General features: G+C 33.1%; 7 protein-coding genes, 1 non-coding gene and 1 pseudogene across 9 annotated transcripts; 3 read left to right on the top strand and 6 right to left on the bottom strand.

The window, feature by feature from the left end:
• Positions 1 to 5,829: 5,829 nt before the first annotated feature.
• On the top strand, positions 5,830 to 5,902 carry TRNAF-GAA (transfer RNA phenylalanine (anticodon GAA)). The gene has a single exon. It is a non-coding gene; the product is annotated as a tRNA-Phe (tRNA).
• A 2,142-nt stretch (positions 5,903 to 8,044) lies between these two features.
• Positions 8,045 to 9,336, top strand: LOC101248780 (protein yippee-like At4g27745). Its single transcript, XM_004240028.5, has 2 exons — positions 8,045 to 8,263; positions 8,921 to 9,336. The coding sequence occupies exons 1-2, from the start codon at positions 8,168 to 8,170 to the stop codon at positions 9,167 to 9,169; spliced, it is 345 nt and encodes a 114-aa protein (XP_004240076.1). The 5' UTR covers positions 8,045 to 8,167; the 3' UTR covers positions 9,170 to 9,336.
• A 1,290-nt stretch (positions 9,337 to 10,626) lies between these two features.
• On the bottom strand, positions 10,627 to 14,818 carry LOC101249084 (ATP synthase delta chain, chloroplastic). Of its 2 annotated transcripts, none has more exons than XM_019213814.3 (2): positions 13,747 to 14,818; positions 10,627 to 11,086 (listed from the first exon to the last, which is right to left on the bottom strand). In XM_019213814.3, exons 1-2 carry the CDS (start codon positions 14,448 to 14,450, stop codon positions 10,882 to 10,884), a joined length of 909 nt encoding a protein of 302 aa, XP_019069359.2. In that variant the 5' UTR covers positions 14,451 to 14,818; the 3' UTR covers positions 10,627 to 10,881. The 2 variants fall into 2 exon arrangements, with proteins under 2 accessions (XP_019069359.2, XP_010321512.2); XM_010323210.4 differs by having other exon boundaries at positions 10,627 to 11,065.
• A 2,596-nt stretch (positions 14,819 to 17,414) lies between these two features.
• On the bottom strand, positions 17,415 to 20,992 carry LOC101249366 (ATPase GET3A-like). Its single transcript, XM_004240030.5, has 7 exons — positions 20,593 to 20,992; positions 19,850 to 19,971; positions 19,118 to 19,268; positions 18,779 to 18,889; positions 18,132 to 18,270; positions 17,886 to 18,001; positions 17,415 to 17,728 (listed from the first exon to the last, which is right to left on the bottom strand). Exons 1-7 carry the CDS (start codon positions 20,878 to 20,880, stop codon positions 17,552 to 17,554), a joined length of 1,104 nt encoding a protein of 367 aa, XP_004240078.1. The 5' UTR covers positions 20,881 to 20,992; the 3' UTR covers positions 17,415 to 17,551.
• Positions 20,993 to 21,554: 562 nt separating this feature from the next.
• On the bottom strand, positions 21,555 to 23,011 carry LOC109120339 (serine/threonine-protein kinase BLUS1-like). Its single transcript, XM_019214008.3, has 2 exons — positions 22,256 to 23,011; positions 21,555 to 22,165 (listed from the first exon to the last, which is right to left on the bottom strand). The coding sequence occupies exons 1-2, from the start codon at positions 22,913 to 22,915 to the stop codon at positions 21,614 to 21,616; spliced, it is 1,212 nt and encodes a 403-aa protein (XP_019069553.1). The 5' UTR covers positions 22,916 to 23,011; the 3' UTR covers positions 21,555 to 21,613.
• Positions 23,012 to 24,318: 1,307 nt separating this feature from the next.
• LOC112941512 (serine/threonine-protein kinase BLUS1-like) lies at positions 24,319 to 25,779 on the bottom strand. The gene is made up of 2 exons (XM_026030993.2): positions 25,042 to 25,779; positions 24,319 to 24,950 (listed from the first exon to the last, which is right to left on the bottom strand). Exons 1-2 carry the CDS (start codon positions 25,705 to 25,707, stop codon positions 24,402 to 24,404), a joined length of 1,215 nt encoding a protein of 404 aa, XP_025886778.2. The 5' UTR covers positions 25,708 to 25,779; the 3' UTR covers positions 24,319 to 24,401.
• Positions 25,780 to 26,613: 834 nt separating this feature from the next.
• Positions 26,614 to 28,210, bottom strand: LOC109120306 (serine/threonine-protein kinase BLUS1-like). Its single transcript, XM_019213969.3, has 2 exons — positions 27,376 to 28,210; positions 26,614 to 27,285 (listed from the first exon to the last, which is right to left on the bottom strand). The coding sequence occupies exons 1-2, from the start codon at positions 28,114 to 28,116 to the stop codon at positions 26,746 to 26,748; spliced, it is 1,281 nt and encodes a 426-aa protein (XP_019069514.2). The 5' UTR covers positions 28,117 to 28,210; the 3' UTR covers positions 26,614 to 26,745.
• Positions 28,211 to 47,188: 18,978 nt separating this feature from the next.
• On the top strand, positions 47,189 to 48,225 carry LOC104647593 (zinc finger CCCH domain-containing protein 53-like). Its single transcript, XM_026030960.2, has 4 exons — positions 47,189 to 47,452; positions 47,549 to 47,728; positions 47,821 to 48,006; positions 48,096 to 48,225. Exons 1-4 carry the CDS (start codon positions 47,358 to 47,360, stop codon positions 48,223 to 48,225), a joined length of 591 nt encoding a protein of 196 aa, XP_025886745.2. The 5' UTR covers positions 47,189 to 47,357.
• Positions 48,226 to 57,731: 9,506 nt separating this feature from the next.
• Positions 57,732 to 62,344, bottom strand: LOC101267895 (putative late blight resistance protein homolog R1A-3; annotated as a pseudogene).
• Between the last annotated feature and the right edge of the window lie 3,065 nt (positions 62,345 to 65,409).

The following is a 65,409-nucleotide window of genomic DNA, read 5'->3' as shown; positions in this document are numbered from 1 at the left end:
CCACCTCAATATCCTAAGAAATATAAAATCAAGACACTTTATTTATCACACACACTAACAATATCACTTACTTCAGACACTAACAACATCCACATGCATTGGCAGTAACTGAGACAAATAAACAAAAACAATAGTTAAGTTCACTTGCTTCACACACTAACGACAGACAGTGACGATAACTAACAGCGAAAACTTACAGTAACACAAAGCAGTAAGTTAAAAAAAAGTAGAATAAATACCTTTTGCATGTCAGACATGATTGTTATGCCACTTCCATCACCAAGTTGTAAGTCTTCAATGAGATAGCTTAAGAACCAACTTCAAGAGTGTTTAGTTTCTTGATCAACCACTGCCCAAGCTATTGGATACATTTGATTGTTTCATTTTTTCCAACATCCACTAATAATTCTTCTCTACAAGCACCCTTCAAAAAGCATCCATCCAATCCTATAATCTTCTTACAGCCTCCTAGCCTTCCATTTTTCAATGCAGCAAAACAGACATAAAAATATTTGAAAAAGCGTAAGCCAGGGACTATTTCATTATCAGTTCTAACCCAACAAGAACTCCCAGGATTTGTACTAATAATCATATCATCATAGTCTAACAACCTTGAAAACTCAAGTTTCCAATCACCCAAGAACTTGGCAATAACAGTCATTTTTGCCCTGTAACATATTGATCTTCCCACTTTTAATCCCCATTCTTTTCTTAGTGTCTCTTGAATCTAGTTCTCTTTTTTTTTCTTTGCAGTTTCATTCTTTTTGTCACCCTAAGTTTTTCTCTAAAAGCTCTTAGTTCTTCATCAATTTCACTATCATCTTGATCTTGAACATCATCGAAGTCATCCTCTTCAAAGTCAAGAGAATCACCATTTTCTTCTTCTAATGGTTTTTCAACTTCACCTACCCCGTGTGAAACCCTAGAGCAATTTTCCAATTCTTGATTATTTTTTTCAATAGAAAATGGTTCTAAAGTAGTGGAGCCCCCTTATTTATCAGCCACATGCTTCAAAAACAACTTAATAGATGACCCACTCCATAAATCTTTAACAAAGTTATATAGTTGGTTGTCACTTTCTAACTTAACAAAATTATAGATTATAGGGTCTTCAGTAAAAAAAGCATCAACTTCATCATACCCAATATCTTTTGCATACGATTTTAGTTCGGTCAAAGAGAAGTGGTCCTTATGTGCTGAAAATGATGTTTTCCAATTTCGACACGTATTGACCATTATAAAAGCGACCGCCATGGTGAAAAATAGCTATAATATGACCCATATGCATAAACCTATAAGAAAATAATAATTTTACACTAATGGTGACAAAAAGACTCTACTTTGTAATCAAAGATAAACGTTCAAAATAGCAAAATCAAGGCATACCTGAACTAAATCGAGGAAGATGAACAGATTAACATCAACTTCAGTAGCAATCTTGAATGATTTTCGCCTTTGATTTCAAGATTTTGATTCCCCTGATAACCTTGGGTTTTCACCTTTGAGCTGAGTGACTTTGATGAACAAACGGGTGAAATGTGAAATGGGTGGAAATGTTACCCTCTATATTAATTAAAATTAATTTTAATTTTTTTAGTTCTTAAATGACGTGTAAAATATTTAATTAGTTGGCAGACATTGAGTGTCTCACTAATACACGTGGGCACAATTGCATTTCACGCTCTTTGGGTCCAAAAATCGTGTGTGTATTTATAAAAAGAATAGGATAGTTAAAGTGCCTATTTGTGCACTGTGAAAGTTTGAGGTCATACTTAAACTTTGAAGCCAAGTTTAAGGGCAAATATATGTATTATGCCAAATGAGAAAGTGTGGAAGGATTTCTTACCTTTTTTTTTATTTATTTTAGTGTTGCTTTCTACATATCTTTTAATGTATCTAGTTGATTTTGATTCTTAAATTAATGTATATTCTTTCGTTTCACCTTTTTACGATACATTATAATTTTATCATATACAAAATATATCGTTTTCAAATATTAGTTTTGATACATAATTCTAATTTATTGAAACACAAATTAATATGTATTATGTTCATAATTCTGTATTATAAGATACACAACTATATAATACAAAATTCGTTATCTTTTACTATCATATACATATCCAACCTTGTTCAACTAGAAGATTATGTATATGTAAGACATTATCAAATATTGCTATTGATACATAAACAAATGTTTTATAACAAAATCAGCATGTATCATATTCATAGTTATGTACATGACACATAACATTGTTATGTATCATATTTTTTTTAAATATAATACATAACTGTATAAAACTGTCGACTTTCTTTTTTAATCTGTTACAATTTCGAAGAAATTCGAGAGAAGAAAATTTAAAATTTGAATTGTTTGGATGTGTTATTCGATTGACATCAATTTGATTTGCGTGATTTGAGAAACTGACATTTAATTTTCTTTTTAATCTCAAATGACTAGTTTACATGTTTCAAATGTAATGTATCCAGAAGAATGAAATGTACCCGGATGACATTACTTTTAGGAGATTTTTGAAAATTGAAAAAAAGTAGAGATAAAATGTAATTTGCTCCTTACAATATGGGATTCCTAAATATTTTACTTTATTGTATGTCCCCTTTTCTAATTCAGCGGCAAATTACTTGCGTGAACTTTGCCTCCTTTCCCAAAACTACAAACTTCTTCCCCAAGCTAGCTTTAATGCAAATTGCTACAAGCAATATAAAATGTGCACTTCCACATGAACTTTCACCACTGAAAATTACGAATAACGTGGGGGTGAAAATCTTTTTGCATTGAAGAAACGCAATCCTGTAAAAGAAAATAATCAAGAGCAACATTCATTGTAAGAAAATTTTCAATATCAGACTAAAAAATCTCGTAAAAAAAGAGGTATGTATAGGATATACATCAAAGTATGTGTGTATATATACTCTGATGGTATCAAAGAGAGAAAAATAGTGCTCCGGTGAAGAACATTACTCTACTATTCTTTGATACTATTAGAGCGTGTGTGTATATATACTACGATAACTTTAGTGAAAAAGACTGCTAAAAAATTGCTTAATACCATCAGATTTATTATACTATAATAGTGTCAAGGAGTAAGAGGCAGAAATCTAGTGAAAACTAGCTAAATCGATGATTGATACCATAAAAGTATATATATACTTTCTTGGTAACAGAAAGACACAATGCTTCAGTGAAAACACTACTTGATTACTCCTTGATACGTGCGCACACACACTATATGATGTCATCAAGAAGGGACATGCAATGCTTCAATGAAAAAAATTGATCAATTACTGTTTGATACCATCAGAGCTTTATATATACTCTGATGGTATCAAACAGTAAGAGACAGAGATTTAGTGAAAACTAGCTAAATTAATGTTTTGATAACAACAACGTGTGTGTATTATCTGATGGTATCAAACACGAAGAAGTAGTGTTTCACTGAAAATACTGATAGTGTCATAAAGGATTAATTCAAAATAATGATGTTGATGATATTATGCGCGAAATAAAAAAAGAAAAAAATGAAATAAGCAGGTAAATAGTATGGATCATGATTCTGTTAAATGTAAATAGTTTTACAATTTGGTCCATTTTGTGTAGTTTCCCCTTTTTAATTTGGGCAACAACCCTTAAGATAACTACACATTCCTGGAAAGTAAAAAGTATCTTTACCAAAATTTACTTTTAAATATAAATAGCTTGAAAAAATATATAGTGCTTTAATAATTTCTTATTTAGGTAAAACTCATTTTTATTAAATGATGGTAAAATTGAAAGAACACCATTAATATCTTTTTAATTATGCAAAACACCATTTATTCGGAATAAATCTTGAAAAAGTATAAACAGAGGCGGACCCACACTATGAAGAGAGGGTGCACGTATATCTGGTAACTTAAAAAAATTTATATGTATATCTATTTTGGAAATTGATAGAATTTACAATATACTTAACAATGCAACTACGATAAGCATAAAAGTGCCCTTCTGCTACTAGTACAAGCTAGAAATACCATCCCTTAGATCAGTGTTCGAATCCAACCAAAGACCTTTTTTTATTGTTTTTATTTTAAGTTTAGCTTAAAACTCATATTTGAGCTTTGTTTATATTGGTATACCCAAAGTTTTCAAATCTTGAATTATGACTTATTTAGAAATAATGGAAATATTATCGTTGTACACCTTCGAGATATACGGTAGTTTTTTGTATTGTATATCGTTCAATTATACAAAACATAAATGGTATATTTTGTAGGTATACAAATTATACTTGCTATATTTTTTCTCTAAATAAATTTCGAATTAATATTTTTCAAAGTAGATATTTGACATAATCTATTTTGTCCGCTTGAGCATAATGTGTGCAAATATCTCAAACTTACTGAGGATGGATGTTGTTCTAAGTTTAGAACTTAATTATGACTCGTTATTATTATTCAGACGATAAAAACTTTTTTTAGAGGATCTAAGTCACGATTTATTTAACGAGATGGAGTTGCTATAATGGTAAACACCTCTCACTTCAATCGAAAATTGTGAATTTGAGTCACCAAGAACACAAAAGGGGTGGGAACTCCTATGAAGGCTAAAAAAAAAGTCACGATTCATTTATTGATTTTACATGTTTTTAACCGGTCAAAATTTGATCCAATACCATTCTCTCTCTCTCTATATATATATATATATATATTATATTATATTATTTTTTAAATTTTTTATTTATTATTATTATCCATTTATTGATTTTATCTATTTTAACTTGTCAAAGATTGCCCTTTATTATTTGCCACCTCAATATTGTTATGGTGCAAGTCAACCAAAGTAGTTTATATTATATGAGATAGAAAAACTAATTTTATTAAATTTTCTAATGGGAATTAGATATATAGTGAAGTTATTCATGACCTCAGGAAAATGAAAGCAGGTAGCTTCTGGCCTTTGACAAATTCAATGTATATTATAACATTTGCATTGAATTGAAAATGAGAGTTGTTTGAAGCGATATTGCCATACTATTATCGTCTTAAAGTCGGTCTTTAGATGTATTAATTAAATGAATGTATTAAAAAAAGATAAAGATGAATTGAAAATCATAAGGTATAAAATTATCTCGAAATATTGATAATTTCTTTGAAATTCATAGGGACTAATTAACAAAAGATATGATAAATGGAAGAAAAATTAGTGGTACAATTAGTAGTTGAAAATATGTACTTTTTACTCATGTCATGTTAATGTATTTACCTTGGGACACTACCATTTCTAGGAGTCTTTTAGTCTTATTAGGATTTTGGTAATGCAAGTGATAAATATATATATATATATAAAAAATTAGTACTTCATTTTCATTTTGTTTTGTATAACTTCTACTTGATATGAATTTAAGTATATAATAAACATGCATGGTAAATGAGAGTTTATGTAGTCACATTCAACTTATTTGGAATTGAGTTATGGTAATTGCAACTAATTTCTTTCTTTTCTAATGGTGCTGCAATAATCAAGTTCATATATTCTATTTTTAAATTCATGTAATTTTTATTTTATCCATGATCTAATATATGTAGCAATATAATTTATTTTAAATTTTTTTATCATTACCTCTCGTGAGAAAAAGATTCTATAGAAAAAAATATACAATACAAATATAACATAAAAACTTCTTCTTCTTTTTCAAGTAATCCAAATTATATTACGGTAATGATTATTTAATTTCATATTGAGAGACAATATTCATAATCATTATTCAAATATAGATATCTCACTAAAATGTACAAGTATTATTATTTTAGTGCCAATTATTTTCAATTGCGGGGATAGCTCAGTTGGGAGAGCGTCAGACTGAAGATCTGAAGGTCACGTGTTCGATCCACGTTCACCGCATTTGTTTTTTTTTTTTTGGGGTTCAAATTATTTTCTTCTTAATTTAACAAAGTTTTATGTGATCATACGAGGAGATTGAAAATAAAATTTGTCAAATTATTTTCTTCTTAATTTAACAAAGTTTTATGTGATCATACGAGGAGATTGAAAATAAAATTTGTTATGACAAGAAATTTATATAAATATAACTTTTAATGATTTAAACACAAGGATATTGTCTTACTTTCATTTTATGCAATTATCAAATTTATTATTTATTAGCGTGGTTCAAAAATAAAGAATAAACATATAAAATAGCAAGACAAATAAAAATCCATAGTCTATGTAAAAAAACAATATTGATATTTTATCTATAATGTAATTTTTATTTGAATTAAGAGAAATTTCATGGATAGCATTATTACACCGGTGCTGTAATGACTTGTAGCAAATGTGGCACACAAGGACACAATAAAAGAGGATGTCCTACAAGAAACCAAGCTGATTCAAGTCAATCAACTGAACCAGTTTCTCAGGCAAGAAGTACTGGTCCAAGTCAGTCATCTGAACCATCTTCTCATACACAGGTACTTTTATTTGTTACTTTCAAATGTATGTTATATGCAGATGTATATATATTGATATATTAATATACATAGACGATGGAATGGGTAAAAATGGCCAATTTACAACGATATATAGTTGTTTAGTGGTGTGATAGGACACTTCAAAAGTTTAAGTGTCTTTATGCAAATATGAGACAACTTTGATGGTGTCTTTATATCTTTTCTCTTTAATTATAACACAAAGTATCTTAGTTTCACAATGTAATGGAATGCAATATATTTATGTCCATTATAATAATGAAACATATTGTATTTACTGCATAAGAATAGTGAAATACACATTATATTTGTGCACATAATAAATATATTAAAGCGTATTTTATGTCTCTACAGCAGAATACATACATTCGTGTACATAATAAGTGTATCCGAGCATATTTAATATTTCTACGCACATATATAATAAGTGTATATGCACGTATATAATATTTCTGTATTTAATAATGGTTATATTGTATTTAAACATATAATAATGGTGAAATACATTGTATTTCATACTTAATAAGTGTATGTGCACGTATATAATATTTCTGTCAAATTGTGTTTACGCTGATAATACGTATATTTGTATTTTAAAAGAAAACCTCTCTATCATTTAAGGTAAAGATGATGTTTACATATATTTTATTTTTTCAAATCTTACTTTACGATATTATACTAAATATATAATTGTGATTGAATACGTATATCAACACATATATGCTACAAAATTCCAAACGTATTATTGGATGGTACATACTTCTTGTAGTGGATTGAATTGAATTTGCAGGTAGGTTTTCACGGGTAAAAAATATTGCAGAAATAGTGTGATTTTGTACGTCGCTTTTCCAGGTTTTATTTTTTTTTAAAAAAATCCAGAGAAGCAATGGTGTGATTTTATCTGCCGCTTTTTTAAATTTTCCAAAAAAATAAATTTCCAGAAAAGTAGCAGACCATGTTGCCTTTTGAAAATTAAAATTAAAATAGAGCGACGGAGTCCGTCGCTTTTGCTAAAAAAAATATAGTCAAAAAGCCACGCTGTCCTCGGTTTTTGAAAAGCATTAAGCTAAAAACCGATAAAAGTAATTGCATCGCTTTTTCATCAATTTTGATCAAAAAAATTACATAATTCATCGCTTTTGATCGTCGTTTTTTAACTTTTAGCAGTGATATCTATTGACATAATGTAAATATTAAATAAAAATAAGTATTATCCATTTTGACCATAACATAAGGGTGTGGGAGGTGGTTATTATTACTTCACAAGTAATAATAATAATAATAATAATAATAATAATAATAATAATAATAATAATAATAATAATAATAATAAGATTATCCGTTAAACAAGGGGGACAATTAAATAGTGAATCCCATCCTTATCAACACCTAATTATTTTATCTAAAAAAGTTGGTTGATTGCACTTGCAATCTACTACCACTTGTTAATTTATAAATTAATCTTTAATCAAACATTTCATTTTCTTATTAATTCCTTTCACTTTCATCTTATTTTCAGTCTAATCATTGATGTTAGCCAACTTGAACAAAACTTTTGCTTCAAGCAAGCAAGAAATTAATCTTTCTACATACTAATTGATCATTAAATACTAATCAAGCTTTAATTACTCATTGATCCTCTTGTTTTGAGATAATATTTCATATTTTTTTTCCAACATATATGGAAGAAGGATTAGTAGGTCCAAGGATATATAGTTGTTGTAAATGCAGAAATCACATTGCTCTTCATGATGATATTGTCTCCAAATATTTTCAGGTTATGATTTTTTCCTTTCATTTTTATCTCATTTTTTTTAATTTCTTTCTTTTCCAGGAGAACTTTAAATAATAAAAAGAAGAAGGGCACACATTTTTTTTAATGTGATGAAATTAATCTTTAAGATTTTTATAAGTTTGTATTTAAAAAAGATATTCAATATGAATAAATGATTTATTCAGACTCAATAAATTCAAAATTTTGGCTTCGCTTCTATTTCGTGGCGACACCATATATATATATATATATATATATATATTCGAGGGGTATCAATAGATCCTTTCACTAGAAAATTATATTATGTATATTTAAAACAACTTTTTTATGTATATATATTATGTGTTGAATTCTCTTGATTTATTCGCATGTGTACTTTTTTCTAATTTTGATACATCTTAGTAAAATTCTGGTTATGCTACTGATCAGGTTTTTACAACCAGTTGTAGATTTGAAATTATGAGTTTCAGATAGTTCATCATGATTTGAACTTTATGACTTTAATTTCAGAGTTCTACCACAATTCACGATCATTATATCTTTTACTTATTGAGTAATTTGTAATCACATCTATTAAGTTTTACGTAAAAGAATATTGTAATTCAGTTAAACATGTTATATTTGCTTTTGTTTATAACAAAATATGTTGTGAAAAGGCAGGCAAGAACAGGGAGGGCTTATTTGTTTACACATGCCATGAATGTAGATTTAGGGGAAAATGAGGAGAGACAACTAATGAGTGGTTTGCATATTGTGGCTGATGTTAAATGCTCTGATTGTGGGGAAGTTTTGGGATGGAAATATGAAAAAGCATATAATGAAACTCAAAAGTACAAAGAAGGAAAATTTGTTCTTGAAAACTTTAAGATTGTCAAGGAGGGGTTTTATGAACATGTCTCAAGTGGATGACTCAGTCAACGATAACATATTTAATGTAATTTTATAAAATAAAATGTTGAAAAGAATAAAGTGTATATAAATCTTTTTTATTGGATGAACACAATATTAACTATGTATTTTGATGTAATATTATTTATTTATTCAATTCAATAAAGTGTTACATTGAATAGATCAAATTGTCATATATGCATATTCAACGTATATAGTAGTTAATTTAGTGTATATATTCCATCTCATATACAGAAGATTAAATAATTATCCGTTCTAACGAGTTGAAAATTATAGTTTATAACTACAGATGGAATTTTGAACAAACCATCCGAATGATTGTAGCACGAGATAAAATGTTATTTATCTTAATTGTTACAACTTATAACAATAATACATAGTTTTAAGTCTTTGTGCTAGTTATTTTGTATGAATTGAACATGATCGTGTATACATAGATAGATTGTCTAACAAAAATATATTTTCTAAATTGCTAAATGTACTTATATTTTAAATATTTATATAATTATCACGAGTTGTATATATTAATTCTTGTTTTGATTTATTAAAGGTGAGATATTGAGATTAATCAATATGCATGGAAGATCGGATGACATATATATATACACACACACACACAACAAAAACAACTTTTAGAGGTAATAAATATTGACATTAAGAAAAATTGCTAAAATCTTTATCGGCGTTAGTTAAGTGCCATTAGAACCAATATCGCTAAACACTTTAGTGAATATACAAAAAGTGTTGATTACCGCTAATGATCATTTTTGATATGGTGTATACATACATATTGGTGAAATAATCACTTCTCAATATAGAGATTGATGAATACCCTTTTTATGAGAAATTTACAAGTATTCATGTTTAAACTTGATGAACGGATTTATGAATTCAATGTATGACATAAGTTAAACATTACTCTAAAGAAAATTAATTATAGAGCTAAATTCGTCAAAAATTAATTTATTGATCAATATTTATAGTCTTAACCAGTGAAGGATCCAGGATTTAAAGGTTGTGGGTGCTCACTTCCTTTAACATAAACTTGTTAGCAATCACAAACGGTAAATGTATACTAACTCAAAATCTTTAATAAAAAAAGCAAATGTATACTAACACAAACTCTTTAATAAAATAAGGGAAAATGCACAAGTACCCCCTCAACCTATGCCCGAAATTTCAGAGACACACTTATACTATACTAAGGTCCTATTACCCCCTGAACTTATTTTATAAGTAATTTTCTACTCCTTTTAGGCCTACGTGGCACTAGTTTGAAAGAAAAAGTCAACCAATGTTGGGCCCACAAGATAGTGCCACGTAAGGTGAAAAGGGGTAGAATATTATTAATAAAATAAGTTCAGGGGGGTAATAGGACCTTTGTATAGTATAAGTGTGTCTCTGAGATTTTGGGCATAGATTGAGGGGGTACTTGTGCATTATCCCATAAAATAAAATAAAAAAAACAAAGATCAATATTATCATTATAAAAAAATAACCTCTACTTACAAGTCACAATGACCTACTACTAATTGGTCAAGTCATAATTGTGCTCGACGACTTTTCATATGTTGAAAACGATAAATAATTGCATCATTACTTACATTTGCAAATATCTTACACTCTACATAGCAAACTAAACAACTATTCAAAAATTCATCACCAATACTATTACGGAGTTCATTTTTAATGTACTTCATGGATGAGAAAGCTCATTCCACAGAAGCAGTAGCAACGGGAAGAATGAGAGTCAACCTGCTAAGCAAATAAACAAGTGGCCAAGTTTGATGTAGATCTGACTTGATCAATACTTTAGCAAGATCACTAATTCCCTTCAAGTTGAAGAACCTCTCGTCAGAACCACGAGCATAAACTATAAAGCTATCAAGCTGAAAACTGAGATCCCGAAGCTTGTTACTGTCAAACTCATTCATATAATATTCAGCCAACCTCATTAAAATCTATAATTTTCTATCAATAACCCAAACAACAATCAACAATTAATATATCTATTTGATTTTTCAACACCACAAGCAATAATTAGCAATATATGAGTTAATGAGCACCAAATACGTATGCATTCTAAAATTTAATTTTTGAATCAAGTAATTGGTAAGAAAAATATTTATTTCAAAAAGTATTCAAAAAATATATTCTTAATCTAAAGTCTAAACCAATTTATCAAGTAACAAAAATATTATGTGGAATCTATTTTAAGAATTAAACTTAAGAGTACCATCCATAAGCAATGTAAATCTTAAAACGTAATTTCTCAAACTCTTTTTTTTCATTAACTAACTTTAATCAATCATCAAATTTTATTACCTTACTTTTGTATTCTGATTTTGAAAAGAAAATAGGTTGAAGTTTGTTGTTAGGCAGTTACGCTGACGGTTTTCTCTTTGAAACAAGAAGAAGAAGAAGAATGAATGACTTCGTAGTTTGCTAAGAGAAATAATGCCATAAGCAGTGCAAAAGGTTTTAAAGCATAGGAAAAATTAAAAATAAAAAAGAAAGAAAAATTATGCTACCTAAACTAATTAAGAATAAGAAAAGTCAAAACAAGTAAGAATAGGAAAAGTCAAAACAAGTACAAAATTGGGAGTTAAATAAGCCCATAATTAGAAAAAGAAAAAATAAAAATAAAAAAAAAGTCGTAAAATTCGTTGGAATTAATTTTTTTTTTAAAAAGAAGAGTTAAATAAGCCCTTAATTAGAAAAAGGATTTTTTTTAAAAAAAACAGGTGTAAAATTCGCTTGAAATTTTTTTTTAGAAAAAATGCTGCTGGCGGGATTCGACCGCGAAGCCACTTCGACCCCTCGCCAGTGGCTTCGCGCGCGTCTTATTGCAAAGGATTAAACCAGCTCATCCACAACTGCTTTTGTTCTATAGGTGCTCATTTAAATTATAATAACATATGTATCATATTTTCTATATATAGATACAAAAAATTTCGGAAATCAATGGGTTCTCGAGCACCCGCGTCTGGCTTACTGAATCTGCCCCTGGTCTTAACATGAGGAATTACATATATGATTAATAGGAAATTTTAAAATATAAATAAAGAAGTGCAATTACAAATCTCTTTTAATAAAACTAATTTAAGTTATTTTTTCGAATTATATCATAAGAGATTGGTCTCTAATTTGTTCAAACAACTCACAATTCTATTTGAAAAGGAAGAAGGGCATGTTCTTTTTCTTCCAAATTTTGGATTGAGAAAAAACTTCATCATAAATAGGATTCTTCTATAACTTTCTATAGAATATTTGCAAAATTTTAATACTGGTATCGAATTTACTTTAAGATATTTACTTAGTGTTTAAAATACTGACTTTTCAAAATATTGATTTTTTCCAATTTGATTAGCAAAGTGAATTCAACTTTTTTTTTAAAGTGAATTTTGAGTGACCTATTCCACCGAATGAGGCCTTTCTTTTTTAATGAGTTCTTGATAAATTTTATTCTATGAAATTTATTTAATATACAATTTGTACAAAAATAATATATGATTATTTGGTGATAAGGTCTTCTCCCGATTATATAATGAGGTTTGAATTTTAATTATACAATGTTTATAGAAATGTTTGATTAGATTGTTATGTTTTGCAATATCAAATTCAACAGTTAATGCAATGTCAAGCTTACTCCTTTGCTCAAAATAATTATTACTCTCAAATTTGTTTTGATTTGATTCAAAATAGTGCTAAATATTAGGATCGAAAATAAGCAGGTGTAAATGCGGAAGCTAGCAATGCAAACCTCAAATGATCACGAGTAAGAAGACAACGAGAAATATACCAAAAGACACAAAGATTTAACGTGGTTCGATCAATCGACCTACGTCCACAAAGGAGATGAACAATCCACTATAAATATGAGAGTACAAACTACATATGGAAACAACCTCAACCAAATTCACTCAAAATACATGGGAGGTTCACCAAGTGATAACGTATCAAATTTGTGACCCACAATTTCTCTCCCTAACCAAAAACTCTCAAAGCTGTTAAAGACTATATTGTGAATGCTGATTAAGTTAGAAGGAACATTCCTCTAATTATAGAGTCCTAAACCTTTTCCTACAAGAAAAAGATTAGTCAATCCAAAACATTTTCTAAAAGGAAAACCTATTTATGGTAAGAAATTTAGGACAAATAAAACTCAAAACTAAAGAAGATAAAATGATTGAAAAATATTATAATAGATCAACAAAACAATCATAAAAACATTAAATAATGAAATTCAAACTCATCACATACATATATATTCATACATCCCAAATAAGCAATTGATTGAATTGGAGAATTACTCATACAATATATGAGAAACTTATTATGCCTTTTTATAGAACTGATAACTCTATTAGAAAAGTAGAATCAATCACTAATAATAACGTTATAAAATCAATCATGCATTCGAGAATCACAATATACCACATTTAATCAAAGTCAATAGTAGATCAAGATTAGGCACAAACAAATCCATCACGCACACATATTAAATAAAATGTGACTCTAAATTTTGAATTCGTATCGAATCAAAAATTAAAAGTCAAAGAGCAAAGGAATGTGACCTTTTCTTATCACTAACCAAATTCTTCACCTTGACCTTCACTCTTTCAGCCCCACTAAGTTGTTGCACCTTCTTAGCGATCCCAAAAGCTTCATCTTTCTCCATTTTCACCTCTGATGAAACCAAAACAACTTGTGTCCCGCAAAGCTGATCATAAATCCTCTCAAATTCCATCAAAACTTCACCCACAATCCCCAATTTGTTCTTCTCCACCAAAAGCTTCACCACGCCCACCAAGTGTTTGTTGAAATTCCCCTTAGACAAAATCTCCTTAACAACATACCCTTTTTCTTGATTTCCCACAAAAGGGTCTGTCATAAGAACACGCACCTGATCATGTCTTAACCATCTTGATAACTTCCTCACGTCTTTATCGAGTTTTTCAAGTGAGTTGTTGCAGTTACCTATGTCTATGAGTGCTGCAGCATACCCACTTGAAGCTCTTGTATGTGCTGTTTGATGCTTGGAAAAGGGTTGTTTGGGAGGTGGGGTTTTGGATAGAAATGGGAAATTTGTTGTCTTTTTATGTGTGAAAGAGTTGGTTTTGCTTGAGATTGAAGTTGTTTTTGGGAAATTGAAGTGGGGTGAGGAAGAAGAAGATGATGTTGTTGTCGTATAGGGATTCTTGAAATGGTGGAAATCAGCAGAGTATCTGCGTATGTTTGGAAGTTTAAGGGAAGAAACAGAGGTAGAAAGGGTATCCATTGATTGGGTAAAGGAGTTAAACTTTTGAGAAGAAAAGGGAATGAAGGAAGATGAAGAAATTGTGGTGGGGAATATAGGTGACAAAGAACAAAACAAAGAGAGTTTTTTCAGCCACCAGTTGAACCAAATGATAGAGCTAGCTTATCTTGGTCCGGGAAATATATACTAGTTAATTAGTTATTATGATCATAATTTTAATTAATTAATATTCGTGATTAATATTTATTTTAATAATCAAATGGGATCAGATTTTGAGTTTGTGTAATTCACTTATTTGTATCGTTCGAAATTTGTACAATATAATTTATATAACTATTGTATAATATAATTTGTAAAACTATTTAAAGTTCAGATATTTGTGTTAGTATAAAATTATATTTTAAATTTCTATAAAAATAGCTCAATTATACGAATATACACACAAATTATACAAATAAGACAACTTAAATTATAGTTATAGCCCTTAAAAATGCAAATTATAGTTATGAAATATAATTAATTTTATTATAGTTAGTTATTTGCAAAAATTCTCCCGAGTACAAGTAGGGTCTTGAACATTTGACCCGCTCCATGAGCAAATTTTTCAAAGTTCACCAAGTTTTGACTTTGACGTCGACCTCGACCTCAACCTTCAAGGTTTTCCATATAGCAAACGGTAGATCAAAAGTTCAAGATTATCAATTTTCAAGGTTTATTGAGTGTAGTTGTTAGTTCAGGCATGGATATATTGTGCAATGCTAAGTTTTGACTTTGACTTTGAAGGTTTGTCCATATAGCAAACGGGGATCAAAAGTTCAAGATTATCAATTTTCAAGGTTTATTGAGTGTAGTTTGTAGTTCCAAGTATCAAGGCGTGGATATATTGTGCAATGCTAAGTTTTGACTTTGACTTTGACCTTGAAGGTTTGTCCATATAGCAAACGGGGATCAAAAGTTGAAGATTTTCAATTTTCAAGGTTATAGAGAGTAATTTTTAGTGTTAAATATCAGGTGTGGAGATATTGTAGAGTGCTGTGTTTTGTCTTAGACTTGAACCTTGAAGGTTTGTCCATATAGCATATATGATCAAAAGCTCAAGATTATCATTTTTTAAGGTTATCGAGGGTAATTTTAGTGGCAAATATTAGGCGTGAGATACTATAGAGCATTAAGTTTTGACTTTGACTTTGTCCTTGACCTTGACGGTTTGTCCATGTAGCATACGGGGGATCAAAAGTTCAAGATTATCCAAGGCTATTGAGTGTAATTTTTAGTGTCAAATATCAGGTGTGGAGATATTGTAGAGTGCTAAGTTTTGACTTTGACTTTGACTTTAAAGGTTTGTCCATATAGCATACGACGAATCAAAAATCTAAGATTATCTGTCTTCAGGTTATGGAGTTCAATTTCTAGTGTCAAATATCAAGTGAGGAGATAATGTAGAGTGCTAAATTTTGACTTTGACCTTGAAGGTTTGTCCATATAGCAAACGAGGGTCAAAAGTTGAAGATTTTCAATTTTCAAGGTTATAGAGTGTAATTTTTAGTGTTAAATATCAGGTGTGGAGATATTGTAGAGTGCTGTGTTTTGTCTTAGACTTGAACCTTGAAGGTTTGTCCATATAGCATATATTATCAAAAGCTCAAGATTATCATTTTTTAAGGTTATCGAGGGTAATTTTAGTGGCAAATATTAGGCGTGAGATACTATAGAGCATTAAGTTTTGACTTTGACTTTGTCCTTGACCTTGACGGTTTGTCCATGTAGCATACGGGGGATCAAAAGTTCAAGATTATCCAAGGCTATTGAGTGTAATTTTTAGTGTCAAATATCAGGTGTGGAGATATTGTAGAGTGCTAAGTTTTGACTTTGACTTTGACTTTAAAGGTTTGTCCATATAGCATACGACGAATCAAAAATCTAAGATTATCTGTCTTCAGGTTATGGAGTTCAATTTCTAGTGTCAAATATCAAGTGAGGAGATAATGTAGAGTGCTAAATTTTGACTTTGACCTTGAAGGTTTGTCCATATAGCAAACGAGGGTCAAAAGTTGAAGATTTTCAATTTTCAAGGTTATAGAGTGTAATTTTTAGTGTTAAATATCAGGTGTGGAGATATTGTAGAGTGCTGTGTTTTGTCTTAGACTTGAACCTTGAAGGTTTGTCCATATAGCATATATGATCAAAAGCTCAAGATTATCATTTTTTAAGGTTATCGAGGGTAATTTTAGTGGCAAATATTAGGCGTGAGATACTATAGAGCATTAAGTTTTGACTTTGACTTTGTCCTTGACCTTGACGGTTTGTCCATGTAGCATACGGGGGATCAAAAGTTCAAGATTATCCAAGGCTATTGAGTGTAATTTTTAGTGTCAAATATCAGGTGTGGAGATATTGTAGAGTGCTAAGTTTTGACTTTGACTTTGACTTTAAAGGTTTGTCCATATAGCATACGACGAATCAAAAATCTAAGATTATCTGTCTTCAGGTTATGGAGTTCAATTTCTAGTGTCAAATATCAAGTGAGGAGATAATGTAGAGTGCTAAATTTTGATTTTGACCTAGAATGTTTGTCCATATAGCATGAGGATCAAAAGTTCAAGATTATCAATTTTCAAGGTTATTATTGAGTGTAATTTCCAATGCCAAATATCAGGCCGCCTAGAGATATTGTAGAGTGCTAAATTTTAACTTTGACTTTGACGTAGAAGGTTTGTCCATATAGCATATGGTGGATCAAAAGTTCAAGATTATCAATTTCCAGGCTACCAAGTGTATTTGGCTTGCTCGGCACTGATTGGGCGACCTTGCTCGTATTGGTGTTGTGTCGAGCTGACAACTAGTGTAAAATTAACAAATTCATGATGGAAACAGATTGTATTTATATAGCCAATCCCGACTTATTTGAAACAAAAACTTAGTTGTAGCATTATGCCATAAGTAAGAAGCCTATCTAGAGATTTGATGAAAAAGGTAACGAATATGTTAGGAAAGATAAATCCTTCTCACTTGGTGGTAAGGAAAATCAATGAATAAAACAATTATACATTATGATCCTCTCAAAGAACACAATAATTTGTTCAATGACACTATCTCCCTAACATTTGAAAAGTCTTTCTAGATTAAACCTGACCTTTTCCTTTCCTAATTTTTTCGTAGTCTGCTTCAGCATCTTTCAACTGTTCTTTCAGTTTGGTTATTCCACTCTCCATCTCTTCCGCTGAACATCGCGCACGAGAAGGTCGATATGGTGTTAGAAAACGATACTTGAATTCTTTCAGAGCTTCAACACCACAAACCTATCCAAAAAAAAAAAAAGTTAGTAATATGAGTTGTCATTGGTTGGCAAGATTTTATGGCCAGTATACTCTTTGAATGCACCAAAAGGTAAACGGAAATATATATATATATATATACGTGTCTGTGGGTGTTCATGAGAGGAAGGTATCTTCATACCTCTTGTGGTAGCAAAGGCAGCTTAGTAATATTGAAGTCGTCATATAGCGTGTAGAACTGATCCAAGTATTTTTGTTGCATCCGCATTCTAGCCTTCAGCAACTGGGATTCAACAACTGAAAATAGTCACAAGTCAAATAGTTATGAATTCTCTTGCATTGGAACAGGTTATCATAAACAAAATGAGGTTAAGTGAGACTACGGAAATAGATTAAAAGGGAAAAACAATCGACGAAGTTTGTGTACCTTCTACATCATAGAGCACTTGGTTAATTATAATGTTGTGTGTATCGATCTCAAACCTAGTGAGTTCCTGAACAAGTCTTTCAGTCTCATATAGAGAGAGGAATTCCGGAATGCAAACACAAACAAACGTCGTCATGTCCTATAAGAAATGTGGTGTTTATTCATATACAGAACTCAGAACAAGTAAAACTGAGAACATAAAGAAGGTCACTGTTCAGCTACTAGTACGAATCACTCAAAGAACATTCTGGAAAAAAAAAAACACAAGTGTAGATAACACATATTGCACTTCATCTTAGTAGATTTTCTCCACAATCTAAATAGAAGGATCACCAGAATATGTATTGTGATTATTTAAGCTTTCATCCATATAAATAGTCTCTTTCTAATTCAAAACATAAGTAACTGTTGTCAGCAATCAAGTTCAGACATTAAATTAACTGAATAAATATTCAACTGGATTGAAAAACTATTTTCTACTGAAACTACCAACGCCTCAAATAGTGCATGAGCATTCCTACAAGCTATAGAAAATGCATGACTCTACAAACTCTGGACTAAATTGTCCCTATGTCTCCACCTAGAATTAATGAATACAAAACAAGTTCTTCAGAAAAGTAAATGAGCATTATTAGGAGAACTCTTACGGGATCCTTAAATTGTCTGTTCACTTGTTCAATAATATCTCTCATGGCTTCCAGCTTGCCTAGAATTGCATCCTCTCCAAATTCATCATCAACACCAAACACACGAGTCATCTGCGATTGACAAATACTTTGTATTAATAATAGATATACACAAACACATAATCCACTTCCTACAATCTGGCTTGAATTTTCAGGCTTGCAGATGAAACTAGCAATAATTTTGCACACATTTCTCGTAACCCCCTTATAATCTTGAGCTTTTGATCCTCATATGCTATATGGAATATCGTAGAGTGCTAAGTTCTCTCCTGTTTTTTTTCGGAGGGAAGGGGATGTTACCTGACTTAGAACACCACCAAATTTGCTCTTCAAACTCATTATTTTTGCAAGCCCCTTCTCTAATGTTGATGGGAACTGTAACAACCGGAGAGTATGTCCCGTTGGCGCTGTATCAAACACTATCACAGAGTAATCCATCGTTCTCACCAATCTAAAAAGAAACAAATCAAGTGTGTACTGAAGTCCACGTGATAAAGAAAACACCAGAATGTACATAACCAGAAAACACAAGAGTTCATATTTGCTTCTAGATCTCAACAAATACTAGCATATAAGGACTATCAATGTACCATAACAGGATGAAAATTACCAGTGAAAACTGTTACTAGATGATCAGCTATATATGGTTCAGATGTCCAGGAAAAGGAAAAGCAAGATTCAATTGGAATTAACGTAAACCCCACTATCCTGTTTCATTTATAATTAGCACACATGTATTCCGAAGTTGAACAGCCTGGCTCTAAACTTCTAATCTTAGTTTGCCTGATAAGCATGTGACAGCCAGCTTGATCTTTACAGTTTCCAGCATAAATCCCAAACAGTTAATTGCAGTGATCCTCTTCAAGTTGCTTAATATACTTGTATCATAATATCACCAGAATAAAGCCAAAAATCATCCGAATTGCAGTTACTACATCCAATATATATACTTGAAAACTTTTTTTTAACTTCATTTTTGGGGAAGAGAATCCATAAACCCAAATTTATGTGTCATGAAAAAATGTGACTTACTTTAGCATCTCAGCAAAACTCATAGCTTCATCAATTCCTGGAACTGCATTCGCCAAATCTGAGAAAAAACCGTCCACTCCTTCTGAACCACCTTCTTCATTCTCTATAGATGGATCAACTTCCTATAGAACAGAACTTCAATTATAAAATCATTACCCCGTAACAGCATATCAGAACAAAATTGACCATAAACTGAAAAAACTAGATAATTTGATAAAGTTAAGCGTAAAATTCTCTTTAAAATCACTGAAATACATAATTCAACACACATTACAGTCGACAACGAGTATTACTCAAAATTTAAAAGGATGAAGCTTCAACTCCCCACCTGAGCGAAAAGAAGTTACGTAATAGGGAAAAATCGTCCCCCTATAATGAAATTTTTGTCATTTTTCATAATTTCTCAAGACTTGCAGCAATTAAACAATAACATCAAGGTTGCATTTCGTTTGAAGGAATGTTTCACATGGATAACATTCTCTCTAGAAAATGATCAACCTTCCTATCCATTTTTTTAGTGTTCGGTTGGCTACAAAATCCAGGTAACAAATGGTTCATGGTACAAGATGAACAATAACTTGAGATAGTAACCTTAATCAATGGAACTAGTTACACAAAAATTAAAGCAATTAACATGTTAAATTACAGGAATATTGTAAATAATCAGTGTATATACGTCAAATACTAAGATTGATTGAATCAGGAAAAAAAAATGAATATGGAAAGCGGGTAGGTTAGGGTACCATGGCGTACAAATTGGTGAATCCATTAACAACGGTAGGAGTTTTGGCGAACCGCTGTTGAAATGCATCGCTTAGATTGTGAGCTGGATCAGTGGATATGATTAGAACAGAAGATCGGACCTGAGAAAGAAGGATCCCTAAAACAGAACTGCACGTCGTTTTTCCAACACCGCCTTTACCGCCAACAAATACCCATTTCAGTGTATCTTGTTCCATTAGGTTACGCACTGTACCTTCTGGTAAATCTGGATTATTCCAAGCCATCAATACTTTTCCACCATTAATCATCCTTCATCTTTTTCGACACTCCATATTTCAACATTTATCTTTTTCTTTTTCTTATATCCCTTTAATATAAATAATTTTAAAACTTTAATAAATTACAATCATAATTTTACTAAATATAAATGTTATAGATGGTAGGATCACTTTAGTCTTTGATAAAGGTACAAATTGTTGGTTGCTAAGGTTTATAATTGTTGTGACTGATCTTAAAGTTTAAACACTCAAAAATCAAAACTAATATTATAAATATTTAAGTTATATTTTCTTTAACATAAAAAGTAAATATTCAAATCAAAATTCTCATATCCAAACACAGATGTCTAGCAGATTAAAAGTCATAATTAGATAGTATCTTACTTCTGACTTTTGATCTTATTTTAATTTATTTATTTTGGTCTAAAATAAGTACTTAAAAACACTTTATAACCTTACAAACACCTCAAATAAAAAACTACTTAAAAATCAAAAAATTCTAAATATACCGTTTTAGTGAGTAAACATTTCCAATTTTCACTAAATTTATGACTTGCTTTGCATTTTTTAAAAATAGAGAGTTCTGTTTATCTAAGCATTTGATGTTCAAAATTAAAGTCACATGTAATTGCTTGGGTTATATAGTTCTCTTTTATGTTCAAAATTTCATATAACTAACTAGTTTTAGCCACAGAGAAATCAGACACAGAAAACAGAATCTATCAGCATTGTGAATTTGTTCTAGCTAGCAATACCAGTACTATTATGAGTAATAAGGCATTGGATCCTTAGCATACAACACGCGGCGTTGAAACCATTGCAAGTTCTTAGCATTCCGAAAAAATGGCCTCTGCAGTAGATCTACAACTGATGGCCTCTTCGATTCTTTGGTAGAAAGACAATCCAACACCAACTCCTCAAACTCTTTCGAAAACTTGTTCATTCTATTACATTTCACTAACTGCATCTTGTCCTTCAAATATCCCATTACTTTCTTTGTTTTCCCTTTCTTTTCTTCTTCATGATACTCCTCAAGCACATCTTCCAACTTATCTGGCAAACTTCTCGACCTCTCTATCTTCCTAATCAAACCCTCCAGTTCTTCGCGATGACTTATTCTTAAATTTCCATACGCTAATTCCAGTGCTGTTATACCAACTAACCAGATATCAGATTTAACACTGTAGTTCTCATCATTATGATCTCGAGATAATGAAACAACTGGATTTCTAATCTCATTATCAGAATCATAAAAGTATAAATGGAATATCTCCGGTGCAGCAGCCCAATCTGCCAAAAATGATAGATCTAGAATCTGTTTAGGAAAATTCACAAACACAAGTAAAATTATTGACTAATAACACAGTTTCAACAACTTAATTTAACTAACAAATTGAAACCTTACCGGAGGTCCACCACGTTTTCTTCCTTTTAGGCCAAGGTATGGTTGATTGCCTGTTTCTGGTCGGCGTTTCAGAACGATAGGCATTTCCAGATCCGATTCGTAAATCGTTGTTGCATATCCCAATTTGATTTCGACATTCAAAACAGATCCCGGTTTGAAATTAACGTAGATACTCCCAGCACTGAAACGCTTATGAACTCGACCGGAAAAATGAAGACCAAATAAACCTAGAAGCGCTTGTTTAAGAGCAATAGCAATACAGTCCTCTGGTAATCCGTTCTGAAATCGAGTTGACAGAATGTAACGGAGCGATCCTTCTGACATATAAGGAAATGCAACACAGTATCCATATCTGTATTTTTGAATACACCATCTCTCGACGTGAATCATGTTCGAATTCCGCACCGATTGTTGCGCCAGCTTGCTTTTATAGACATCACATCCTGGTTCGATGAACTTAACGGTGGCGTATCCTGTAGGAAGGAGACGGCCTTCGATGATGGATTCGGCGGTGTAGTAACTAGCTTTGTAGATGAAATGGGAATCGCAAATTCCGATTACTTTTTCGAGGATGTACTTTGTGCCGGTCAATGTATCAATGTAGATAGTTCCGGGCATAGGACGGTAGGCTAATTTGCCGCCCCTGCCGCCTGTAGCCATTTTTTCCAGTGAGTTATTTTTTTATTGATGGGAAAATTATGAAGAAGAGGGAAGTTTACAGAGTATTTATATGATGAACAGAGTAAAAGAAATTGGAGCCAATAAGCAGTTAGAAATGGCGCGCATAACCTATTTCAGTTATCTGTTTTTTTTTTGTTTTTTTAGTAATTCAACTTTATATTAATTACTAAAGTGTAGAATATCTACGAAGATGAAGTCCAGTTAACTCGATTGGCCTTCCGTGATTAAACAGACGCATAAAACATCAAAGCTATAACGAAATTATCCAACTATATCTGTACAATGAGTTTAAAATAAGTAGCTTTGAATTATAAGGTTCTAATTCGAAGGGTTGTTCTCGTGTTGCATATGTAGACCACTTCCATTGCTATGTCTTCTTGATATCTAGTTTTCTTCTCGAATATCTTTTTGTTTCTTTTTAATCTTACATCCTTACTATCACCATTAATGATCCTTCATCTTTTTGGACATGTTATTAAATCTCCATTAACAAAACTCGTTAATTTAATTAACTAATTTCTTTTGTTTTTGTGTCACGTGTTTTAAGTGAAATTTTTTATATGCCCTTTATTATTAATATAAATAAATCAATTTCTTTTAAAGGTTTAATGAATTAGAATTATGATCATATCATATTTTACTAATCTACATAAAAATATAAATGTTGCACGTAGGATGACTTTAGTCTTTGATAATTATCAAAAAGGTACAAATTGTTCATAATTTTTGTGACTTGTCTTAAAGTTTAAAGACAAAAAAATCAAAACTAATATTAAAAAGTTTAATTTGGACTTATTTAAGTTGTATTTTCTTTAATGTAAAATGTAAATATTCAAATCAAAATTCTCATATCCAAACACAGATGCCTAACAGAGGGGTGTCAACTTCTTTTCCTTCCTAATAACAATCAACTAATCGGTACTTAAAAGACATAATTAGATGGTATCTTACTTCTGAGTTTTAATCTTATTTTAATTTTTTTTTGGTCTAAAAAGGATACTTAAAAACACTTTTATAACCTTCCAAACACCTCAAACAAAAAACTACTTAAAAATCAAAAGCATATAAAAATAAGTTGATTCAAATAGACATTAAATTGATAACGTGCCTTAGCTTTAACCTCACACAAATTTAAATATACCGTTTTAGTAAGTGAACAATTGCATGGTGACTTGCAATTTTTACTAAATTTATGACTTGCCTTGCATTTTTAAAAAATAAGAGATTTGATACTAACATTCTTCTAATCTAAGCATTTGATGTTCAAAATTAAGTCACATATAATTGCTTGGATTATAAAGTTTTCTTTTATGTTCAAAATTCATATGATCATTTGAAAAAAAGAAAACTAGCTCCCTTGTTCAAATAAACTAATCAATTCCTTCACTCAAAAATTATCATCACATATAATCCCAACAACTAACTAGTTTTAGCCACAGAGAAATCAGACAAACAAAACAGAGTATCAGTAATAAGGCATTGGATCCTTAGCATACAACACGCGACGTTGAAACCATTGCAAGTTCTTAGCATTCCGAAAAAATGGTCTATGCAGTAGACCACCAACTGATGGCCTCTTTGATTCTTTGGTAGAAAGACAATCCAACACCAACTCCTCAAACTCTTTCGAAAACTTGTTCATTCTATTATATTTCACTAACTTCATCTTGTCCTTCAAATATCCCATTACTTTCTTCGTTTTCCCTTTCTTTTCTTCTTCGTGATACTCCTCAAGCACATCTTCCAACTTATTTGGCAATCTTCTCGACCTCTCTATCTTCCTAATCAAACCCTCCAGTTCTTCACGATGACTTATTCTTAAATTTCCATATGCTAATTCCAATGCTGCTATACCAACTAACCAGATATCCGATTTAACACTGTAATTCTCATCAATTTCAGATCGAGATGATGATCCAGCTGGATTTCTATTCTCATTATCAGAATCATAAAAGTTTAAATGGAATATCTCCGGTGCAGCAGCCCAATCTGGCAAAAACGATAGATCTAGAATCTGTTTTCGCAAAATTGATAAACACAAATAAAATTATTGACTAATAACACAATTTCAACAACTTGATTTAACTGAAAAATTGAAACCTTACCGGCGGTCCACCAAGATTTTTTCCTTTTAGGCCAAGGTATGGTTGATTGCCTGTTTCGGGTCCGCGTTTAAGAACAGTTGGAGTTTCCAGAGCCGATTCGTAAATCGTTGTTGCATATCCCAATTTGATTTCGACATTCAAAACAGATCTCGGTTTGAAACTAACGTAGATACTCCCAGCACTGAAACGCTTATGGACTCGACCGGAAAAATGGAGATCAAATAAACCTAGAAGCGCTTCTTTAAGAGCAATAGCAATACAGTCCTCTGGTAATCCGTTCTGAAATCGAGTTGACAGAATGTAACGGAGCGATCCTTCTGACATATAAGGAAATGCAACACAGTATCCATGTCTGAATTTTTGAATACGCCATCTCTCGACGTGAATCATGTTCGAATTCCGCACCAATTGTTCCGCCGCCTTGCTTTTATAGAAATCATATCCTGGTTCGATGAACTTTACGGTGGCGTATCCTGTAGGAAGGAGACGGCCTTCGATGGTGGATTCGGCTGTGTAGTAACTAGCTTTATAGATGAAATGGAAATCGCAAGTTCCGATTACTTTTTCGAGGATGTACTTTGTGCCGGTCAATTTATCGATGAATATATTTCCGGGCCTAGGACGGTAGGCTAATTTGCCGCCGCCGCTGCTGCCGCCTGTAGCCATTTTTTCCAGTGAGTTTTTTTTTTCTTGATGGGAGAATTTATGAAGAAGAGGGAAGTTTACAGAGTATTTATATGATGAACAGAGTAAAAGAAATTGGAGCCAATAAGCAGTTAGAAATGGCGCGCATAACCAATTTCATTTTTTTTTTATGAGTAATTCTACTTTGTATTAATTATTAAGGTGTAGAATATCTAGGAAGGTGAAGTCCAATTAACACGATTGGCCTTGCGCGATTAAACAAACGCATTAAACATCAAAGCTATAACAAAACTATCCAACTATATCCGTATGATGAGTTTAGAATAAGTAGCTTTGAACTATAAGGTTCTAATTCGAAGGGTTGTTCTTGCATTGCATATGTAGACCACTTCCATTGCAGTGAGTGAACTCTTCTAGAAGCGATTTAAAAATATGAGCAGGTTGCGATCTCCCTTTTGAGTCGTTGCTAATAGTATAGTTCCTCCTTGTGTAACCATTGAGGATTCGTAACAAGATGATTCTAGAAAAAGATCATTCCTAGAAGATATGGTTTTGGGCTCATTTGTCTGTTGGTCAAGGATACATTTAACATTCATGGTGAGTCCCCATTTGAATAATCTATCTACCGCGAGTAATTTTCCCTGCAGCATCAATTGTAATATGAATTTGCGTTATATATAACTCCATTTCTAAATTTTGTTCATTTCCATGGCACTCTAGGATAGTCAACAAGCAGTTTATAGTAAATAGTCCTAATGGTGTACTTCTGTTAGGGGTCTTTGGCGTTTTCTTTTTCTTTACTTTTTACTCGTCACTTTTAACATATCAAGAATAATTAATATTTCTCTCCATAATTTACCTTTAATAGTAATTATCTGTTCTCTAAGATCTAAACTTAAAACATTAACAAAATCCTAGAAGATGAAGAAGCTAGAAATGTAATTCCCCTTTTGAGCAATGAAGTGTTTAAAAACATGAACTACTACAGTATGACATTTCTATGTAACAATATGCTCTTTTTCTGATCTTTATCTTCCACGAATCGTTCATCATCCGATATCAGCAATAAGCCATTGGATTTTTTGCATACAACACGCGGCGTTGAAACCATTGCAAGTTCTTAGCATTCCGGAAAAATGGTCTCTGCAATAGATCTCCAACTGATGGCCTCTTTGATTCTTTGTTAGAAAGACAATCCAACACCAACTCCTCAAACTCTTTCGAAAACTTTCTTTTACCTTTCACATACTTCAGTTTGTCGTTAAAATACACCACAGCTTTCTTCATTTTCCCTTTCCCTTTCCCTTTCCCTTCTTCTACGTTTATCTCCTCAAGCACATCTTCCAACTTATCCGGCAATCTCCTCGACCTCTTTATCTTCTTGATCATTGCCTCAAAATCTTCGCGATCGCTTATCCTTAAATTTCCATATGCTAATTCCAATGCTGCTACACCGACTAACCAGATATCGGAATGAACAGTGTGGGCATTATCATCTTGATATAGAGGTGATGGAACTTGACTTAGTTCCTCCTCATATTTCGAATAGAACACCTCCGGTGCAGCAGCCCATTTGTACAACTCGCCTAGTTCTAGATTCTGTTGAAAATTCATAAACACAAGTAAAATTATCGACTAATAACACAATTGATTTCAACACCTTAATTTAACTAACAAATTGTTTATTACCGGGATTCCACCAGGATTTTTCGGTAGAATGGCAACAGTTGAGTCAAGGCCAAGTTCTGTTGCGTGACTAACAAAAAGAGGAGATTCCAACTCTGAATCGTAAATTGTTGCTGCAAATCCCAATTTGATTTCTACATTCGATTTGAAATTAACATAGATATTCCCAGCACTGAAACGCTTATGAACCAGACCCGAAAAATGAAGATCAAACAAACCTAGAAGCGCTTGTTTAAGAGCAATAGCAATACAATCCTCTGGTAATCCGTTGTGAAATCGAGTTGACAGAATGTAACGGAGCGATCCTTCTGACATATACGGCAATGCAACACAAAATCCTTGCCTGAATCTCTGAATAAGCCATTTATCGAAGTTAATAATATTCGAATTACGGATTGATTGTCCAGCCAGCTTGCTCTGACGAATTTCTTGTCCAGGTCGGATGAACTTGACAGTGGCATAACCGGAAGGAAGGAAACTGTCGTGTTCGATCCAATCGGGTGTGTAGTAACAAGCTTTGTAGATCACATCCAAAAGATTGTAGTTGTGTGTAGGCCGCAGTTGGACGCATTTTCCGATTATTTCTAGGAGAACGTACCTAGTGCCGATGTTTTGATCGATGAAGACCTTTCCGAGTCCTGGATCGTAGGTGAATTCGGGTATGGACTTTTTCCGGGGGGCATAATGGCGGCGGTATTCAGCCAAATATTCCAGGCTCGCTGCTATTTTTTGTTGAAGATCCATAATGATTCAGGAAGAACAAGAAGAGGAGGGAAGTTTACAGAGTATTTATATGATGAAAAGGCCGTTACAAATGGCGCGCATAACTATTTTCCACCTTTTTTCTTTCCTTTTCATCGGAAACTAAGTGTAAAATTATCATAAGGTAGATAAGTATTGTTGAACATTTCATAATAGTATATAGTAGACGACTATTGTTAGACAGAGAGAGTACTGAATATGATGAAGAAATTACTAATATTGAGGTTAGTTATGCTTGAATTAATTTTTTTTTAATCAACATTTAAAATATTAATAATATCAAAGTTAATATGTATTATTTTATTCAATACGTTCTACCAAATGTCTGATAAGTATGATGAGGGTTGTTCAATTGTTTCATAAGGTGATTTTCCTAGCTAATCCAAATAATTTTCCCTTAACTGAGATCTTTTTTTATTTTTTAAAAATATTTTATTTACTTTATTATTATTATTAGGGAAAAGGGTCTGATTTACCCCTAAACTTTGTCATTTAGAGCTGATATACCCCTTGTTATGAAAGTGCCTCATATATACTCATACTTGTAAACAAATGGCTCACATATACCCTTTTTTCTCTAACGAAAATGAAAAAAATAATAATTTTATGCTAAATTTTTATTATTTTTTTCTAAAAAATATAATCCTATATGAGTAAATTTAATCCTCGTCAAAGATATTTTTTGTGACTTTTTTTTGTTTCAATGACTAATTTATAATTATTATTTTGAATCAAATTTATTTATGTTTCACTAATATTCTTGTAAAACTTATTGTAGATGACCAAATTTTTTCTTCGAATACGAAATTAAATGACAATACACAAAAAAATAGTTTAATTTTTTTCTATAAACTAAGGAATGTAAGAAAAAAACAAAATAAGAATAAGAAACTCAAATAATTATAATAAAAGAAGTCAAAAAATAATTTATGTATGAAAAAATTAAAATATACCTTGAACTTTGATAGAAGAATCATATATACTCCTAAATAGTTTTTTTTAAAAAAATTAGAACTAATAAATATAAATTTAAAAAACTAATTTTTTAACTTCCGTTAAATGAAGAGTATATGTGAGCCATTTTGTAACGGCAGGGGTATATGTGAGCCGTTTGTACAACGGTAAGGGCATATATGAGCCACTTTTATAACGAGGGGTATATCAGCTCCAAATGACAAAGTTGAGGGGTATATCAGACCCTTTTCCCTTATGATTATTGTATATTTTACGTAATTTTTAAATATATAAATTTTATTTTTAAAAAATTTAAAGATTATCTATCTGGATTCATGGGTAAAAATTTAAAATTTAACTCTCAAAATTCAAATGATGTCATATAAATTGGGACAATGAAAATTGTACATTAAGTAGTAATATTAATTCTTCCCAAATAGCTAAGAGGGAGTGTTGAAAATTTTGCTTTTGAATTCACAAGTTGTAATATGAATTAATTTGTGATTTGTTATACCCACATCCAAACAATTAAACATAAATTTGTAGTTATGGTAGATAGTTAGTATAAACTAGTGGGAGAAACACTAATCGTACAGAGGATATTCAATATTTGTATTGGAGTTCGATTTTAACTATTTCAAATTCGTATTGTGTAGGGTCCTGTTCAAGTGGTTAGTTAGTTAGATTAGCTAACACTTGGATTCTATATAAACAGATCAATGTGCAGTCACTAGTCCAGATAACAGCAAAATGGACACCGTCTCTTTGATGTTACTGTGCATATTCTGTTAGATGAAACGTGGAGAACTACGATGAAAAATGCTAGCGCATACACTCGGTTACTACGATTCAACTACAAAAAACAGATTAGATTTGAGAAAACAATCATTCATACATTCATATTTCAATTATTGAATAATTTACATAATTCGAACATAAAACTTGAATTTCTACATATATTCCTACAATGTCAAGGGGTACTCGGATAAAATATTATGGCAGGGCCTGTCTCTATTAGCTCTAGAGTCATTAATTTGAACATAAACTTTGAAATAATAGGATTCCAACATAGCCAAATTTCATCACCAACACCCAATACGCGATCATTGATCAATGTCATGCACGATAGACAGTATTCATCACTACGCAGCTTCCTAAAAGTAAAACTTACATCTTCGTATTTCTTCTCTGTTACATCCCACAAGCCAACATGCTCCACATTCCCGTTCATTAATGTGCATATTCTGTTAGGTGAACTACAATGACTAATGCTAGAGCATACACTTGGTTACTAAAATTCAACTACAAAGAAAATTCAGATAAGTAGAATCGAGGTTTCAAGAACGATACAAAAGAACTTTTGGAGATCCAACAGCTCGAGTTATCACAAGACATTCAAGATTGTGTAACCATACATTTACAGAATTTCAACATAAAACTTGGAAAAACAAGTAGATCATCGTAGCCAGATTTTCGTACTCTATTTTACAAAGCTATGATCCTATTTCTTGAATCGTTTACAGAATTTGAACATAATATCCCAATTTCTACAAATGAATCAGCCACTTTTTTTTATTATTAAGTAATTTGAACATAAAATTTGAACATCTAGGATCCCAAAACAGCCCAATTTCATCACCGACCCCCAATTTGTTATTGTTGAACAATTCAATGCACGAAAGAGCATAGTCATCGTTGCACAGCTTCCATAAGTAAACATGCTCACCTTCATACTTGTTAGGAGCATTATCCTCCGTTACATCCCACACTTGAACATACACCCCGCACCCGTTCACCAGAATTTTTGCCATGTCCAGTGTCCAGTATCGAATAATGTACTCAAACGTCTCGATATATGGAATCAAGAGGGCTCCTGCCTTAATCTCATAACTGGTGATCTTTATCTTGATCTGCCATGGGTTTTCCAGATCGATTTTGGGGGGAGGATATATATCCCTAATCTCAATTAGCTCTTGAGTCACTACGTATGGAGTGTTGTTACGTTTGCAAGCTTCTTTTGATGGAAAAAAGTTGTAAAAAAAGGTCTTCTTAAGGCTACGCAAAGGTTTTACAAGAGCATATACTTCCTTTTCACTCATTTTGTTGACGATCAACAATTTTAGTCGGAAATTGAAGAAGAAGAGGGAAATTTATAGGATAAACAGAGGCCGTTACAAATGGCGGGGCATAACCACTTTTCAGTTTTCAGTTTTTTTCTTTTTTTCTTTTTTCGCTTATACTTTTTCTAAATTATTTTTTATGCTGGAACTAAATTATTTTTTTAATCATCAACAATGTTATGGTTTGTATTAGATAAATAAGAATAATATTCAATATCATGAATTGGTAATGTTGAAACTACATAGAGATTAATTATGATTGAATTAACTTTTTTTTTTTTTATCAATAACTGTACTGTTTGTGTTAAATGAATAAAAATAGTATTGAATACGATATATTAGAATTGAATTAGTAAATCTAGTTCTACTAACCTACAAGGTTGATTTCGGTCAAATATGTGTTGAATTTAGAATATAAGACATATTATGTTCATCTCAATTTAGGTACTAATATTTTTAAAACAGAAAAATATCATATTTGTTTTTATATTCTCAGAAAAGCGTTATATTTGTCATATTTTTTTTATATATATTTGATTATGTCATCCAACTCAAGACACATATTTTTCATTGGACTATTACATTTTACGTTAACCTTTTTATCATCTGATATTTTAATCTTGAATATCTAAAATTAACTTTTCCGTCGTTTCATAAAATCTAATGGTTGTATTATTTTTTCTTTCTTATTTTAAAAATGTCATTTTCTTTTGAGTCGAAACTCCTAGCTTTTTTAGTAAATTTCTTTGATTTTATACATTTTATAAACAAAAAATTTCACTAGAGATACAATTTCGAACATGGTTGAGGTTGGATAAAATTGTTGAACTCAGAGTTTAATAAATTTTGGATTCTAAAATCCTGCAAACTAGAAACATCTAACTTAAGTACAAGTCTTGGGTTTTATCGTCACTTATTTCATGTTTAATTTGACGTATAAATTATTTTTAAAATACATATTTGTTTCAATTTATTTATCCTGCAACCAAAAAATAAAATAAAATAACAATAAGCTCTTTTAATTCTGCGGCAAATTATTGTCATAAAAGTATATAGTGACAATTGAAGGTATGAAATGTTAGATATACCCCTTAAATATCATCGCTTTTCATGCCAAAACAAATCCTCCTCCTATAATAATACAAAGGAATCACACAGACTAAATTAAAAATCATAATTAATATTCCAATTTCATAATCAAATTTTCGAAAATAATACTAACAAAAAAAAAGACTATGGTATGTTGTTTTTGGTCCTAAATTCTACGAGAAAGTAATTTGAACATAAAATTTGAACATCTCGGATCCCAAAACAGCCCAATTTCATCACCGACCCTCAATCTGTTATTGTTGAACAATTCAATGCACGAAAGAGCATAGTCATCGTTGCACAGCTTCCATAAGTAAACACGCTCACCTTCATACTTGTTAGGAGCATTATCCTCCGTTACATCCCACACTTGAACATACACCCGCACCCGTTCACCAAAATTTTGGCGAGGTCCAATGTCCAGTACTGAATAATGTACTCAAACGTCTCGATATATGGAATCAAGAGGGCTCCTGCCTCAACCTCATAACTGGTAATCTTTATCTTGATCTGCCATGGGTTTTGTAGATCGATTTTGGGAGGAGGGTACATATCCCTAATCTCAATTAGTTCTCGAGTCACTACATATGGAGTGTTGTTACGTTTGCAAGCTTCTTCTTCTTCTTTTGATGGAAAAAAATTGTAAAAGAAGGTCTTCTTAAGGCTAAGGAATATCTTTTGATCAGACATTGAAGAAACAATACAATTCGCCAAATGAATATTACGCACAGAGAGATAGACAGAGGCAGGAAATTAAGCTTGAATTTATAAGAGTAAACTCTAGGTTTTAAATTATTTTCCTAAAACAGAAAAAAATAATCCTTATTTTTGGTGGGAAATTTTTAAAATTATTCTATTTATTCCAATTTGTTTGTATTTTGACTTAGTATGGAATTTAAGAAGATATAGAAAAAATTTCAATCTCGCAGTCTTAATTGGTATTTGACCAAAAATCCTGAATTAGATTTCAAAACAATTGTGTTCAACTTTTATTTTACCATAAATTAGATTGTCTTTAAAAAAAAACCCTTATCTACACTGTTTCTCGAGTTGCTAATCATGGTGTGTGTTAGATTTAAGACCATGGTTCTCGGGGGATCCCGTTTCTCAATCGGCAAAGCTGCTTCTTCATTGTAAAAAAAGGTCGACATTGAAGAATCCAAAAAATATTACGCAGGTGAGCTTCAATTTATAAGAGTAACTCTTAAAAAATTAGGTTTTGAATTATTATTTCCCCACTTTGAGAAAAAAATATTATTATTATTATTATTATTTTTGGTATGAAGTTTTTAAAAATATTTGTATTTTGACTTACTATGAAATTTAAAAAAAAAACAAAAGGTCTTGATTGGTATTTTGACAACAAATGAGTTAATAACTTTGACGTTCACTCAACTATCAATTGTTTTTATAGAAATTCACTTCACTTTCATTTTCAACTCAAAAATTACTTAACTATAACTTCTTTGCACAGAAAGTCACTCAACTTTCATTTTCAACTCAAAAGTCACTCAACTATGACTTATTTACACAGAAAGTCACTCAACCTATTTAATTATTTTTTCATTAAAATTTAGTGGCATGAAATTTTAATTATTAACCAAAATTTTAAAAATCAAGTTTTCTTGATTTTTTCTTTAAAAATCAAGTGACGACTCTAACAAAGTTGAAAAACTTATAAAAATATTTTTCTTTCTGAAAACGTACAAAACATATATAAATTTCTAATACTTATAACTTTAAATTCATTAAAATTTTAGTTTATATAAATCCCTATCTTACACTTTTCACTCCTCATTATTTTCCTTGATTGGAAACATACAAAATAGTCTTTAATATATTTCATTAATTTTCTACACTTTATAAACAAGTATTTTCTGAATTGTAGAACGTTTGACCTGAGAAAGTAATTTGAACATAAAATTTAAAGATCTCAGATTGAAAAACAGCCCAATTTCATCACCGACACCCAATTTGTTATTGTTGAACAATTCAATGCACGAAAGAGCATAGTCATCGTTGCACAACTTCCATAAGTAAACACGCTCACCTTCATACTTATTAGGAGCATTATCCGTTGTTACATTCCATACTTGAACACACACCGCACCCATTCACCAAAATTTTAGCGAGGTCCAATGTCCAGTATCGAAGAATATACTTGTTGTGCGAAATTTGAGATAATACGAGAAAATATATAAACGCGAAAAACAAGACAACAGATTTACGTGGTTCACCAATAAATTGGCTACGTCCACGGGAAGAGAGGGAGCAGTTTTATTATGGAGAGGCAAAAACGGAATTACAAAATAGGGTTTGCCATAGCGTCTATATATATATAGTGCTAAGCTACGCCCTAACAGGCTTGGGCCCAACATACAGAATTGACAGAAAATTAAGGGCCCAATACAACAACAGCGAGACCCCCGTCCTTTCTGTTTGTAACGGGTCCGATTCAAGGCATTCAACAAATCTCCACCTTGACTTGAATTCTCCGAACAGATTCTTCAGACGCACTATGATAGTGCCAAGCCTCCCCCTCTTCCTCAGAGTTGCCCCGCAGGGCAATTAACAGCTTCTAATGTTGAGCAGGTCCAAACAGTGTTGAAACTTGCTCTGTGGAACCGGCTTTGTGAACATATCAGCAGGATTATCAGCAGTTCCTACTTTCTTCACCTTGATTCTCTTCTCACTTCTTAGAAAATGATACCTTACGTCAATATGCTTGGTTCTCTCATGATGGACTTGATCCTTGGCTAGACAAATTGTGCTCAAACTGTCACAATACACCGTAGCCTGATCATGATGTAGACCAAGATCACTAACCAGCCCTTTCAACCAAATCCCTTCTTTTGCAGCCTCTGTCAAGGCCATGTACTCCGCTTCCGTAGTAGACAAAGTCACTGTAGGTTGCAAAGTTGCCTTCCAACTGACGACAGATCCTCCAAGGGTAAACACATAGCCAATCATCGATCTTCTTGTGTCAACATCTCCAGCATAGTCAGAATCAGAATAGCCAGTAACCAAGCACTGAGTATCACCTCCATAAATGAGACCAACGTCAGATGTACCTCTAAGGTACCGAAAAATTCTCTTCACAGCCTGCCAATGTTCTTTCCCTAGTTGTCCCATGAATCTGCTCACTACACTGACTGCATGTGCTAAATCTGGCCTTGTACAGACCATAGCATACATCAAACTTCCTACGGCACTGGCATAAGGGACTCGTGACATATACTCCTTCTCTTCTTCTGACTGTGGAGCGAACATGGCAGTGAGATGGATATTGGCAGCACTGGGGGTATCAATAGGCTTAGATGAAGACATGCCAAACCTCGCCAAGACCTTTTGAATGTAGCTTCTCTGTGACAAGAAAAGTTTCCTTCTCTCTCTGTCTCTAATGATCTCCATCCCTAGAATCTTCCGAGCGGCTCCCAGATCCTTCATCTCAAACTCAGCACTAAGTAAACCCTTCAGCTTCTGAATGTCATACTTCTTCTTTGCAACTATCAGCATATCATCTACGTAAAGCACCAGATAGATGAATGAATCATCCTTGAGCCTATTGTAGTAGACACAACAATCATATGAGCTCCGAGTATAGCCCAACTTCACCATATAGCTGTCAAACCTTTTGTACCACTGCCTTGGAGACTGCTTAAGTCCATATAAGGACTTCTTCAACTTGCAGACGTGATTTTCCTTCCCTGGAACTTGGAAACCATCCGGCTGAGTCATGTATATCTCTTCCTCCAACTCTCCATGTAGAAACGTTGTCTTCACATCAAGTTGTTCAAGCTCCAGATTCTGATGTGTAACTATCGCTAGTAACACTCGGATGGAAGTATGTCTGACCACTGGTGAGAAGATCTCATTGTAGTCCACTCCCTCTCTTTGGTTGAAACCTCTGGCAACAACCCTGGCTTTATACTTGACTCCTTCTGCTGGTGATATCCCTTCCTTCTTCTTGAAAACCCATTTGCAAGTAATAATCTTTCTCCCCGAAGGCTGTATGACTAAATCCCATGTCTGATTCTTTTGTAGGGACTCCATCTCATCTCCCATAGCAGCAAACCATTTTTCAGAATCAGGACTTAAAATGGCTTCTTTGTAAGTAGACGGCTCAGATGTATCTACCTCTTCAGCAACCTGCAGTGCATAACCCACCATGTCCTCAAAACCATACCTCGTAGGTGGCCGAACTCTAACCCTCCTTGGCCGATCTTGAGCTATACTCTGATGGATATCTGATGGCATAGATTCTGAAATATCAGTTTCTGTCTGTGGCTTTTGATCCTCCTCTTCAAGTTCTTTCAAATCACTCTCGTTCTGAATGACTTGAAACTCCACCTGTTTATCAAGACTCCCAGTTTCTGACGTAGTTGTAGGCTTCACAATGGTTCTAAGCAGAGAACTTTCATCAAAGACAACGTTCTTGCTCATAATAACCCTCTTTTCTGCTGGAGACCAGATTCTGAAACCTTTCACTCCATCTCCGTAGCCCACAAATACTTCCTTTTTAGCTCTTGGTTCTAACTTACCTTCACTGACGTGATAGTAAGCCGTACAACCAAAAGCTTTTAGATTTGAATAATCAGCAGTTTTTCCTGACCACATCTCCATAGGTGTCTTGCACTGTATGCCTGTATGTGGTCCGCGGTTAACCAAGTAGCAAGCTGTACTAACCGCTTCTGCCCAGAATCTTCTATCTAGCCCAGCATTAGAGAGCATGCACCTTGCTCTCTCCAGAAGTGTTTGATTCATCCGCTCAGCTACACCGTTTTGCTGTGGTGTATTTTTGACTGTACGATGTCGAGCAATCCCTTCATCCTTACAGAATTGATCAAATTCAGACCAGCAGAATTCCAGCCCATTATCAGTTCGCAATCTCTTGATCTTCTTCCCTGTTTGATTTTCCTTCAAAATTTTCCACTCCTTGAACTTCTGGAAAGCTTCACTTTTATGCTTTATCATGTACACCCAAGTCATCCTTGAGTAGTCATCAATAATGGACACAAAAAATCTGCAGCCTCCCAAAGACTCAACACGGCATGGACCCCAGCAATCAGAATAGATATAATCAAGTGTGCCTTTTGTTCTGTGAATGGCCTTTGGAAACTTGTTGCGATGTAGTTTTCCAAAGACACAATGTTCACAAAACTCTAGGCTCTTAACCTTATGACCAGCAAGAAGATCCTCCTTTGACAGAATTTGCATCCCTCTTTCACCCATATGACCAAGTCTCATGTGCCATAACTTAGTCATATCCTCCTGGTGAACTTCTGACGATGTAACATGGGCTGAACCTGTAACCGTGGAACCTTGTAGAAAATACAAAGTACCACGCATGACACCTTTCAGAATCAGACTTGAACCCTTCCAGACCCGTAAGACTCCATCTTTTCCCGACCAGCTGAATCCCTTGCTGTCCAAAAGACTGAGAGATATCAGATTTTTCGTCATCAATGGAACGTGCCTGACCTCGTTCAATGTGCAGAAGCTACCGTCATGTGTCCTTATCTTGATCGAGCCTGTCCCAACCACCTTGCAGACAGAACTGTTGGCCATCGAGATGCTGCCTCCGTCTACCTGCTCATAAGTCGTGAACCACTCTCTCCTAGGACAGATGTGATAGGATGCCCCAGAATCGAGAACCCACACATCTGAATAATGAGTGTGCTCATCCGCAACTAGGGCAATGTCTTCTTCAGAATTGGTGTATTCTTCAGCAACAGTAGCAGAAACTGATTGTTTTTCCGATTGCTTCTTCTTCTTCGGACAATCAAATTTCCAATGTCCCTTCTCCTTGCAGTAATTACAAACATCATCCGGCTTTGCACCCTTCGACATCGGCTTATTTTTCTTTCCGCTGTTTTTCCTTCCCTTTCCGCTACTGGTGAACAGCCCGGAAGGCTGTATGTCCGTATTTGTGCCGTTAGCCTTATGCCGTAATTCCCTGCTATGAAGGGCTGATCTGACTTCTTCCAGCGACACAGTATCTTTCCCAACAATGAACGATTGAACAAAATTCTCAAATGACATTGGGAGAGATACTAACAGAATCAGGGCAGCATCTTCATCCTCGATCTTCACATCGATATTACGCAATTCTAATAACAAAGTATTTAATTGCTCTAAATGTTCCCTGAGTTGTGTACCTTCAGCCATTCGTAAACCGAATAGACGTTGTTTCAGAAGCAGCTTGTTGGTTAGAGATTTTGTCATGTACAAACTCTCCAGCTTCAACCACAGACCAGCAGCAGTCTCTTCATCTGAGACCTCCGTGATGACGTCATCCGCGAGACACAGCATGATCGTCGAGTGCGCCTTTTCCTCCAGAATCGCCATCTCAGGAGTAACGACGGCGTTCTTGTCTTTCGACAACGGCGCCCAGAAGCCTTGCTGTTTCAACAAAGCCCGCATCTTGATCTGCCATAAACTGAAACTGTTCCTCCCTGTGAATTTATCGATTTTCACGTTCAAAGCAGACATCTCGAATTCTCCAAGAACACCGATTAACCGAGAGGCTCTGATACCAATTTGTTGTGCGAAATTTGAGATAATACGAGAAAATATATAAATGCGAAAAACAAGACAACAGATTTACGTGGTTCACCAATAAATTGGCTACGTCCACGGGAAGAGAGGGAGCAGTTTTATTATGGAGAGGCAAAAACGGAATTACAAAATAGGGTTTGCCATAGCGTCTATATATATATAGTGCTAAGCTACGCCCTAACAGGCTTGGGCCCAACATACAGAATTGACAGAAAATTAAGGGCCCAATACAACAACAGCGAGACCCCCGTCCTTTCTGTTTGTAATGGGTCCGATTCAAGGCATTCAACAATACTCAAATGTCTCGATATATGGAATCAAGAGGGCTCCTGCCTCAACCTCATAACTGGTAATCCTTATCTTCATCTGCCATGGGTTTTCCGAATTGACTTTTGGGGGAGCATATATGTCCCCTATCTCAATTAGCTCTCGAGTCCTAGCTACTTATCTGGCAATCTTCTCGATCTCAAAATCTTTGCGATTGCTTATTCTTAACTGAGAGTTCCCCTCGAGAATGTGTTGGCTGAACTAGCATGAATGGCTCAAGAAGAGCATTCCATGGTAATGTCATATATCGTGCAAATAAGAATTTCGACTGCCAGGAGAAGAGTTTTTACTTACATCAGTCATTTACGCCAAATGCAGGTATATATATACTTGCACGGCACAACAGTTCCCTTTTGTTTGCAGTTAATTAGTTGATATTAATCAAGTGGTTAGCTAGTTGTGTCTGTTATGAGCTAAACAGATTAGTGCACTCACCGTCTCTTTGATGTTACTGTGCATATTCTGTTAGATGAAGTACAATGAATAATGCTAGCGCATACACTTGCAAGTAAAAGAAAAAACAGAAGAGGTGAATGTTTATGTGATTGAACAATTCCACAATCGTTAGAGAATAGACATTATTAGGAAGCTTCCTAAGACTAATAGTTTCACCTTCATACTTCTTACGGTAATTCGTCCCCATTATATTCAACACACAAACATGCTCCACCATACCCGTTCACCAAACTTTTGGCCTTGTTCAATTTCCAAACGTCTCAAAAGATGAAATCTCCAGTTGACCTTGAACAATATTTTGAGCGGTGATGTGCCTTAAACTCGAATCAAATATCATGACACGGCCCGTCTCTATTAGTCAGTACCTCAAATGTCTTCTTCTTACAAACCTTTGAAATTAATTTGAATATGAACTTCGAAATAATAGGATTCCAACATAGCCAAATTTCATCACCAGCACCCATTCCGCGATCATTGATCAATGTCATGCATGAAAGAGAGTAGTCATCACTATACAACTTCCTAAAAGTAAAACTTCCATCTTCATACCTATTAGGCCATTCGTTCTCTTCCATGACATCCCACAAGCCAACACACACCGTGCTCCCGTTCACCAAACTTTTTGCCAGCGCCAACTTCCAGTATGGAAGAATGTAATCAAACGTCTTGGAAAATGAAATCTGCAGCTCTCCAAAAGTGAGATCTTGGCTGGTAATCTTTTTAGTCATGTGCCTTATATTATTCGAACAATATGTACAGGCAGGGCCTGACTCTAATAGCTCTCGAGTCACTACCGGTACTGGTGTCGTGTTGTTAACTTGGTAATTGAATATCTTCTCCCAAGAAACCTTACAAAGTACTTTGAACATAAACGATTGAAATCTTGGATCCCAGTAGAGCCCAATTTCATCACCAAATCCCAAATCGTAAACATCGAACAACCCCAGGATCCATAGAGAATAGTCATTATGATTAGGCAGGTTCCAAAAAATAAAACCTGCATTTTCCTTCGTTAGATCCCACATACCATAACCCGTATACACAGCCCCGTTCACTAGTCATTTGGCATTGTGCATGTTCCAGTATGGAAGAATGTAGTCGAACGTCTCCAAATGTGAAATCACCAGATGTCCTTGATGGAGAACTTCAGGGGTAATGCTTTTCGTGATCTTCCATGGGTTTTTCTGATCGAAATTGATGGGAGAGCCTATCTCTACTATCTCTACTACTTTCGAATTCGATGTCATGGGATTTAAAAAGATTTTCTTCTTCCTCCAAATGGGATGATCCATTTGGTGATCAAGAAATTGAAAATTTGGGAGACAATTTTAGCGGGAAATCATATATCTATCTTTTTCTTCTGGAAACTCATTTCTCAACTTAAGCCTATTTATAGACCAAAATGGCAAGCAACAAAGTATATACTATTCACTTTGGTGCACAATTAATTTATGGGAAAACCTCAAATATGTCACTAAACTTTCAGAAAAAACTCATTTATGCAAAAAAAAAACTCATTCATGTCATTATTTTTTAACTATGATTTTGCAAAACCATTTTTGACACGTGGTCAATTATAATTCGGCCACGTCATCAATTTTTTTAATCTAAAAAAAAATCAATTTTTATTCAGAATTTTGATTTTTTTTACTGAAAAAATTGATGACGTGACCAATTATAATTCGACCACGTCATCAATTTATTTAATAAAAAAATTGATTCAATTTTTTTTTCAGAATTATGATTTTTTAATCATAATTCGAAACTGTGATCACATTTTCACAAGACATTCGAAACTGTGATCAAACAGCTCAAGGATCCTGTATATTTGACAGGCTTTTTTTTTTTTTTTTATCATAATAGAGATGATGTGTTGGATCACTGACGAGGGAGGTATTCATCAACTTTATGATTAAGGAACTGGCCGGTAATCTTCCACCAGTGACTAATCTTCAGTTACAGAAGAACATGTTGTAAGACCTTTTCAAGAACGATTATACAACATGTTTTACAGCAAGACATTCAATTCTTAGCTATTCAGGCACTAACTGTATAACCATACATTGAAGCACTAACATCTCATCGAATAACAGAAATGTCAGCCAATCTTTTCTTGCAAATACAAGTACACATTAACAAAGATAATTCTTGAATCATTTACAGAATTTTAACATAAAACTTGGAAAAACAAGTAGATCATCGTAGCCAGATATTCGTACTCTATTTTACAAAGCTATGATCCTATTTCTTGAATCGTTTACAGAATTTGAACATAATATCCCAATTTCTACAAATGAATCAGCCGCATTTTTTTTATTATAAAGTAATTTGAACATAAAATTTGAACATCTCGGATCCCAAAACAACCCAATTTCATCACCGACCCCCAATCTGTTATTGTTGAAAAATTCAATGCACGAAAGAGCATAGTCATCGTTGCACAGCTTCCATAAGTAAACATGCTCACCTTCATACTTGTTAGGAGCATTATCCTCCGTTACATCCCACACTTGTACATACACACCGCACCCGTTCACCAGAACTTTTGCCATGTCCAGTGTCCAATATCGAATAATGTACTCAAATGTCTCGATATATGGAATCAAGAGGGCTCCTGCCTCAACCTCATAACTGGTGATCTTTATCTTGATCTGCCTCAACACATTTTGGACACCCTTAAACAAAGTCTCCTATCCTAGCGGTTTCTTGGGCCCATGCATTGCAAAATGCGCACACGCGCACCTATTAGAATAATTTCAAATTAGAGACCTACAACTTTAAAATATAATCAAAAACAAGTAAATAGTAAATTTTAATCATTTTTTCAATAAAATTTAAAAGTAATTATTTAATTTAAATTTAATAAGAAAATTCTATTTTTTTTCCTATACCGCTATTAAAAGTGAAAAAGACTCTATATAGAATATACAAGTGATTTCATCATAAACTGAATTTTCTCATTCTCTTTTTTCTTTTTCGTTCACTTTCTATTAAATAAACTTGAAAATTCAAGCTAAATCTTACGTGATATAATTTTTAAAAATTTAGTATATTTTTTCATTAAATACATTTAATTGTTAATGTTACATAGTTCGATTTTAAAATTTTAGTGCACCCATTTGTGACTACGGCACTGATCATTCATCATATTTTTTTGATATATTTGATCATGTCATCCAACTTAAAACTATATTTCTCAGTGGACTATTACATTTCACGTTACCTCTTTTATTATCTGATTTATTTTTTTTTATCTTGAACACCTTAAATTAGCTTTTTCAACGTATCATAAAATCTCATAAGAGTGAAAAGCTAATGGTTATTATTTTTTTCTTTCTGTTTTAAAAAATTGACATTTTCTTTTGAGTCGAAACTCCTAGCTTTTTTACAATTTGCACTCCCTCATTATTTTTCCTTGATTGGATTCATACAAAATAGTTTTTAATAAATTTCGTTGATTTTCTACATTTTATAAACAAGAAATTTCTTTAGAGATACAATTTCAAACATGGTAGAGGCTGGATAAAATTGTTGAACTCAGAGTTTAATTTTGGAATTCTAAAATCCTGCAGACTAGAAACATCTAACTTAAGTACACGTCTTGGCTTTTATCGTCACTCATCTCATGTTTAATTTGAAGTATAAATTATTTTTGAAATTATTTTTAAAATACATATTCATTTCAATTTATTTAGCCTGCAACAAAAAATATATTTAATAACAACTCTTAATTCCGCGGCAAATTATTGTCATAAAAATATTAAGTGATAATTAAGTTAATGTCATTGTATCCAGAATCACTACAACCTTAAGAGACATTAATAAAGAGTGTTGGTTATAAAACTTAAATTTGTTATTGCCGCTAAATATAATATATCAACAATTATATTATCGTCGCTAAATCCTTTATTTGTTATCTGTCATCTTTCCTACAAATGTCAGCTAAGACACTTGAAGCAAAAGGTGTGAAATGTTAGATACCCCTGTTTTGAATTTCGACTTCTTGATCATCGAGCGTTTAAAACCTAGGATCCCAATTTCATTGGCAACACCCAATCCGCGATCATTATGCAGCTTCCTAAGGCTAGCACTTGCATGAGTTGGACTTTCATACTTCTTAGGGTCATTCTCCTGCGTTACATACATCCCAAACACTGTCACAGACTCGTTCACCAAACCTTTGTCCATGTACAACTTTGAGTATGGAAGAATGTACTCAAAAGTCTTGTGTTATAGTTTGGTGCATGTGAGGGGGAGACCGAATGGATAATTAGGAAGCTCACCAATGGACCTGCTGAGGTTGATGTCATTTCCATAGTTGGCATGCCAAAGGCTTGCAAAAACTACTTTGCCTTACAGAGTATTTAATAGTAAGTAAGTTGTTCATCATTTCGGCATTCAGTACCAAAATTACTTTGGCCGGTTGACATACGACTTTATATGTCTGTTTCAATTTCTTTCTTTCTTTTTTGTTGGCAAGTAGAGCATACACACACTTGGTTACTAAAATTCAAGTACAACGAAAATGATCAGATCAGCCGAATCAAGACGATGATATCAGCAGAACTATTCTCACAACCCTGCACCTATTTCTGTATTGTTCGACAACCAGCTACAATGAAAGAATTTTGGTAATATGAAATAATTATAGTAACAGTAATCATGTCACTCCTCGACTCTTGAAAAAATGTCAAAAGTTGGGAAAAAATTGTTCATTCTTTTGGCACGTGTTTAGAGGTATCCATTTCCTGTTTGTAACTTAAGGAGAAATCAACCAAACTTTGAAACTCTACACTTTCTGAATAAATGTGTACACAGAGTTAGAGATATTGAGACAGTATATGGAAGACGCAGAGGAATCTTTGCTCATACTTGAGGAATTATTAATGTTATGGAAATCCCAAACAGTTTTCTGGGATATTCATTCATTTAAATTAATACATCAAAATAAGGTGAAAGTATGATAGATTTTCATGTCTAAACAATTTGATGCTCACGGAACTACATCGTTCGCACTATAGTAATATAAGTACAGGAAGGGGATCACACAGACTAAATTAAGAATCATAATTAATATTCCAATTTCATAATCAAATCTTCAACTAATGAAAGAGTAATACTAACATAAAAGACTATGGTATGTTGTTTTTGGTCCTAAATTCTACGAGAAAGTAATTTGAACATAAAATTTGAACATCTCGGGTCCCAAAACAGCCCAATTTCATCACCGACCCCCAATCTGTTATTGTTGAACAATTCAATGCACGAAAGAGCACAGTCATCGTTGCACAGCTTCCATAAGTAAACACGTTCACCTTCATACTTGTTAGGAGCATTATCCTCCGTTACATCCCACACTTGAACATACACCCCGCACCCGTTCACCAAAATTTTGGCGAGGTCCAATGTCCAGTACCGAATAATGTACTCAAACGTCTCGATATATGGAATCAAGAGGGCTCCTGCCTCAACCTCATAACTGGTAATCTTTATCTTGATCTGCCATGGGTTTTGTAGATCGATTTTGGGAGGAGGGTACATATCCCTAATCTCAATTAGTTCTCGAGTCACTACATATGGAGTGTTGTTACGTTTGCAAGCTTCTTCTTCTTCTTTTGATGGAAAAAAATTGTAAAAGAAGGTCTTCTTAAGGCTAAGGAATATCTTTTGATCAGACATTGAAGAAACAATACAATTCACCAAAAAAGTATTACGCACAGAGAGATAGAGAGAGGCAGGAAATTAAGCTTGAATTTATAAGAGTAAACTCTAGGTTTTAAATTATTTTCCTACTTTGAGAGGGAAACAGAAAAAATAATTTTAAATTATTTTCCTACTTTGAGAGGGAAATAGAAAAAAATAATATTATTTTTGGTGTGAAAATTTTCAAATTATTTTTATTTTGACGAATTTAAGAAGATAAAAGGTGTTAATTGGCATTTAACTAAAACTTGTGAATCAGATTTGGAAAAATTTTGTTCGACTTTTATTTAACCATAAATTAGATTGTCCATTCACCGTTTTTTGTCCAGTAAAGAAAATCCTTATATGTTAAACACCTAGTTCTGGATTTTGTTGGAATTCAAAAATCACAAGTAAAATTATCGACTTAAACAGACTTTCAACACCGTAAATTAACTAACAAATTGTTTATTACCAAAAGTCCACCAGGATTTCTTCTTTTACGTGACTAACATAGAGAGGAGATTCCAACTCTGAATCGTAAATCGTTGCTGCAAATCCCAATCTGATTTCGACATTCGAACTTGGTGTCTGTTTGAAATTAACAGAGATATTCCCAGCACTGGAACACTTATGAACCAGACCCGAATTATGAAGATCAAACAAACCTAAAAGACCTTGTTTAAGAGCAATAGCAATACAATCCTCCGGTAATCCGTTGTGAAATCAAGATGACAGAATGTAACAGAGCGATCCTTCTGACATACAAGGCAATGTAACAAGGAATCCTTCTTTGAATTTCTGAATGCACAGATATCGATGTTAATATGGTCGAATTTGGGATATATTTTCCTGCCACAGTGGTCCAAACGATATCTGGTCCAGGTCAGATGAACTTGACAGGGGTGACCGGAAGGAAGGAGACTGCCGTTATGCGTGGAGACATATAATATAGACTTCTTAGGATCAAAACAAAGGTAAGCACTTTGATTTTGTGAGCATCCAAGAGACAAACATGTGCTGGAGAGAGGGTTGCAATTTGTTTTGGTTATAAGGCCTTAACCATGGGTAACACAAACAACCAAAGACCCGAAGCTCATATAGCTAGTCCAAAATAGGGAGACTGATTCTCTAAATTCTGGTCGGTAAAGAGATTAATCAAGTAGGATGCGGTAGCAAAGGCATAGGACCAAAATTTAAGAAGGAGATTTGCATTGTGTAATAGGGTGATCGATACTTGTCTCAACAATATGGCGATAACGACGTTCAACGTTTGCATTATCACTACTAAAAAAAAGGCCAAAAAGAGACCTAGAAATGGAGACCTCAAAAATAGGTCAATATTAAGAGACCTCATGAGGTCGCTATTTAAATTAATATCTTTTATTTATTTTTTTAATGTAGGAGAGACCTCGTGAGGTCAATTTAATGATTTTTTTTTACCTCACTTATTTAAAAATTTTAAATTTTTAATCTAATTCTCATAAAATTAGAGACCTCATGAGGTTTCTAATTTTTTAAATATTCAATTAAATTAAATTATTATTTTTAATTTAACAAGTAGAGACCTCATGAGGTCTATACTTGTTAAATTAAAAATAATAATTTAATTTAATTGAATATTTAAAAACATAGAGACCTCATAAGGTCTCTTAAACAAAACAAAAAACCTAGCCAAAATTAAAATAGCTCTCTTTCTTTCCTCTCTCTTAATTTGTCGTCGACCGCCTCTCTCTCTTTCTCACTGACCTCGTCGACCCTCTCTCTGTATCGTCTCTCTTTCTCGTCGACCCTCTCTCGCTGTATCGTCTCTCTCTCTCTCATCGCTCATCGCCAGCTCTCCGCCGCCAGCAGTCGTGCTTCAGCAGGTGGAGGTCACGCTGCAAGAACGGAAGTAGTTGTAGGTTCCTTCATGGTGCTGGGCCTGGTGAAGGTGAAGTTGGGTCACCAAACAAGTTTGAGATGATGGAACATTGACAAGAACTTCTCAGATCTAAGTCTGCTCACCAGCAAAGACTAGCCACAGCTTCTCAGCTCATGGCTTCTTCTAACTTTCCTCTCTCTCCCATGACTGCTAACAAATGCATGAACTTTCTTCAGCAGCAACAGTTGCAGTCTGCTGAAAGCCGAAGGTTTGAACGCCACCCCCCTCTTTTCTTCTTACTGTTTTTATGGTATTAAATTTTTTTTGGAACTTTGGACTAATTCTTGATGTGAAATTTCTACAGGGCAGCTGCTGCATTGATGATGGGTGATGACATGCACAAATTGAGCAGAAGTCGTTTTGAAAGAGGGGATTTTGGACTGAATGGTGGAGTTGGAATAACAAATCCACGTTCAAGGCAAATTTACTTGACATTTCCAGCTGATAGTACTTTCAAAGAAGAGGATGTTTCCAATTATTTCAGGTATTATTGGTTTGAAAAAAACAATGTATTAAAGTTGTTCCCCTCATTTTGAAGTTTTGGTTTCTTTAATCTTGTTATTCTTGATTTTCTAGCACTTATGGGCCTGTTCAAGATGTGAGGATTCCATATCCGCAAAAGAGGATGTTTGGTTTTGTTACATTTGTTTATCCGGAGACTGTGAAGACCATTCTTGCCAAAGGAAATCCTAATTTTGTATGTGATGCTAGGGTGCTTGTCAAGCCTTACAAAGAGAAGGGCAAAGTCCCAGAGAAGTTTAGGTATTAATCCTTTTTATCACAACTACTTACTTATTGTGAATTTTATATTCTTTAAATTGATTAATTTGATGTTGGGATTGAAATTGCAGGAAGCAACACCAACAGCAACAGCAGGAAGCAACACCAACAGCAGGAAGCAACACCAACAGCATATTGATATTTGGTGTTTGTTTTGTTACAGATAATGGTTTTGCACTCAATTATGGATCTTTTTGTTAACTTTATAATTTTGTGATGGGAATTATTTGTTTTGTGAATACATGATAACGTTGGAATGTATTATATAACTTATGGATATCATGGTTTTTGTTTAATATATAATTATGTTGAAGTGAGTTGCAATTGATTTGATTTGGGTACTGAATTAAAATGATAGGTGATGAGAAGCCGCAGAAATAATAATTTTCTGTCAGTTTTTTTCCAGAAAAAGAGACCTCATGAGGTCTCTTTTTTGCATTAATTATCCAGATATTTCATAATAGAGACCTCATGAGGTCTCTTTTTTGCATTAATTTTTCCAGATATTTCATTATAGAACCTCATGAGGTCTCTATTTTCCATTTTCTATTTTATAAATGCAGAAAAGAGACCTCATGAGGTCTCCCTTTTGTATTAATTTTTTCAGCTATTTCATAATAGAGACTTCATCATGTCTCTAATTAACATTTTACATTTTATAAATGCATAAAAGAGATCTCATGAGGTCTTTTTTCTGCATTATATTTTCCGTAAATTTCATTATGGAGACCTCACGAGGTCTCAAAAAATAAATGCAGAAAAGAGACCTTATGAGGTCTCTCCTTTAAAATAATATAAATTAAATTAAATAATATCTTAGCGACCTAATGAGGTCTCTTTATTAAAATATAAAATTAAATAATATAATAAATTTGTGACCTCATGAGGTCTCTATATAAAAAATATAAAATTAAATTAAATAATACAATAGTGACCTCATGAGGTCTCTTTTTTGTAAAAAATCAGATAATTTGTTGGTGACCTCGTGAGGTCTCCGTTTGGCGACCTCATGAGGTGTCTGTAAAAAAGTGACCTGCATTTTACTGACCTAGCGTTGAGGTCTCTTTTTCGGTCTCTTTTTCCCGAAAAGAGACCTCGTGAGGTCTCTTTTCTTGGTCTCTTTTTGGCCTTTTTATAGTAGTGTATGTTCAGGAGTATGTGGAGGAGTTAGGAGGTGAGATATTCCATTGTCTTCAAAGAAGGACCTGAGATGGATGAACTCACTACCATTGTCAGAATAAAAGGAGATGATGGGCTTTTGGAAGAGCTTTTCTAAAACTTTCTTAAATTTGGGAAACATAAAGGATACATCAGGTTTTCGTTTTATGGGAAAGAACCGGTGTATTTTGTATAATGACCAACAAATATTAAATAAAATTGAAAATCATCTACTGAAATTTCCGGTGAAGGACCTCAAACATCTGAATAAATGTATTCCAAAGGAGCATTGCTCTTTATTGTAGAGTTATAGAAAGGAAACTTATGCATTTCACTGCATTTACAGGAACTACAAAAGAAGGAGTTTTCTAAAGAGGATGAAATAGCTAAAAGCTTGAAAACTTGACGAAGAGTGGGAGAGGATGAATGACCGAGACATCAATACCAATTAGAAGCACTTTAGCCTCTGCTGGGGTTCAAATCTCAATGGATGAGCTCTTCCTTCATGCTCGTTATGGACTTTCAGCCGATCATAACACTATCACTGCAACTCTACGTGCCAGAGAAACTCCAGTGAAATTTTAAGAGCTTCATAAGAAGCTCCTTCATTTTGAACAGAATCTCATTCGTTCATCTTCCTTTACCACAGTTCCAATTACAACAAATTTTGCTGCCAAACAATCATATGACTATTAGCTTCCTTCTTGTAATAAGTCAAAGCTTTGACTTTGTTTGCTACCAGTTCATCTGACAGGGGATTGGAATTTGCTTAAAGTAACCGTCTTTATGATAATACGTATGTTAAATTTGACAAGATTCAAAAATGAATTCATGAGAAGATATAATAGTTAGGAGGATAATTTTTCATTGGTTAAAAAAAGTCAAGATAACACCTTTTGTGAACCATAAAATGGTTTCACAAGGTAGATCTTGACATTTTGACATATTCTGATGTGATGGATGACATCAATAGGAAGAATTCACTCCTATAAATAGGTAGCTTCCAATTTATTTGTAACACACCTCTCACTTGCCTTCTCATCTCGTAAGGCATTTGTTCTTCTTTCTCTCTTGTACTATTTCACTTGTACTCTTTTTGAGTGAAATAAATATTGGTTGGTTGTGTCCGAGGAGTAGGCAAAAGAAAACAAAAGTTTGCCGACCTCATTAGTTCCTGGTGTTCTTTTTATTGTTGTCTCATTTACTATTTATTAGCTACCTTAAATATGACAGTTGTGATTCCATCACTCTCTCTATATTTGTCTTCCGCAACAATTGGTATCAGAGCCAAGGTATTATCTGAGAATACTCTATGGTTGCAGCATAGTCTGAACTTCCACATCAGAAAATTTTTTACTTTGGTCACTGCATTGTTAGCGAGTAAATAGTATTTGTAGTAAAATGGGAGACAAGAAAAATGATGAGTCCACATCGAGTGTCAATAATACGTCATGATTGTCATCTTCACTTATGATAAGAATGGTGTGAAGTGTGAAATTTGCAGTTGAAATTTTTGATGAGTCAGGACATTTCGGAATGTGGCAAGGCGAGGTCCTTGATGTTATTTTTCAACAAGGGCTATATATTGTAATAGAAGAAAAGAAACCAGACGGTGTAGGAGAAGAAGATTGGAAGATTATCAATCGTGTTGCTTGCGGTACCATCCAATTTTACCTTACAAGAGAACAAACGTATCCACACACGAAGAAAACATCTGCAAATAAATTATGGAATTCATTGGAGGAGAAATTCTTGAAGAAAAGCAATCAAAATAAACTTTACATGAAAACAAGACTGTTACGCTTCACTTATATTCCTGGTAGCACAATGAATGATCATATCACCAACTTTAATAAGTTGGTGACAAATTTGCTGAATATGGACGTGACTTTTACGGATGGAATTGTTAAGTTCACTTCCCCATGAGTTTGAGAATCTTTAAACGACTCTACTGCATGGGAATGATGAAGTATCTCTCAAAGAAGTTTGTTCTGCCTTATATTGTTATTAACAAAGAAAGAGAGAAAAACAAAAAGGTGGAGAAGCAGAAGCACTGATTCCGAGAGGTCGTTCTCAAAATCATATGAGAATAAAGAAAGAGAGATCCAAATCAAGATCAAGACTCAGCAAAGAAGAATGTACCTTTTGCCGAGAAAAAAAACACTAGAAGAAAGACTGCCCAAAGTTGAATAGCAAAGTCAAATCAAATAATGGGAAGGCTGTCATGGATTCAAATGTGGATGATTGTAATGACTCCGATTACTCACTAGTTATAACATATCCATACAAATCATTTGATGTATGGTTGATGGACTCAACTTTTAGCTATCATATATGTCCCAATCGGGACTGGTTTGTTGATTTACAAGAAGGAAAATGTAGAGTTATTCACACCGCAAACAATAATCCTCTAACCGCAATGGTGTTGGTTTAACCCGATTAAGGAACAATGATGGATTAAGTAGAATATTAATAGATGTTCGATATGTACCATATTTGAAAAAAAATCTCATTTCTATAAGAGCCCTAGAGTCAAAAGGGTTCAAAGTCATTACAAATAATGGCGTGATTAGAATATGCTCTAGTGCACTGGTGGTAATGAAGACAATTCAAAGAAATAATAACATGTACTACTATCAATGTAGTACAATTATTGGGACAACGACAACAACATCCAATGACGACAAGGAGGCAGAAATGACCAAGCTGTGACATATGCGCTTGGGACATGCTGGGGGAAAATCCTCAAAAACTTCATCAGATCAAGGATTGCTAAAATGAGTAAAAACTTGCAAGTTGGAGTTTTGCGAGCATTGTCAAGGGAGAACAAACAAGAGTTAAATTTGGAACATCTATCCATAATACTAAAGGTATTTTGGATTATGCTCATTCAAATGTTTGGGGTGATTCCAAAACACCTTCATTAGGTGGGAAACACTATTTTGTAACCTTTGTTGATGACTTCTATAGAAGATTGTGGGTGTATACGATGAAAATAAAAGATGAAATATTGGGAATTTTTCTCAAATGGAAGGCGATGATAGAAACTCACTCAAAGTGGCAGAAAGATCAAGTGTCTTCGCATAGACAATGGTGGAGGATACAAAAATGATCTTTTTAAGAAAATTTGTGAGGAAAATGACATCGTTAGACATTTCACCGTCAGAAATACACCATAACAGAATGGAGTGGCAGAACGCATGAACCGAACTTTGCTGGAGAAGGTTCAGTGTATGTTGTCCAATGCTGGCTTGGGCAAAGAATTTTGGGCTGAGGCAATATCATATGCAGGCTACCTCATTAATCGTCTACCATATGATGCTATTGGTGGGAAGACTCCATTTGAAAAATGGTATGGAAAACCTACTAAAAATATGGTTCTGTATATCTAGTTGGTTCAATTGCATATTATCATGTAAGAGAGTCAAAATTGGACCCAAGAGCAAAGAAAACTTTATTTATGGTAATTACTTTTGGAGTCAAATGATACTATGCATGGTGTCCAAAGACAAGAAAATTATTTTCAGCATGGATGTTAGCTTTGATGAATCTGCCTTGACAAATAAGGTAACAGTTGAAGAAGTCAAACAAATTGAATAATTGATGGTGCTTCAAAGCAGGTGGAGTTTGAGGGAAAGATAATTTTTCCAACACGGGGATCAAACAAGGAAACAACAAAAGATTTTCCTCTTGAAGGAGAGACAGTCAAAGAGGAGGTTCCCTCTCAAGAACCTCAACCACAACTTGAATCAATAGCAACCAGCAAGCCAAAAGGACTAAAAGAAAACCTGCTTGACTCACAGATATGGTGGTGTGTGCTAACTCAATTGCAACCGATGACATTCCTACCACTTATAAAGACGCAATCCAAAGTTCACAAGAAAATAAGTGGAGGATTTCCATGGAGGAAGAAATGCAGTCCCTTCGATTATCAGAATCATACATGGAGATTGGCCAATCTCCCGGAGGGCAAGAAAGCATATGGGGGCAAATGGGTATTTGCAAAGAAAGAAGGATTTCCTAACCAAGAAGATGTTCGCTACAAAGCAAGATTGGTGGCCAAATGATATGCTCAAAAGGAGGGAATTGATTATAATGAGGTACTTTAATTTCTCCATTTGTGAAACACTCCTCCATTATAGTTTTGTTGGCTTTGGTAGCACAGTTGAATTTGGAACTAGTTCAGTTGGATGTAAAAACTGCATTTTTACGTGGAGACTTGGAAAGGAAATGTACATGACTCAGCCAGAAGGATTTAAAGTTGATGGAAAAGAAAATATGGTGTACAAACTAGAAAAATCGTTGTATGGATTGAAACAATCTTCTAGACAACGGTACAAATGAGTTGACAAGTTTATGTTGCAGCAAAGGTACATAAGAAGCAAATACGAATATTGTGTGTATTTGTTCAAGCTTGAAGATAATTCCTTTACATATCTTCTCCATATGTTGATGATATGTTGATAGCTTCTAAAGGTCAAGAGGAAATTGAGAAGGTAAAGATTCAACTAAGAAAGGAGTTTGAGATGAAGGATTTCGGTGAGGCAAAGAAGATTCTTGGCATGGAGTAAAAAGAGATAGACATATTTCGCAAGTTAAACATGGCATAACATAGGGGACAAATGGGAATCTGTGGCTCAATGTTCGATGTCTTAGTTTATGTCGAATTTTTTTTTTTTAAAAGAGAGAGAATATTTCGTCCATAAGCCCCGTTGTATACGGTTTGTCCGTAATTCTTTTGATACTATCTTTATAAATAATGTTCGAAGGATGTAGATTTTAAAATATTCATGTAGTTGTGGGAGAAAGGTGTTGGGATCATCATGTGCTTATTGTACATAAAGTTACCTGCCAACTTAAACAACCTAAAAATAATTATACAATTGTGTATTTGTCATTACTAGCATTATTTCTAAGACGGTTATTTGTTTGGGATGTTGTTGCTATCTTTTATATACGTTTCTTTCAGATACAGTTAACAACGTTTTTGCCATCTTTTATCCGACTTATTTGTTTATTTATTTTCGTTTAAGGTGTTAAATTTATAATTCACTTAAATGCGTTCCTTATTTTGGAATCATTTAATCGTCTTTAAGATTTGATTTACAAATATTATTTTCAAGTACTAATTTTTCATTTTGTTCTTCGTTGCATGTGAAATTCGCTCGAGTTCACCAAGAACTCATCCATTCCATGCATGTCAAGAGAGCCAAAGGGTTCAACTCCCTTTTGTCGAATTCAGCCTATTAAGTCGACGGACGGCTCTCGATATTTAAGCAATCGAAGAAAGTTGGGAAAAGACGGATTAGAAGACCCATTTTTTATTTCGTATTGTAATTATTGCGGGCATAACCCTTGTTGTCTTTTTTTTTCTTTTTCGCTATACTTATTTCGTGTTGTTAGTCTAGGACAGGTACGAAAGATAATAGACCAAAGGCCCAAAATAAAAGGGGCCACAAAGCCCAAAACAGGTGGGTCCAAAATTTCGGTCAAGGCAAACAGAATCCGGATTTTGACCCAATATCTCTCTTCCTATCTCTCTTTACATGCTTTTAAACTATCTGCTTTGTTTATTCCTTGTTAGTCTTAAAGTTAGAAAAACTCCAATTTCCCGCAAACGCCTTAAATGCTTTATCGACTTAAAATCAATAAATTTGGCAATTAATTCGCTTAGATAATAAGTTATGTAATTTAACTCTCTACTAGTCCAAATATTTTCAAGTCAAATCCAATTTTTTTTAGCCAATTATGTTAGTTGCTGGAAAACCGTTTTAGACAGATGTTTTAGGTGACTAACACCTTCCTAAAATATTAATTTGAATCCCAGTGCCTTTTAATTGTTTTCTATAGATTATTCTGTTAAGTCTTTTTGAAAGCCAATGTTTTCTTAATTTTTCTCAAAATTAAATGAAAGCTCCTAAGAAATCGAAAATCTCCAAACCAAAAATGTCTTTTCCAATTTTTTGATAAAACAAACTCCACGTGGCATAAGATCCAGAGAAGAAGAGGAAGACGAAGCGCTTGATTCTCCTATGTAAAAAGCTTTTCCTTTCTAGATTTATACAACAAAATCATGCACAAGATCATGAATTTTGCAAATAGAATCATCGAAAGGTATTACAAAACTACTCGAAATTAAATTATCCACCACTTCTTCTGCACTTCTCATCTCAATCTGCTCCACAAGTCCTTCACCAATCCACAAATCTTTCAACTCAGAGATCCATATATCTTTGTCCTTTGGATAACTTGCAAGGTAAACAAAACACGGCTTTACGTGATCTGACAATTGGTCATAACTTATTTGAAGCTCTAATAAGGATGTGCTCTTGTAGATAAATCAGAGATTCTCTAAGAATGTCCGGAGAGGCTTCTAGGAGGTGCTTGATGAGAAGTCCAACTTCTTCCGAGTTTGAGCCTTTCAAATTTGTACAAACATATGTGCATAACCTCCAGTTCAACGAGAATAACCTCCACAAGTAGATTGACTAGCTTGGAGTTAACTAGAGAGTCATCTGATTCTTCCAAAAGAGTAAAACAGAAGTTTCCTACTCTCAGAGCCACAAGTTGAAATTGCGGTAAGACAATTAACCATTTACTTTCAACCTGTGGAAATCTCTTAAATTGGCAAATACATTCCGAAGAAGCTCAAATGGAGTCCTTAATATTGATGGGAAAATCAACTCAGCATGAACCATGGGTAGGTTCTGGAGATTAACGAGGATGGCATCTAAAAGTACAATGAAAAGATCCTCGATCTTAAAGACAAAATAGGACAGTCTGGTGCACTAAGCTTTCTCATTGTTCTTAAGCCATTCGAACATATTGTACTTAGGCCACCAACGCCTAGTGGTGACAATTTCAACCTATATAAGTGAAATGAAACTATTTTGTCCAAATTAATTTAAAAGGATCACTCATATTATCCTTCCTTTTCTTCAACCCATTTAAACTCATACAAATATGGACAAAATAGGTTAACGTGCGAATTCATATTCAGCCCATATATGTGAGAAATTAAACAATTTTTTTTTCGTTTTTGGAAAACAAGAAAACTTATACCAAAAAGTTAAATCATCGATTCTTATAAGTTATAAAGATTATCTTCACCAAATAAGTTACACAAAGCAACAAACATACTTACAAGAATAAATTAATTATGTGAATGAAAAAAATAATTAAATATTATAATCAACATACCAATGATTTATTATCTTCCCCTTTTGTTTCTCCCTATGAGTATATCAGAAAGATGAATTAAATTATTTGTATTCACCTTATAAGTGACCTGACTGTATAAATATTCACTAAAACTATTTTTTTTTCTTCTTCTTTCATATAGGTATTGGAATAATATCAATACCCTATGCACTTTCCCAAGGAGGATGGTTATGTTTGATGCTACTTCTTTTAGTAGCAATTATATGTTGTTACACAGGAATACTTTTGCAAAAATGCATGAGTGTTTCACCATCAATTAAGACATATCCTGATATTGGTGAATTTGCTTTTGGTAACAAAGGAAGAATATTGATATCCATTTTCTTATATCTTGAACTATACTTTGTTGCAATTGAATTCCTCATATTAGAAGGTGATAATTTGCAAATTATTCCCAAATGCAAAAATTCATTTTGGTTGTGTTAAAATTGTTGGAAGGGAAGTAATTGTTTTATTAGTTGCTATTATCATATTGCCAACAACATGGTTGAAAAGTTTAGGTTTATTGGCTTATGTTTCTATTGGTGGAGTTTTGGCTTCCATTGTTTTGATTTTTTCAATATTTTGGGTTGGTGCAATTGATGGTATTGGATTTGAAGAAAAAGGTGTGATTTGGAGATGGGATGGATTGATAAGTGCAATAAGTATGTATACATTTGGTTATTGTGGTCATGCTGTGTTCCCAACAATATGCAATTCCATGAAGGATAGAAGCCAATTTCCCAAGGTAATAATATCTTATTCATAAATATATGTATTACTTCGGTTTCAATTTACGTGGTACTAGTTGACTAGAAATAAATCTTTAGGAAGTATATCTTTTGAAAGTTGTGGTTGTATATCGTTTCATTAAGGGTGTAAAATGTTGTTTTTCTGTTATAGAAAGATCGATAATTTTTTTTAGGACGGTAGATTAAAAATTATATAAAAATAAATCATAAAATGAGATGGAGGAAGTAATACTCCCGCACCACATAGGAAGTGTTTCAACACTTGAAAATTGAAGAGAAGTACTCCAAACCATAAAAATAGACAGAACAATACAAAAAACATACAAAAAGATTAAGAACAGAGAACTTAAAGTGAGATTCAAGAATTTTTCAATTTATAAACAAAATAATTTTCAATTGACACAATGGAGACGATCAGGCAATTTCAAAGTCAGGCTTGTTTCATGTTTTATGGTAAATGAAAGTAGCATTCTAATAATACATCAGATGGCACACACATATAATATCTCATCCGTTATAATAAAGAACACACACAATATCTCATCCGTTATAACGAAAAATAAGCACGCATACAATAACTTAATTAAGGAATATGTATGGAAGAAGGCATACATACATACATATATCATCTGATCTCTGCAAAAGAATATAAATTGTATAATATTGGAAAAAACATAACATAACATTTCTAAAATTCGTATTATACTCACATTATTAAGACCCCCAACCGTAGAATTCTACGTCAAGCTTGTCATCTCCGTTTATTTCCTCTACATATTCCTTAATTTTGAACAACGACTCTTTAAGCTGAGGGCTGAACTGTACACCAATAAGCTTTAATGACGCAATATCTCCAAAACTGTCTGGGATCTCCATAAGCTTATAACATCCATGTATAAATAGTTTCTCGAGCACGGGAAAGGATTTCTCTGCATCAACCTTCCATTCTGAAAAATTCAATCCTTCCAATTCTAAATATTTGAGATCTTGGAAAATGACATGATCTTCCATGTTCCATTCAGAAAATATCAGACGAGACAATGTTAGAGATTTGAGATTCTGGAAAGCGACATGATCTTCCATGTTCCATTCTTTCCCCTCCTCGATGATTGCATTTTTTAGAGTTAGTTCTTCAAGGTTGGGTAGTCTAGCAATACTTGAAAGTGTATCGGATGTCAGAGTGAGCTCTTTCAACATCAGCTTCTTCAAGCTCAAAGGGAAGCCATGTGTATATTCAGGGAATGAATTCTGAGGAAAAACATATAAATTGAGGACATCCAATCTTGGAAAACATATCTTCTTTGGTATTTGTTCTCTGATACAGACTTGAAGGTTTTTAAGATTAGGAAACCTTTTGAAAATATCCTCCGTGTCTTCTGAACCGAGAAGGAAGAGATTATGTAATGTTGTCAAATTTTCTAACCTTAAATCCTCATTTAACACAGTGATGACCGGATCAAACACAGCACCCCAAGTCATCTGCACAACTCGTAGCTTTGCGAGACTCCAAAAACAAGGTGATAGTAATATGATTGATCCCACCCAGTTATCCACCATCAGAGTTTCTAGATTGCAGAGGTTTGAAAATGACGGAGGGAGAGCTTTTGCCTTCATCCGAATTTTTAAGTACTTCAAATGAACGAGCATACCGATTTCATTCAGCAAAGAATCCGGCAATGTTATGCCACGCAAATCCAAACTTTTGAGAAGCCTCAAGTGTTTTAGGTGACTCCTGTAGGAAAGACAAATACTGGTCACGTCAAAGTCCTTCAGAGAGAGGAGGTGTTTAACATAGGGAATCTTCTGTTGTGGATCAAACACCGCAAAATACTCATCCAAAGGAAATACATATTTATAAGAATGAACGATAATTCCACGTGGCATAAGATCCGAAGAAGACGGAGCTTTTGAACCTCCTATGAAGTGAAGCAACTTTTCCTTTCTAGATTTTATATAACAAAAGTCATGCACAAGATCATGAATTTTGAAAATAGAATCATCGAAAGGTATTACCAAACTACTCGAAATTAACTCATCCACTACTTCTTCTGCACTTTTCATCTCAAGTCCTTGAAAAATCCACAGATCTTTCAACTCAGACATACTTATATCTTCGTCCTTTGGATAAGTTGCAAAGCAAAGCAAACACGGCTTTACATCATGTGACAAATGCTCATAACTTAATTGTATAACTTTCACAACTTCCTCTTCATCCTTAAAAATAGAGGAACTCAAATCATTCAGAACTTCAGCCCACAAAGCCTCCTTCTTTTCCTTTTTTGAAATGACTCCACCGATTAGATCAACTACTAAAGGAAGACCACCACACTTTAGAGCTATCTTTTCTCCGACATCCTTTAATTCATCAGGGCAACCTTCTTCTCCGAATACCCTTTTATTGAATAACTCCCAACTTTCTTCTGATCTTAGCAATCGAAGATAAAGAGGATCACTGTGGCATTTTCCATGCAACGCAATTTCCTTTTTCCAACTTGTTAAAATCACTCTGCTTCCTTCATGAAATTTAGGAAAAGGTCTCATTAGCTCATCTAATGTATCAGTATCCCACATGTCATCCAAGACAATAAGGTACCGTTTCCCAAATAATTTTCTCCGCAGCTTATCAGCAACATCATCATCTATGTCATGATCCTCATTGAATCTTTCTTTCAAACCAATAACTTGATTGAAAATTTTCTGCAACAACTTTTTCTCATTACGTTCCTGGTCGACTGTGCACCTAGCACAAACGTTGAAATGATCAACAATGGACTTATCATTATACACTCTGTAAGCCAAAGTAGTTTTTCCAAGCCCAGGCATGCCGACTATGGAAATGACATCTATCTCATCTGGTCCGCTGGTGAGCTTCCTAATTATCCACTCTGTCTCCTCCTAAAAACCTACAATTATTTTACCAACTATACTCGATGAGTGTCTTTCAACCGGCTTGTTGGGAGCGTTTGCAACAATAATACCGCTTCTCTTGGAGATCTTTTCTTGAACCTGTTTTTTGACAAGCTTGATCTTTTCAATGGTATCAGGAAGTATGAAGATAAGCTGCAATAAACCATGATCTCGGGCAAGAATTGAGTTAATGGCATGTTGCATCTCATGTGCCAAATCTAGAACACGAGTCCAAAGATCTTTATGCAACTCTTGCTCAGCATAATCGAACAACGATCTTATGATTTCCAGGTCTTGTTTCACCTGCTTAATTTCTTCTTTTATCAAAGAAACTGAATAAGCATTGGAATAGGCCAAGTCTTTTAAGTTTGTGAGCAGAAGAGTCATGAAGAGAGGTCCATCACTCATGGGGAAGGGGACCTGAGATGAGTCTGCACGAGCTTTTAAGAAATCATTCTTGAGATCAACCTTCAAGAGTTCAATGTTTTCCAGCAAGTTTAGATTTGAACCACATGCTTCATTCATGTTCTCTTCTAAGTTACGAAGAAAAACAAATACCTCCTTGGTAAGTTGTATAACTCGTGCCAAGAGAACAAACAATTTGTCATGATGAATAACGGCCTTGAGCCGATCAGTAAGAATAATCAATAGGAACTCTATCATGACATGAATGTTATACGTTGAAGCGCTAGGAGTAACAACAGTAATAACCATGTGCTCTTGTAGATGAATTAGAGATTCTCTAAGAATGTCCGGAGAGGCTTCTAGGAGCTGCTTGATGAAAAATCCAACTTCTTCCGACTTTGAACCTTTGAAATTTGTACAACATAGGTGCATAACATCCAGTGAAACCGGAATTATCTTCAATAGTAGATCGACTAGCATGGAATTGACTTGAGAGACTACATGTTCATTGTCATCTTCTTCATCTGTTTTATCAAGTTGAGAAGACAAAAGGACAAAACAGAAGTGTCCTACTCTCTCCGCCATAAGTTGAAACTGTGGTAAGACATATTCGATTGTCTCATACTCAACACAACCATTTACTTTCAGCGCATGGAAACCTCTTAAATTGCCAAATAGATTCTGAAGAAGCTCATATTGAGTCATTGATGGGGAAATCAACTCAACACGAACCTTGGGTAGGTTATGGAGATTCACGAGGAGTACGTCCAAAAGTTCAACCAACTGATCCTCATTCATGGCAGCAGAATGATGATGATCTGAGATTTTAGAACTTGTGATATCTTCAAGGAGGCGAGGAACGACGTGATCTGTTAATTTAACCATCATGTCATCTCCACTACTCTGATGAAAAAGTGATTGAACCAGAACATGAATCTCGTATGATATACAAGACATTTCAGTATCCGAAATGTAATAACATAGCTGTAAACATGCCAACAAAAATTTCAGCTCTTCAACTTGATCTTGTTCATTCTTTAACCTCTCTACGAAATCCTTAAGATCGACAATGTCCTTGTGAAGTAGAGCAGATGATACCTGCTAAAAGACCAAATGTATATCAAATGATGATCTATTTATTTAGCAATATAATATAATATAATTCTTATCAACAACAACAACAAAAAGTCTACAATGAACTTAGGCTATTCATCAACACACAAATTTCATACTCATTCAGAAAGTGCCACAACAGATCTATTATGAGCACTTCATTAATAAAATACTATCATGTTACTCTGGATGTATTAATCAAACAAGGGTGGAAATAAAAATAACGATAGCAGAATAGCAACATACACAAAACAAATAATCACAACAACATAACAAAGTAGGATCCGTAGAGGGTAGATCGTACACAAACGTTACTCCTACCCAGTGGCGGAGCCACCTTATAGTTAGCGAGTTCATTCGAAATCCCTTCGTCGGAAAATTATATTATTTACACAGGCTTAAAATAATTTTTTAGGTATATAAAGTAAATGTCAAACCCCCTTTCGTGTGTCTATTTTTTCAGATTTTGAACCAACTTATTAAAAATCCTGCTCCGGCACTGCTCCTACCTCATAGGTAGATAGACTATTTCTGATACTCGGTTCAAGAAAAACAAATCAAAAGTATGCAATCCCAAAAAGGAAGCAACAGAAATACAAGAAACAACAGACGATAACAAAATTAGAAGATAGTAATCAAAGAGAAACTACAACAAATTAAAACAGAAAATAACATACCAATGAGTTGCTTGCTAATTTCTCTGTTTCCATGTATGCAATTCCCAAAATTACTCTGCTAATTAATTAACACCACAAATATTTTGTAAAGAAAGAAAGTATTAATACCCAAATATTCTTCAATAATCATATCTTAAAGTTGACAAAATGTTTTAAGTACGGGAAAATGGCCTGATATACCCCTACTTGTAAACAAATGACTAACATATATCTTTTTCCTCTAACGGAAATGAAAAAAAAAAAAAATTTAATCTAAATTTTTATTATTTTTTCTAAAAAAAATAATCCTATATGAGTAAATTTAATCCTCGTCAAACATATTTTTTTGATTTTTTTTGTTTCAATGATTAATTTATAATTATTATTTTGATAATCAAATTTATTTATGTTTCACTAATATTCTTGTAAAACTTATTGTAGATGACTAAATTTTTTCTTCGAATACGAAATTAAATTACAATACATACAAAAGAAATATTTTAATTTTTTTCTTTAAACTAAGGAATGTAAGAAAAAATAAAATAAGAATAAGAAACTCAAATAATTATAATAAAAGAAGTCAAAAAATAATTTATGTATGAAAAAAATTAAAATATACTTTGAACTTTGATAGAAGAATCATATATACGCCTAAATAATTTTTCTTTTTAAATTTGAAGGAATAAATATAAATTTAAAACTAATTTTTTAACTTCCGTTAAATGAAGGGTATATGTGAGCCATTTTGTAACGCCAGGGATATATGCGAGCCGTTTGTATAACGGTAAAGGCATATATGAGTCACTTTTATAACGAGGGGTATATCAGCTCTAAATGACAAAGTTGAGGGGTATGTCAGACCCTTATCCCTTTAAGTAATTAATTGGCTAAACACAAACTTCAAAGGTCACCTAATAGAAAGAAGATTTAAAAATTACTCTAATAATTCATTGACTTATCCTTTTTAATATTATATTCCCTTGTATATTAGCTATCAGTTTTTATTTTTAAACATTATATCATCTTAATAATTAATTGTGAAAGTCATATGCACGTCTCTGGTATTATAATATTTAATTATATACTCCACCTGTTGAGATTCGTTTGATCAATTGTAAAAATTAACTGTCATAATCAATTGTGATAAATATAATATTTTATACTACACTTGATTTGAGATCTGACCTAGTATTATTTTTTGTGGGGTTGCTATTAGTAATATTTATACTCCACTTATTTTGAAATTGATCTTGTAAATAAAACGACAGCGAAATAAATCACAGAAAATAGCAAGGTAAAATGTCTATAAGGGTGGTTGATGAGAACCCTCATGTGTCAGGTTCAAACAATTTGTACAACATATGTGCATAACATCCAGTGAAATCAGAATTATCTTCAAAAGTAGATCGACTAGCATGGAATTGACTTGAGACACTCATCTGTTTTATCTTCTGTTTTGATGAAGTGTCTCAAGTCAATTCCATAAGACACTTCATCAAAACAGAGACAATTTTATCAAAAGTACAAAACAGAAGTGTCCAACTCTCTCCGCCATAAGTTAAAACTGCGATAAGACATATTTGATTGTCTCATACTCAAAGTAACATTTCTCAACTTAACGCCTTCAGTATACATCTGAATTTTTTAAAAATAAAATATATGTTATGTGGAATACATTTATACTAGTCTTGTAAATTTTTTTAAAAACATACTATTTTGATAAGTTGCCAAAAAGAACGAATACCTCCTTGGTAAGTTGTCTAACACGTGCCAAGGGAACAAACAATTTGTCATGACGAATAACAATGGCCTTGAGCCCATCAGTAAGAATAATCAATAGGAACTCTATCATGACATGAACCAGAGATTCTCTAAGAATGTCCGGAGAGGCTTCTAGGAGCTGCTTGATGAAACGTCCAACTTCTTCCGACTTTGAACCTTTCAAATTTGTACAACAAATTTTATAATCAACATACCAATGATTTGTTATCTTCCTCTTTTGTTTGTCCTTCATTTTCCTTTCCTCTTTCCATTCTCACTAATCAAGACAAAGTAGTTCAAAAAAAAATCCTTCCTTTCAACTTCTCAGGTGAAACAATTTGCTATAAAACTAAAAAGGAAAATTAAAGGTGTAAATAAGAATCTTTTCTTCTTCAGTTGAGAGTTGTAAAGGTATTAAGTTAAAGCCCACTATTAATGTCTCACTAAGTGGTGTTCCTATTTGGTCCTTTGCACTTAAAAAAATATAATTTTTCGGGAAAGAGTCAGATATGTTGTTAAAGTATGTGAAATGAATAAAAAGATATTTTATTTATAATTTACTTTAAAAATATCGTTATCGTTAATATTTTAATTTAAAAATGTCTTACAGTCAATATTCTAATCAAGAAATGTCTCTACAGTCACTAAATGAGTCAAAAATATCATTTTCCAAAATAAATATATTATTTCTTTTTCTTTTTTAAACACATCCTTTTTCTAACTAAAATATATTTAAAGAACCTTATTTTTGTTTTCTTTCTTTTAAAATCACTTTTAACAAATAAAACTATAGGGAAAAAAAAACTTCTTCTTAATCACATTTTACCAATAAAAATAGAATGACTTCATTTGCCCTTTCCGTAAATAATACGTGTTATATATATATATATAAAATGATAGTATATCATTATTAATTTTCATTCATATAATGATAAATAATAATAATAATAACAAAAAAATTATTTTGAATTTTTCTTTGAACTAAAGTAGGAAAAACATTTGCTAATTCTAAAAAATATTATTAGAAAAAGAATGTCTCAAAAAAAAATATTTATTTGGAAAATTGAAATTTTTAATCTATCGTTGACACCAAATTATGTCCCTCATTTCTTCTAATTTATTTCGTTGAGCTTAATTGCTAATAAGTCAAATACTTTATGATTCACTATTTTTTTTTTCATTTATCACTATTGCTATCGTAATTATCTATATTACTTTAACTTTTATTATTTTTATGATTATCATCTTTTTATTTTCACTAAGTTAAATTAAATTGGTATTATCAATATTAAATTATTGCCGTCTTGCTTAAAATAGTATGGCGTTACTTTATTTCACAAGTTTCTTACTTACTAAAACTTTATATAATATATTATGAAAAAAATTACTTGAAATGATACATTTTAATAAATAATTACTGATTTTAGTATACT

Source organism: Solanum lycopersicum, chromosome 5, assembly GCF_036512215.1.
Source record: "Solanum lycopersicum chromosome 5, SLM_r2.1".
Classification (NCBI taxonomy): domain Eukaryota; kingdom Viridiplantae; phylum Streptophyta; class Magnoliopsida; order Solanales; family Solanaceae; genus Solanum; species Solanum lycopersicum.
This window is presented reverse-complemented; position numbering and strand designations above follow the sequence as displayed.

Excerpts from the sequence above, each read along its gene's own strand:
- LOC101248780 (XM_004240028.5), top strand. The coding sequence starts at position 8,168 with ATGGAAGAAGGATTAGTAGGTCCAAGGATATATAGTTGTTGTAAATGC. Across the intron at positions 8,264-8,920 it reads TTGTCTCCAAATATTTTCAG|GCAAGAACAGGGAGGGCTTA; the intron begins GTTATGATTTTT and ends GTGAAAAGGCAG.
- LOC101249084 (XM_019213814.3), bottom strand. The coding sequence starts at position 14,450 with ATGGATACCCTTTCTACCTCTGTTTCTTCCCTTAAACTTCCAAACATA. Across the intron at positions 11,087-13,746 it reads TTGGTTAGTGATAAGAAAAG|TAACAAGCTTCGGGATCTCA; the intron begins GTCACATTCCTT and ends TGAGTTTGACAG.
- LOC101249366 (XM_004240030.5), bottom strand. The coding sequence starts at position 20,880 with ATGATTAATGGTGGAAAAGTATTGATGGCTTGGAATAATCCAGATTTA. Across the intron at positions 19,972-20,592 it reads TCACCAATTTGTACGCCATG|GAAGTTGATCCATCTATAGA; the intron begins GTACCCTAACCT and ends TCTGTTCTATAG. Across the intron at positions 18,890-19,117 it reads TTGGTGGTGTTCTAAGTCAG|ATGACTCGTGTGTTTGGTGT; the intron begins GTAACATCCCCT and ends TGTCAATCGCAG.
- LOC109120339 (XM_019214008.3), bottom strand. The coding sequence starts at position 22,915 with ATGGCTACAGGCGGCAGGGGCGGCAAATTAGCCTACCGTCCTATGCCC. Across the intron at positions 22,166-22,255 it reads GAAAACGTGGTGGACCTCCG|ATTCTAGATCTATCATTTTT; the intron begins GTAAGGTTTCAA and ends TTTCCTAAACAG.
- LOC112941512 (XM_026030993.2), bottom strand. The coding sequence starts at position 25,707 with ATGGCTACAGGCGGCAGCAGCGGCGGCGGCAAATTAGCCTACCGTCCT. Across the intron at positions 24,951-25,041 it reads AAAATCTTGGTGGACCGCCG|ATTCTAGATCTATCGTTTTT; the intron begins GTAAGGTTTCAA and ends TTGCGAAAACAG.
- LOC109120306 (XM_019213969.3), bottom strand. The coding sequence starts at position 28,116 with ATGGATCTTCAACAAAAAATAGCAGCGAGCCTGGAATATTTGGCTGAA. Across the intron at positions 27,286-27,375 it reads AAAATCCTGGTGGAATCCCG|AATCTAGAACTAGGCGAGTT; the intron begins GTAATAAACAAT and ends AATTTTCAACAG.
- LOC104647593 (XM_026030960.2), top strand. The coding sequence starts at position 47,358 with ATGGCTTCTTCTAACTTTCCTCTCTCTCCCATGACTGCTAACAAATGC. Across the intron at positions 47,453-47,548 it reads CAGTCTGCTGAAAGCCGAAG|GGCAGCTGCTGCATTGATGA; the intron begins GTTTGAACGCCA and ends AAATTTCTACAG. Across the intron at positions 48,007-48,095 it reads AAAGTCCCAGAGAAGTTTAG|GAAGCAACACCAACAGCAAC; the intron begins GTATTAATCCTT and ends TTGAAATTGCAG.